The sequence below is a fragment of the Gossypium arboreum genome, chromosome 2 (assembly GCF_025698485.1).
Source record: "Gossypium arboreum isolate Shixiya-1 chromosome 2, ASM2569848v2, whole genome shotgun sequence".
NCBI classification, from domain to species: Eukaryota; Viridiplantae; Streptophyta; class Magnoliopsida; order Malvales; family Malvaceae; genus Gossypium; species Gossypium arboreum.
Genome location: NC_069071.1, coordinates 7,791,093 through 7,863,181, shown reverse-complemented (window position 1 = coordinate 7,863,181; position 72,089 = coordinate 7,791,093). Strand labels below are relative to the sequence as shown.

The 72,089-nt window shown below is 33.5% G+C and overlaps 4 protein-coding genes across 6 annotated transcripts in view; 2 read left to right on the top strand and 2 right to left on the bottom strand.

Annotated features, from left to right (window-relative positions):
• The first annotated feature begins 29,952 nt into the window (after positions 1–29,952).
• On the top strand, positions 29,953–31,071 carry LOC108466961 (nuclear transcription factor Y subunit B-like). Its single transcript, XM_017767364.2, has one exon. The coding sequence runs from the start codon at positions 30,192–30,194 to the stop codon at positions 30,897–30,899; it is 708 nt and encodes a 235-aa protein (XP_017622853.1). The 5' UTR covers positions 29,953–30,191; the 3' UTR covers positions 30,900–31,071.
• Positions 31,072–33,121: 2,050 nt separating this feature from the next.
• On the top strand, positions 33,122–37,076 carry LOC108466960 (protein CPR-5). The gene is made up of 5 exons (XM_017767361.2): positions 33,122–33,700; positions 34,497–34,553; positions 34,660–34,695; positions 34,839–35,555; positions 36,236–37,076. The coding sequence occupies exons 1-5, from the start codon at positions 33,353–33,355 to the stop codon at positions 36,758–36,760; spliced, it is 1,683 nt and encodes a 560-aa protein (XP_017622850.1). The 5' UTR covers positions 33,122–33,352; the 3' UTR covers positions 36,761–37,076.
• A 90-nt stretch (positions 37,077–37,166) lies between these two features.
• Positions 37,167–43,508, bottom strand: LOC108466959 (probable inactive receptor kinase At5g10020). Its single transcript, XM_017767360.2, has 3 exons — positions 42,166–43,508; positions 39,487–41,154; positions 37,167–37,979 (listed from the first exon to the last, which is right to left on the bottom strand). Exons 1-3 carry the CDS (start codon positions 43,100–43,102, stop codon positions 37,402–37,404), a joined length of 3,183 nt encoding a protein of 1,060 aa, XP_017622849.1. The 5' UTR covers positions 43,103–43,508; the 3' UTR covers positions 37,167–37,401.
• Positions 43,509–64,907: 21,399 nt separating this feature from the next.
• The window catches only part of LOC108467005 (protein ACTIVITY OF BC1 COMPLEX KINASE 8, chloroplastic), a 16,511-nt gene continuing 9,329 nt past the window's right edge, over positions 64,908–72,089 (bottom strand). Inside the window, exons 7-22 of one of the 3 annotated variants that reach the window (XR_001868745.2) lie at positions 70,935–71,045; positions 70,753–70,832; positions 70,544–70,613; positions 69,358–69,431; positions 69,176–69,245; positions 68,996–69,084; positions 68,545–68,669; positions 67,904–67,984; positions 67,758–67,818; positions 67,593–67,647; positions 67,407–67,505; positions 67,216–67,305; positions 66,543–66,602; positions 66,305–66,428; positions 65,367–65,428; positions 64,908–65,288 (exon numbers count right to left, since the gene is read on the bottom strand). Coding sequence is in view for 1 of the 3 variants with exons in the window: in XM_017767435.2 (XP_017622924.1) it covers positions 66,312–66,428; positions 66,543–66,602; positions 67,216–67,305; positions 67,407–67,505; positions 67,593–67,647; positions 67,758–67,818; positions 67,904–67,984; positions 68,545–68,669; positions 68,996–69,084; positions 69,176–69,245; positions 69,358–69,431; positions 70,544–70,613; positions 70,753–70,832; positions 70,935–71,045 (1,182 nt within the window). In the remaining 2 variants the exon portion in view is untranslated. Of the gene's footprint in view, positions 65,429–66,304; positions 66,429–66,542; positions 66,603–67,215; positions 67,306–67,406; positions 67,506–67,592; positions 67,648–67,757; positions 67,819–67,903; positions 67,985–68,544; positions 68,670–68,995; positions 69,085–69,175; positions 69,246–69,357; positions 69,432–70,543; positions 70,614–70,752; positions 70,833–70,934; positions 71,046–72,089 lie in introns of all 3 variants that reach the window. The other 2 variants (XR_001868744.2, XM_017767435.2) reach the window with 2 other exon arrangements.

Below are 72,089 nucleotides of genomic sequence, written 5' to 3'. Positions count from 1 at the left end.
GTCTAATCTCAAATTTATTTTTTCCTCCTCCAGCTACTCAATCCTCTTCTCGAGCTCGAAATTCTTCTTTTTGAAGTACTGCCTTATGATCTCTAACTCTGATGGGACCACTTGCAAGCATTCCTCTATTGATTGAGCGCACCCCAAATTCGGCCCAGGAATGTTATCATTGATCCTTTTATAAACCATCCATTGTATTCAGGAGTCGTCATTGAACCAATAGCCAATCTCTTCATCCAGTGAGTCTGCTTCCAAGCATCAGAAATCTCTCGAACCTTTTTCTTATAATTGTACCCGTTATACGAGAACTCATATTGAGCTAGTCTGTATGTCATTGTTATAAACTGCATTGATTTGTACTGCCTTAATACGAGCAAAGGGGCATATCCAATGGCTCCCCAAATTCCAAACAAAGGTACCTAATCAAAACTCCCACACCAATAAAGGATCTCGTCGGAGACCATCCGAAGGGCTCTCTATTAAACATCCTCTTTTTTGAGATTTTAAAGAATTTCCATCCACCTTTGCTCTGATATGTTGTCCCTCCTTTGTGTAGCTGCTTCCTCCTTTAATGGGGAATAATTCTCAGAGAAGACTCGGTAAGAGACTTTGTCCACCTTCCAAAAATTACCATGAAACCATACTAATAATAGCTGGGCGCATCAGATAAATCTGCCTTCGCCTGCCCTTCGACACATATTCAAATATCTTAATGTTTCGGCTAGAATTGCAGGTGTAGGTGTGACCTTTTTATCAAGTCGATCAAATAAATCAGCGACTACTTCATCTATGTGCCTTAAAGCTTTACGAAAGATTACCAAACCATAACTACTTAAGGTGAATATGTCAACTTTCTTCTTTACATCCGGATGTGCTAGGATCAGGTCCCTCAAACTCACCCAAGGAATGTATTTACCATCCCTTTTTTGCTGAATTCAGGCAGTAACCCAATGTTCACTTATCCCGGTAATATTCATTTACTTCTTCACAAAATTTGGGACATTAGCGGCCCTAGAGTAAGCTTTGCCGACTTGGATCTTTAGACAACGAAGCAAAGTGGTATATTCTTCCACAGTGGGCACCAAGTCCACCTTTCCGAAAGTGAAACAACTATAGGCAGGGTTCCAAAATTGAGCCATAGCTCTAAACAAATGCTTGTCCACCTTGATGTTGAGCAGGTAGAGTAGATCACCATAATTATGAATGAACAACTCCTTAGTCTCATCATCCCAATGGGCCTATATATCACTCAATTCCTGAAGCTCATTTTTGTGTCACACTGATACGGGTGAAGTCTCACAACTCTGATGTATACCCCTCAGCTAGACTATCCACTTTCTCTAATTGTAATTTCTCTGATCATTTACGGACAACCGCATTATCCTCCACTTTATCAAGAAATTCATTCTCCATGGCAAGCCTTCTAACTTAGTAACCGAACACAAATCGAAACCTCTTTAAATATGCAATGTCATGCAATTACATCCAAAACAAAACACAAGAAGTCAGTAACAAATGATAAAATTCAAAGCAAATAGAAAATAGTCAAACGCCTATTTGGATAACCATTAGGATTCAGCATAACTCTACCTAGGGTGGCCTCTTAGGGTTCACTATATTAGGTTCGGTTTTAAAGAAAAGGTACCTGAACCAGTAGATTCCTCAATCCTCACCCATTATAGGCTCATATGGATCGAGTTCAGTTCAGTGGAATACATTTCCTTATGGCCATGCTGATATGAAAATCTAACAAAGACATAGGTACAGATGTATCCCGGAAGCAATCCACTAGCCCATGCGGAGGTGAAAACCTCAGGAAGGCATAGCTTCTCACTCCCACTTAAAAAGTGTAACCACAACGGTCATGCGATGCAATGCAAAAGTATTCTATGGGACTCGGACAATCATATGAATCATAAACAAATGTAACAAAAGAATCATAATTTTTCAAAACAAACAATTTTTTGACAAAAGGACAGAAATTAACCAATTTGTGGCTCAACTCTTTAATGTCCCCAGTGGAATCGCCAAGCTGTCGAAACCATTTTTTATTTTGAAAAATGGGGATCGTCTTTAAAAAGAAATATGGAGTCACCATCAATCTTTTTTTGTTTAGGTGTGATCGGATCACCCATAAAATATTTTATTTTATTAAAATATTGATTTTGGCCTACGAAATTCAAGAAAACGGGTTCAAGAGTCGGTTACATGCGAGGAAGGATTAGCACCCTCACAGCGCCCAAAATTGGTACCTTATTAATTGATTAATGTCCTAATGTCAAAAATTTGAAAAGATTTTAAAATACAATCCCTTTAAAAAATGTTTGGATAACTCGAAGTGGATATTGAGATTATCTTGTTCTAAAGAAATAAAATATCATATCCAACACGTTAGGATACGACATTTCAAACCCTCAATACCAAGATCATCTCATGATTTCTAAAACTCATGTATTGAAATTTTAAAAGGATATTAGGTTATTTAGTCAAAAGGTAAATCAAAACCTAGCACGTTAGGGCACGATTTTTCGAATTTCCAAACACGAAATATTGCCTTGTTCTCGAAAGGTTCCTTTCGTCACAACATGCATAAGAATGACGACATATTATATTGCCAAAACACATTACAAAAGCATTAACGAATCATAGTGTTGGAAAGCATAAATAATCAAATGTGATACAAATGAACAATATAAAAGCAACGAATTCAAAATGCGACACACAAGGCGAATAATCATTCAACATATATTATTCCAATATTCACGCTAACAAATTTTAAGAGGTATTAAACAATATATATAACCAATAATAGAAAATAAACATAAAGCAAATTAAAAATAAATAGAATATAAATAATAATAAATAAATTTAAAACAAATAATGTAAGAAGTAGTTTTAAGAATCAATAATATACAACAATTTAAAGCAGATGATATATAAAACATTTAAATATATATATAAGTGTAAAAATAATATTGAAACACTTTAAAATAAATAAATAGAATCTAAAATAAAGTATATAAAATAATTTAATATAAAATAATAATAAAATTTTAAAACAATATATGTAAAAGATGAAATTTAAATACATAACAATTTTAAAAGAATAAGAGATGTAAAAAAGTTGAAATAAACGACCTAATACGTGAAAAAATCTAAAATAAATAATATATATATATAAAAGTTTAGAATAAATAATATATAAAAATAATTTTAAATAAATAGTAAAACAAATTTTAATAAGCATTACATTAAAACAAGTTAAAATAAATAATTTAAAAAATAATTTAAAATGAATGGTATATAAAATATATTTTTAATATCATATAATAAAACAGTTTAAACTAAATAGATAAATGAATTAAGTAAATTAGGACTAGATTGAAAACCAAAACAATATTTTAAGGATAATTAGTAACTAAATAAATTGTAAAAGTCGAATTAGGGACTAAAATAAGGTGCGCGCAAACTAGTAGGGGCCAAATATACAATTATTCCAAGCTCCTAAACACAACATTTAACTATAGACTAAATTAAAACTATGCATAAATCTCGGGAAAACGTTAAAAAAAAGAAATAGAAACAGGACCCAATTGAATAACAGAGCAAGATGGAGGGATTAATCGTGCAAATTCCCCTCAAAGACCAAAACATACGGATCATGGTTGTGTTTGAGTCGGATCATCGGGTACAGCCTATACGATGTCGTTTTAAGGCCATTGAATTAGTCCTTAAACGACGTCGTTTCATGTCGTTTATAAAAGGAAAAAAAACCTAAAAAATAAAATATTTAACCATTCCAAAAAAGAGGAAAAAAATGAAATGGAAAGCCCTAAATGCTCCTCCCCCCATTCAGCTGATCCAGAAACCCGCCGTCCGACCATTATTTCACCACTGTAATCGGTGGATGATGACATGCAGAGGCCACCTGTTATCCCCGTTTAGAACCAAGACTCGAGGATTGCCGATTTTAGCCCCAAAATCCCATCTCAAACTCCAATTTCGACAAAGGAGATAAAGACTCCGATTGCACATTTGCAAAGGTAAACCCCTCACTTTCCCTTTTTATTTTCTTATGCGAAAGAACTACATGCAAGACCAAAGAGGAAAAACAAATCGAAAAGAAAAGAAATGGAATCTGAGGTATATAATCGGCCTTTTAGTTGCTTTTTGGTTTCTTTTTAGTTTCGTATTCAATATGCGTCAGTAGTCCCCTACAGTATATAATCGGCCTCTTTTTTATAGCCGAATAGAGATCATAAATTAAAAATATAAATACAAATTTTCCTCATTTTTCTGCTATTGATTTGCTGTATTCTGTTACTCTTTTTTTTCTAGCAGGTTCGACTGATGTGGAAATGGCCGTACGAAGGAAAAGGCCATTCGTGGGGTGACGTGGAGACCCGATTCCATGGCTGGCATACGAGGCTACGGCGCAAACAGTTTCAAAAACCCTTAGGGTTTCTGGAACTTTGGTTATTGGGCTTTTGGGGTTCTCTTAATTGGGCCACTGAAATTGGGTTGGGTTATGTTAGTTTAATAATCGGGCTCTGGGTTTACTTGTAAAATGGGTTTATAAATTGGGCTACAATTTGTATTTGGGCTAATGAAGACTGTATCTGGACTTTAAACATTGGTTTTTATATTTATTTTATTCTATTTATTATTTTTTTAGATAATTTATGGGCCCGGGCGAAATGGGCCTATTACACTCGTAACAAGATCTACCTATTTCTACCATTTATTTGAGTTATGATGAAGGTCTATGGTTTGAGCCATGTTATAAATTTGTGAATTTTGATGTTTAATGGTAGATTATGCATGTTTATAGTTGGAGAAACAATTTTGCTAAGTGATTTTCAGTGAAAATGATTAAAAGGACTAAAATGTAAAAGGTATAAAATATGTAGTAAAAGTGTGTTCTAGTTGAAATTGTGGGCTGTTATAGTTATGAAAATGGCTCATCTAGGCTTAAAGTACAAAGAAATTGAATAAATTTCATTTTACGAGCCTAAGGGAAAATGTGTAAAAATGACAAAGTTTAGGCGCAAAAACGTATTTTTGCCATAGTATGATTTTTGGATCACATTGACTAATGTGACTAATAAATAGACTAAATGTGATATTATAGATCAAATAAAATGAGGTTTGGACCTAGAACGGGGAAAAAATGAGTAATTGACGATCCTCGACTATCCCCGAGCCTTCAGTAGCTACAATAACTGTAAAACAAACAGTAAACACACAGAGCAAGCTACAAAGAGCTTAGTAACCCACATACAATTGGTATAATTACTAAAGCATATATGTACCATTCAACCATATAGATTTATAACCATTTCATAGAATAATTCATTAACTTAACCATGCTCCTTTGTTTGCATATATGTCATGCTTCATTTCCATACATATTTCATAGAGACAAAGTTTTTCATATTCAGAGAATTTAGTACGATACAAACGTACCTGCATAGGTTATACATTTCATATACTCAATCTCAGATTTCGTACGCTATAATCAGACGGGTTAGAAATGATACAAATGCTCATAATCAAGTACAATGCCGATGTCCTAGACGTGGTCTTACATGTAATTCAATATCGATGCCTCTGTCGTAGACAAGGTCTTACACGAAATCAGATATGATGCCGATGTCCCAGACATGGTCTTATACGTAAATTTCAATCGAGGCTTGTGTCCCAGACACGGTTTTACACGATGTCACAGACAGATGTCAACTTTGCTTAGGAACATACAGAGTGTTTCATTTATTAACATATTATCTTACTTTACTCCAAAGATATACATCAGGCACTCAAGGCCATCCAATACAGATTAAAGTTTATATGTACAGAATTTATTTCAATTAACACGTAATTGTAATTTGACTTACCTCGAACAGATTTTGGATAAAACGAGTCGTCTATTCAACTATTTTGGACTTCCTCCGATCTAAGTTCGATTTTCTTTGTTCTTGATCTAATACAATACAAATTCAACCATTCAATCATTCATTTCATTCAATTTAATCCATATACACATATTTAGGGTACTTTACATTTTAGCCCTTACATTTTCACACTTTGCCAATTTAGTCTATTTTTCACAAAATCACCAATATGCAAAATTTCTTTACAACAAAGGCTAGCCGAATTTTCATGGCTTCTATATAAGCCCCTACAACATGTTCAATTCACAATTTAGTCCTTCAAAATCTCATTTTCAAAATTTAACCCAAATAGCTCAATTTCATCAAAAGCTCAAAGATAAAACTTATGAACCATCTACCAAGCCTTCATAATTCATTCAAAAACATCACAACACTCATGATATCAACAATGGAATTTCATGAAATCTTTAACAGAAATAGAAATTCAGACATGGGTTTTGAAGAACACAAAGCAACGATCACAAAAACGTAAAAATCATCAAAAACTGAGCAAAATAAGCTCACCTATTTAACCATGCACTAGCCAAACATCAAAATGCTTCAATGGCTTCTTCTATCTCTAATTTTCGGTTGAACAAGGTGAAAATGCATGGCCATTTTATGTTTATTTTATTTTATTACATATTAATCACTTTTTCCCATTTTTCCCTTGACTAAATAACATAAATTTTCAACCGCTAATATCCATATTTGTCTACCATTAAAACAATTGGTACGTTTGACATACAAAGACTTTTATTTTAAAAGCCAAGCCAAATAGGTGCTTTAGCATCTAGCAGTCAACTTTTACACTTTACGCGATTTAATCCTTTTTCATAATTAAGCACAGAAACAAGCAAATTAAATTTCAGAAATTTCATAGATACAAATTCACATATCACAAACACAGAAAATAATATTAAAATATTTTTTAGACTCGGATTTGTGGTACCAAAACCATTATTCCGAATAGGGTCAAAATCGTACTGTTACATATGTAGTGGTCATATTTCTTCGAAATAAAGCTCGTGGACCACCTTCCTAACGAGAGAAAAACATGATATGTTGGGCAGTATTTTAACCCATATAACAAAGTTTCGGCCTCAGCTCCACACCTTGGATAGCCCTTGTCAAAACCTTGTCTAATGGAAGTGATTTTAACATTTGTTGGAAGAATCTCGTGGCCCATGCACCAAGTAAACACACGGATCTTCTGTAATGTGTCGAGCTTCCAATGAGCTTTCCAAAAAAATCTATGAGGACCATGCCCCATCTCTTTCAAATGCAACTAAGAATAAGTAGACTTCGAAGTAAAGCACCCATGAGGATTGTAGAACCAAATTATTTTATCACCCTGGCCTACGTCTCTAATAGGAACATTGCGGATTTTGTCTCCCCAGTCTTTCCCATACACTTTATTAACTTTATTAACATTCCAACATCTCATATCCGTATGCCAAAGATCATTCACCCTCGTCTCACCTGGATTGAGTATATTACTTCTAATAACATCCCCATTGGGCCCTTTCATTCCCCAATTTTCCACCCGAATATTTATCTTGTTGCCATTCCTAATCTGCCACCCAAAGTAGTCTTTCAGAGCTTTTGCCGCAGCTGCAATGCTTGACCAGGTAAACGAAGCTTTGTCCACCTTTTTGGCATGAAAAATGTTACCATCAGGTAAATATTTTGAGGACAGCACTTTGAAACAGAGAAAATCTTTGTTGTTTATTAGCTTCCATACTTGACGCCCTAAGAGAGCTAGGTTGAAGAGTCAAACATCTCTAATTCCAAGGCCTCTCATGCCCTTCGGTTTACACAGAGACTTTCAAGGGATCATTGTCCAAAAACTACCTTTTTCTTTCCCTATCCACCACATTCTTCTTAGCTTAGTTTGGATGTCATTGATCACCCTTTGGGAGCTAAGAAAATCGACAAAGCATACGTAGGAATGGATTGGAGAACCGCTTTGATGAAGACTTCTTTGCCACCAAAAGATAGTAGCCTCTTGGTCCAACTGTTGATCCTGGAAGACAATCTATTGTTAATTTCTTTAAAAGCCGCTATTTTCTTCTTACCAATTGGAATGGGAAGACCAAGATAATTATTTAGATTCTTCACCACCATGATGCCTAGAAACTCACTAAAATTGGATCCTTGAGCTCGTGAAGTGTTGGGACTAAAGAGAACCATTGAATTTTTAAAATTGCTCTTTTGACCTGAAATGTTAGAGAATTTATTAAGTATGTTCACAAGACTTTCAATATCACTCTTTTTATTTCTAACGAAAAGAAGCGCGTCATCAGAAAAGAACAAGTGATTTATCCTAGGGCCGTTTCTACTAGCCCGGATACTTCTTAAAATTTTGTTCTCCTGAGCATGGATAAGCATCCTCAAGAAAACTTTCATAAAAAATAAGAACAAGGGGAGAGGGGATCACCTTGACGGAGTCCCCTCTTGGGGATAACCTTGACGGAGTCCCCTCTCGGGGATAAAATATTCGATAAAAAATTGTTGCATTTAACTATATATTTAACCAAGCGAACGCAGTCCATAATTTTGTCAATCCACTTCCCATCGAATCCCATATTTTTCATAATTGTTTCAATGAAGTTTCACTCCACACGATCGTACGCTTTGCTCATGTCGAGCTTGACCACAAACCCTTTATCAGGTATGTTTTTAGAGCTTTGAGCCCAGTAGCTTTCTTCCCTGGCATAGAAAAAGTCAAGTCTTCTACGAGTTTCCCTTAAGGCCTTACCACTATCCTCTCTACTAGCAGAGTCAATGATCAGGTCAATATTTTTCTCTAATTTTCACATATTACTCTTTATTCTTCCACATTTCTTACGCTGCCATAGGCCTAAGACCAACCTAACCCTTTCAATCTTATTCCTATAATCAATATCATCCCTGTTCTAAACACTTCCTATAATATTTTTTGCTTCCTTGTCACCAGCCCAACAATTATCAAATTTGAAGCACAATCTATGGTCTTTAGGTTAATCTTTTGGATTTTGACCCCACAAATCTAAAAGAATCGCGTCATGATCGGATTCAATCCTATATCTGTATCAAGTAGGAGGGGGGCAATGGTCAGAAAAAGAATGCGGCCACTACCATGTCAAGCCTTTCACGGATATTTATCTCTGGAAAATTCTCTCATTCCCATGTAAACCAAGTACCCAAGAAACCAACATTCATCAGTTGACACTCATCCAAAACATCCCTAAAAGCAGCCATCAACCTCTCTTCTCTTGGTACGCCAACCACCTTCTCAAAGGAATAAAGAATCTTATTAAAATCTCTACAAACCATCCAAGGTAAGCCTTTATGTCGACTCAGGTTTCTCTACATTCCCCAAGTAGCCCCTCTATTCTGCACATAAGGGGAGCCATAAAACCCGATAAACCTCTATTCCTTTCCATTATCACTTTCCTTCAATGCAACATCAATGTGATAGGCTGAATAACTTTTTACACAAACATTGGTGTTATCCTTCCATGCCAAACATAAACCTCCACTTGATCCATCCGCTGCAATATCAACCCCATTTAGAAAACCACACTTCTTTCTAACATTTTCCATTTGTACCTTGACCAGTTTAGTTTCCATAATGAAGACCACTTGTGAATTGTACAATTTTAGCACATACCGAAACCTTCTAATAGCCTATAGACTTTCCAATCCACAAATATTCCAACTGAATACTTTCATTGCGACTGGTTAGCTTATCCCTTAGTAACTGCCGATATACCGTGACTTTTTTCCAACACTCTCCTGTTCCTCACGACCAAGGACCCTACCTTTTCCCATTCCTTAAACTTATCACTCTTCCTTTTAGGCCTCTTCTTTCCATCACCATCCTCAATCACATATATTGCCAAATCTTGGTCCATGCCTACTCGAATTTGTAAATTTGATTGAATACCTTCCACATCCAGATTTCGATTAAGGCCCTCTTCTAAATTCACCCCCAATATGGGGTCAATACGGCCTCTCAACCCTCCACTATTCTCTTCTTCCCTTTTGCTTCTTCCTAACTTAGCCTCTTCGTAATTATTCCCCCATCTTGTCTCTCTCCTCTCCCCCTTAACCAGACATTGTCCATCGTAAATGCTCTTCAAGATTGAGCTCTTAAAGATAGGTCCCACCCTATCTTAGCTACTTCAAACCCTAGATCCATTTTCGCTTGATAGAAAGAATCATTATGACCTAGTCAACCACAAAAGAAACAGAATAAAGTTAATATTTCATATTTAAAACTAACATACAAGCAAGCCCCGGATGAAACTAAAACCTTCTTCTTCCTTCTCAAAGGACGCCTCACATTCATCTGTATCCTCATACGAAGATGATTTTGTACCCTTCTACCTAGATTTGTGCCATCATATTCTAACAACTTCCCAATGAAGTCCCCCATTTGTCTCACTAGCGCCTTAGAAAAGTACCCCGGAGGCATATCATGAATTTGAACCCAAAAATTTGCAAAGATTAGAGGCACCTTCAGCAAATCCTCTCATTCCCCCCAGATGATGAACCGGTATTAAATAAATGTTAGAAGATCATGAAGATCCCTTCAACACTCTTTCTAGATCCATCATATGAAAATATCTAAAAAAAAAATCTTTTCTTACCTAAATCTGAAATCTGAACCCCTTTAAATGGATGTCAGATATTTGCCATTATGTTTCTCATCACTGGAAAATGTATAACACTTGTTGTTAAAAAACACCCTACCAAACATAATTCCTCTTTCTCATAATCTGGATCCGACCCTTTTTGCACCTGAACAACTTCCTCTTCCTCATTGTCCAATGATAATGCAGCAAAACCTCTTCTCATTCCCTTATTTCACCCACACAAAACGTCCTCAAATTTAAAGAAATCAAGCAATTAATCTTGACGGCACCACCCAAAACTCTTAGAAAAAACCACAAAAAACACATAGAAACCCTAAAAGAAACAAGATGTAACACCCCAAACTCGGTCTAGGAGTTTAGACCGAATTCAGAATGCTACATTGATAACCGAAGTGATCATGAGAATTTTTTTACAAAACCAATCGATTTTAATTCCATTTCTAAAAAAAATATATTTTATTAGAAATCTAGAAGAATATATGTATGTTTAAAACTGAAATTGTACCATAGCATTATAAACCTTACAGCTCGAAAATAAAAACCGAATAGTATTTAAAAATTTAAACTAATATTTGATTTCCACCAAGACTGCCAAAGACCTCCGCGAACTGTGTCCAACATCCAAAATCTAGAACTGTACTTGAAAGGGGAAATAGAAGAGGCGGTGAGCTACTCAAGCTCAGTGTGAGATCAAACCAATTAAACTACAGAAAAAAACCAGGAAACTAGAAGCAGTTCAAAAAAAGAACATATTTACAGACCGACTAAAACAAATACAAACCATATGTAACTTTAAAGTCATATGACATTGTCATACACAGTAACAGTAATTCCTAGTAGTCATAAACTGGGCCTAAGCCTATTTTCAGAATCAGTAGCAGTTTTCAGTTGGGGCCTTAGTCCCTTTCAGTAACTATCCAGTCAGACAGTAGCAATCTTATCTACAGAATCCTCTTAGGCATAAGTGTCTTACAGTCAATAAGTCCATCATATCTAAATATAGTATCACGTTCAGTCAATCATATCATTCAGACATTTTTATCAAGTAGTACAATCACATTCAGTCACACAGATACAATCAAAAGCATATGAGTGCAAATGAGTTATAAAATAACTCACCCATCCAGCCAACACACCATCTCCGTCCTCCATCACACTTCAATAGAGCTATAAGCTCTTCCAACCAATCACTCTAGGTAGGGATATAATCAACCCATCCATCCAACCATACACTCCATATGATGTCATCCCAGGTTGCTCGGCAACAATGGACATCAGTATTGCCCCTGACCCTTAGAGAATTGGGACTACCCATGACCCTCTGGGTATTAGGGGTTATTAGTAAGCTGTACAGTGCCATGCGAAAGACCGTGGTACAGACATGCAGTATGAACTGCCAGATCAGATATATTACGCAAAGCTAGCGATAAGTCAGATCTTGCAAGACGGTAAATCATGGTACGACGCAAGATAAATCGCCAGATCAGATAGTGGTACGTAGCGTAGCTAACATACATACGATACAGTGCAAGGCGTAATCTGCTATACTGTTATCAGTAATGTCTACGACCCTCAGGGTATTGGGATGGTCCACGACCCTCTGGGTGCTAGAGGCTATTAGTAATAACTAGCAGAGTAGCTACTAGATCAAATCAGACTCCCTTCTTTTCACAAACCCGCCCAAAATAGTTTATGCATATGTATGTATGTATGCAGTCAGATGTACATAACCAGAATACTAGTCTCAGATGATTAATCATAAGCAGACATTCACATCCAATCAATCAGATAGAACCACTTGCACATACACTCACCCAGTTAATCGGGTTCAGAATCAAACATGTCACATACCTAATCACAAATAACACATTATTCAAACTCAGATCAGAGTCGTAAACACCCTCACTAGAGCTTAACCAAAGGTTAGATCATACAAAGCAGCAACTTTGACCTAAAAACAATATTTGGCGAGGTAGGGACATATGCCCGTGTGCTCCGACCGTGTGGGACACTCCAGGCCATGTGGGGGTCCAAAAGCCCGTGTGTAGGGTAGCACACTACCGTGTGACGGGGGGACACGCCCTTGTGAAGTAGAGACATGGCCATGTGAGCTGGTCGTGTAACTCACTGTTCCATTTCTCTTATATTAGGTGGAGGGCAGACACGGCCGTGTCAAGGTGTCATATGCCCGTATGGCCATCAGTCACGGACATGTGTCCCGTAACACACGCCCGTGTGGAATCCTTAGGCCCCAAATCAGACACAAACACATGCCTGTGTAGAATCTCTAATTTCCCAAATCAATCACACGGCCGTGTGACATCCAAAATTGGCTTGAACCCTAGTTTCCAAATCCACACGGCTGTGTGCCACAGCACACACCCGTATGGCCATCTAACAAGTCACGATTCCTCTCCGAAACAGCACCGAAAACACCATTTCCAACCTCGAAACACTTCCCAAATCACATTAGATAAAAAATATACAAAATCCCACACAAATAAAGCATAAAATAACGATATTCCATCCTCAATCGACTATTCACAAAGTTAGATTGGGATTCACAACTAGAAAGGAAAAAGGTTGGGAACCCACACCTGTTTTGACGATGAAGAAGATGACAGAAGAGCGTAGTTCCAGCAATTGAAGACAACACGTTCTTTTCAAATCACTTTTTAAAAGAAAACAGTAGAAAAAAAATGAGGAGAGAAAAGAGGAGAGAAAGAAATTGTGAAAAACCCAAAAATAAAGAATAAGCATCAAAATAAAAATAAATGAAAAAGTATAAAGTCACATCAATTTAAAACTTAAACTAAATTATCAATTAACAAAATTAAAAACAGTTCCATAAAATGCCCACAAAAAGGTTCAAACCCAGAACCTCAAGGTACACTAACATATAATCTACCACCAGACCAGCAAGCCCATTTTGACACTAAATTGCACAACTAATCACTTAAGTAAAACCTTCTCACTATCCCTATGCTCAAAACCCAAAACTTCTAGGCCCAAGATTTGAGGCGTTGCACAAGAACCTGGTAGATGTAGCAAACAGAGACGTGTAAAGAGAGCATGCCCACTTTAGTTAAAATGAACTAATTTTTAGCTGATGAATTTAAATAAACAATAAAAAACAATTTAATAAAATGTGTATTTAAAATTTTATATTTTCTCAATTAAATAATAAAATCTAATAATCCAATTAAATAAAATTAACATAATCCAATAATATATCCAATAATGTGCTAAATACTAGACATACTAAGTTTATCAATTATGATTATATCACAGACTTATTTGTTGAGTTCAAGCAAATCCTTTAAATGTCAAGTTACACCAAATTCGACTTGATATTTAGAAAAATTGAATTAACATATAATTTTTTAAAAGAATAGCTTAAAAAGTAGAAACATTTTAAAAGAGCTTAAATAAATTTTTATTATCTTTTAATGATTAAAGTATTTTTATGTTTATTTTATAGTTGATAAAAATTAATTTTTTGGATTTTATAGCTATATTTTTTAATAATGTCATCTAAAGTTCAAATAAAAATTATCTTTTCAAGAGTGTAATGTGCCTTATCATTATACCTAATACTCAATGATTGCAAAATTTATTGATACTTGAGTTTATGCTATTATGAAAAAAAAGGAAAAAAAAGAAAGAAGATAAAAAGATAATTTCTTCAAGCAATGAGGGCATGACATCTGAGATTCTCAAGGTGAAGCCTAAAAGCAACTCACTCCTACTCATTAGCTATTTTTGACTTTAAACTTGTTGTTAAACAACATAAATTTTATCAAACTAAGGTAAAAGCTTTTTTAAGTTTTTGAATTTTGGCCGATTGAGTCTTAGCTCGATTGATATGGTCATTGTTGTCAATGCAGGAGGATGTGGGTTTGAGTGCATTGAAGCGCATTCTCCTCCTATTTATGGGTTAGAGAATGATTATGGGTAGTTCTAGAGCATTATATCAAAAGGAACAAATATAATTAAAATTTATAATGAGATTGTTAAATTTTTTTCTAAGTTTTGGAAATTGATTATTATTATTATTATTAAAATTGAAATTAACAATATCCATTTACAATAATATCGAAGTTTGAAAAAATATATATAAATCATAAACTTCTAGTATTAGATTTTTTCTAAACACATTTGTTGAGTCCAAGCTATTTCTAAAGTAAAAGAAAAAGCCTTTTTTCGTATGGCAGTAACAATATGCTCAAGCCAAAAAGGTAACAACGACAGTGATGATAGGGCAAAACCAAAAAGCTAAAGCTAAAAGGACATTATTCCATTTCTACATACTAATTTACTACCTTATTCCCATCCAAAAATAGTGTAAATTTTTCAAGAACAAACTTTTAACCTTTGTGAATAGGACCACCAATCCTATTATAAGGTTCCCAAAAATTACATTTTCTGATTATTGAAGGTGAACAAAATATCACTTATGCTCGAAGCCCATCTATTATATATATAGTTTAAGATATTTTGATATTAGATAATTATATTGAATTTTGACTAAATTTAAAATCGAATTGGATCGAATCTCTAGGTAATGGACAAAGCTCTTCTAACATTGATTTCTTTAAGCTCAGTGATGGTTTTTTAAGTGCTAAGTAAAACTTTATTTTCATTTATAGGTTTGGTCTAGATACAATTAGTATTTTACTTCCTTTGAAGTGTTTGATTGAGTTTATTGTGTTCTCATAGTAATGAAGGTTTTTAGAACTTAACTAGTAGTTGAATCGTTCAAGCTATTTGTTTCCGATTTAATTGGATTGTTTGGTTCAATCAAATAAATTATTAAAAAAAATAAGAAAACTAATCCAATCGATTTTTAGTTCAATTCATGCCAATTCGAGGGTTGATGAGCGTCGAAACCACCAAATATAAATTCTTACGACAAATATAACAGTAAATTGAAATATAGAGAAATAGGGTCAAACCATAGGGACTGGTTATCTAATTTCGCCTTTTCTTGTGACCAGATTCGCTGTCGCGGTCACAATCGTGCCCATGACTTGTGCGTAGTAGTGCTGAAAAAAAAAGAAATAAAAATGGGGGGTTTAAATTGATTAAGATAATAAAATAAGGAAATATGAAGTGTAATAAAATAAAATAAAAACAAATTCGAAAATGCAAAAATAAATTTAAGAAAATAAAATAAATTGGTAAATAAAATATTTTTAAGCTTAGCCTTAGTCTCGATGTACTCCGATCTTGAATCGAACCTTGAAACAAATTTTCCTTTCTAAGCGATAAGCTGGTTATAGCAACCGAGGATCCCTCAAACCACCAACTCTTCCTCTCGTAGTTGATCCCGGTATCACTTGCAAATCGCCCCTTGTTGAATTTCCAACCACGTGGCACGTACCCGTAATTTAAGACTTCGACAGCCTTGTGATCTGAAAAGCCCAACTCGAATTAACGGCCTCAACCGTGTGGGTCGTTTAAATCCGATCACTATCTCCCTTGACAGAATCCAACTAACTTTTTTCAATTGAACGTGCCAATTTGTTCGCAGGATTTTGAATACAACACCGCCGACTTAACTTCCCAACTGTACGCCGAACGATTCTAACCCAACGCGCGCTTTTTGAATTGAAATTGAATCAACTTTGAGGGACGAATTTGTACTATCCCATATACCAAATAGATAGCGAATATCAAATTGCAAAGTATTTAGTGTGGGTTCATAGCTCATGATTACTTTGTCAAACTAATAACCGGACTAAGGCTGAAAAGGATTTAGTTAATCATGAAAAGAATCATAATAAATTGTTTAAATGGAATTATGGAAACTGGGAAGGAAAAGGGCCTTGGAAGGTAATTAAATTTAAAGTTGAAAGTAAAAGAAAAAAAGGAAAGAAAGAATAGAATAGGGGTGACGCAGGAAAGGGAAAGAAAAAAGAATTTATTAAATCTTAAAGGCAAAAGTGTGTTCAATTAGTTGTAGCCACTAGGTATTTATACACACTTTTAGTGTTAAAAATTAGCTAGATTTTTCTTAAATATTATCACTAAATAATTCTAGATATTATCACTAAATAATTCGAAATTTAAAAATCGAATTTAAACTAGAATTTAAGCTAGTTACAGAGTTGTAACAATATCAAATTTCCTTTAATATTTATCTAGCCACTTTAAAAAGAAAAATCTTCAACCCTTCAATCCTTATCCAATCATCTTTGAATCTTCAATCTTTCAATCAAGCCCTCATCTTTGGTTTTTGTTCCAATTTGGCCCATTTTTATAAGAGTTTGAATTCAGCACACCAACTTCACTCCTGATAAGAAAAACTCAAATTTAATAGTATTTTATCCGATAATTAGCCAAAAATAAATATATTAAAAATACGAATTTATCTTGCTATCAAATTTCCTCTACTTAGCCGATGCTTGTCCTTAAGCATGATATCCACTAAAAATAATTTGTTAATCCTTTTCAAAATCAAAACTCCCTTTCCTAGTCAAGTATACATCAAACAATTAGGTGAATAAAAAATAAACAATTGCTAAACTCAATCAATAAGCATTTTATAAAATCTCAAACAACATGTCAAACTCAACTATTTCACTAAATTTAGGCTCAATCAAACATGCGAAACGGTCATACCCAATATATGTTTTTATTTATATATATACTTTTTATTTTTATTTTTATTTTTATTTTTATTTTTTTGTTTTTATTTTTTTCAAACGTAGTCAAGTCTTTTGACGCGAAATGAGATGACAACCAAGCACCTCACCTCAGTTACTCAACCCGACATGTTCTCTTAATTTATTTTTAACGAATTCGAGACATAACCAAACATTTTTATGCGAAATGAGATGACAATCCAAGTACCTCATCCCGGTTACTCAATTTCATATGTCCCTAATCGATTTATTTCAAGGCATCTCAATTAGCAGAGTGTTATAAGTTTCGACTCGTCACCAAACTTTTTGACGCGAAATGAGATGACAACCCAATCACCTTATCCCGGTTACTCAACTTGGTCACATTTCTGAATCTTCACTCTTAACCAAGATATTAGCAAATTTATTTATTTATTTGTTTATTTAAATGAGTACTTTTATTAGGCAAGTTCAACAAAACCAACAATTTTCATGAAATACTGATTAAGGCATAACATTTTTAATTCTACAAAATATTCATTAATCAAGCAAGTAATAGTTATTCATGATTCACCCACTTATTTAAGTAAACTAAACATAAGAATTAGAGGTTTATTTCTGAAATTAATTAAAAAATTATTCTTAGCAAAATACATGCAAAAAGAAAGTATGACATGACGTTACGAACCCCTCTATTTAGCCCACATTGCCCCCAATATGCTAAAAGAATAATAAGAGTGGAGAAAAGTATACTCCCCGTGTATATTTAATGAGCCAAAGGACGGTGGAAGTGGCCGCTTTGCAAAATAGTAAGGATGCTTGAGATGTTGGCTTCCATTATTTCGAGGTGAGCTTCAATGCGATGAAGTTGTTCATCTACAGCTGAAGGTGGTTGCTCCTAGATAACAATAAGATCAAACTTATTAAAATAATATTTTTTTTAATTCTCAAACTAAACTAGAATTCAAAATTAAATTAAATAAATAAAATAAAAATAAATGTGGGTTGCCTCCCATAAAGCACTTAACATCATTAGCTTGACGACCTGAGTGTTATTCGTTTGGTTTCTCAAGAATTAAATCTTCCATTATGTGCACTTGGAATTCCTCTATTATTGGTGGATTAAGGCGTCTTTGAGCTTCTCCCTTCGGATTTTCCTTTTCCTTTATCGAAATCCTTAAATGTTTCGGTAACGATTTGAGTTCCAGCTCAAGCTCGTCAGAACACCCCTAACCCGCTTCGTCACGAATCGGGTTACGAGGTATTACCTACGTAACACATATTCGAAATAATCACATGCATATACTTGTACACATTTATAAACCATTCATTTGGTCATTTTCATTTCATCAAGCCGAACATAAAGCATTCTCCATTATGTTAGATAATTGTTCACTTCCAACCTTGTTCATCGATTTTATAAATCAATACCTATTTTAATACGCACATTAAGCATACACTGAATATCATTCTATAAATAACATGCATTTTTAGCTTAATAATGCATAACTCATTATAACACCATATACATTCCCTATTCATACATAACCGAAACACATCATTAATCATCATCATGTTTATATATATATGTATGTATATTTAAGATAAGATACATATCAAGTCAAACCCTTGTGTATAATTAATTATATAGTCAAACGCCAAATCATAAGTTAATCAAAACTATTACAAATGTTTTTATCTTATAACGAACATATCAAAACGATCTTATGTCATGTTCGGACATAACCAAACTACTTATAATGCTATCTTATATTCAACACTATGACCAGATACAACAGGCAAAATACAAATAATCACTTATATAAGAATACCATGACCGAATCAATCCAATACACATATTCAAATTTACCAAGCATCTTCAACACTCAAAATATATATATATATACCGCATGTAACTTCCAATCAAAACACGTGACATAATAATCTAAAGGAACTCAAACATAGTCCAACAAAACCGAATCATCTAACCATACTTATGAAAATTTTTATACACCATGACCGGCTCATCAACCACAATCAAGTTCACCAACCATTATCAAGCCATTTTCAAAACGTATAACACCAATCAAATATACTATTCATTCATAGCAAATAACATTATAACCAAAACAAATTAAACCATGACCAACATAACCAAATTCAAACTTAAAAGTTAAGCCATATTCGCATGGCTTAAATTATACATATCCAAGATCGGATAAAATACATATTAGCCTATACATGCCATAAGTTTGAAATAAGACTTTTAAAAGTACCGAAGGTTGACGATAGTGTGGATGACTTCACTGCCGATCCTCGAGCCTGTAACTAACTTCCAAAATCTAAAGAACAAAGAATCAACATATACACAGTAAGCTATCGTAGCTTAGTAAGTTATAAGCAATTTAAACAAATTAATAACCTCAATAGATCAATAAAACGAACCGAATCAAACATATATTTATACCCAAAATATACCATGGCCGAATATACACATATATAAATTATCAATATATTCTCCAATTTCAAAGTCATAATATCATAGATAATCAATTATACATATGTATCTATAGATACATATATATCCATATATACATACTCATGAATCAAGTTTTTAAATCACATACTTATACTTATCATAAAACCGAATACACTACTCATAATTACATACATTTTCAATAGCATCACATAACATTTTTATCACATATCTTTCAATCAATTTACTTTCATTTCAAATAGGTAAACCACGTTCACATACCTGGTCACTTTAACTCATTTAAACATTTGATTACTTTTACCATTGCTGACAAAAAATTTGTTAGGCATAAAGCCTAGTATAATACACCAGTACAGAGCCTGCTAGGCAATAAACCTGAGTTAATACACCGGCATAAAGTCTGCTAGGCATTAAGCCTGATATCATACACCGGCAACAAAGCCTGCTAGGCAATAAGCCTGATATCATACACCGGCATCAAAGCCTGCTAGGCAATAAGCCTGATATTATATCACTATTACAAAGTTGATCTTACTCATAATTCATATCTCAATTGAACCGAACTTATCTCTGAATCTTATAAACATTTATGCATTTGGCTATAACTATAAAAATTCATACAATTAAATTCAGCATATAAAGATCATATACATTCAAATTTAATGATATTTATTGCTTATAGACTTACCTCAGATATCGACGAACGATGTAAATCGACTATTCGACTATTTTTATTTTTCCCCGATCCAAGTCCGATTTCTTTTGTTCTTGATCTATACAATTTTAAATTAATCTCATTCAGACACAATTTCATTCAATTTAATCCAACAACACATAAATAGGAAAATTACCATTTTACCCCTGATATTTCATACTTTTACAAATTAGTCCTAATTGCATAAAACACAAAATACACAAAATCTCACAACAACATAGCTAGGACGAATCTTCCTTATATTCATACAAATCCATACATTTCATTTATTTCACATTTTAGTTCCTCAATTTATTATTTTTGCAATTTAGCCCTAATTACTCAAATTCATCAAAAATTCCAATACAAAACATATTAATCCAAAACATATCTTTCATAATTTATCATCAAACATCACAAAACACAAATATTCATCAATGGCATAGCTTAACATATTCATCAAAATCAGAAATTCTAGCATGGGTTGGATAGTATTCGAAGCAACGATCTCAAAAACGTAAAAATTAACAAAAAACGAGCTAGTTGCATACCTTAATTTTGGACAACAATGGCTGAATAACTAAAGCTTTATTTCTTTTCTTTCTTATTGTTTTTCGGTCATGCCATTAAAAAGATGAAAGCATGTTTTCTTATTTTATGTTTTATTATAATATAACATGTTTATTAATTTACCTATTTAACATTTATTAACAAATATTCAACCATTATAAAACATGGTCACTATCGTCCATCTATTTAAATATGGTCAAATTTCCACTTAAATAATTCAATTTAAAAATCCACTAACAATTCAGCCATTATGCTTTAAACTGTCAAGTTTTCAATTTACGTGATTAAGTCCTTTTATTGAATTAAGCATACAAAGGATCAAATTTTCATACGAAACTTTCACACATGCAAATTCACACATAATAAACACAAAAAATAATTTTGAAATATTTTTCTGATTCATATTCGTGGTCCCGAAACTACCGTTCCGAATAGGGTCTAAATTGGGCTGTTACACCTACAAAATAGAAGGCAAGAGTTTTGTTTTAGAAGGAGAAAGCTCAAAATATTTAGCTTGACTTCCAGGAAATTGTGGAGTCTCCAATAGAATAATGATTTCACGAATTGATTCTTTGAACGTCATTAACTCCTCCAATTTATCCATCGTATCGAGGTCTAAACTCTTGCAAAGTATAGTTTGTAACCCATCCTCTTCATGATACTCAAAATAAAATTCTGTTAGTGGTCCAATAATATCAACACTGGAAATATTCGACATTGTATTGGGTTGACCCATCACCTCATAAACATTAAATTTTACCACATCACTATCAAATTCCATAGTGAGGGTTCCACTTCGAACATCAATCTTTGCACGTGCAGTACTTAGGAACAGTCTCTCGAGTAGAATATCGGAAGCATTTCTTGAATGTTCGTCCTCTATATTGATGATGTAAAAATCTACAGGAAAAATTAGTTTATTTACCTTTACAAGGACATCTTCCAACACCCATTTTGGATATACGCATGACCTATCTGCCAATTAAATAATCACCCTTGTTTCTTTCAAAGAACTAATGTTTAGCAATTTAAAAATAGATAAAGGAATTATATTAATAGATGCTCCCAAATCACACATGGCTTTCTTTATGCCAATATTACCTATTTTGCAGGATATAGAAAACATACATTCGTCCTTACACTTAGGCGGGATTTTCCTTTGTAGCACTACAAAAACATTTTCTCTCACATTCACCCATTTGTTTCCTTGGAGCTTCTTTTTGCCGGTACACAATTCTTTCAAAAATTTTGTATAGCATGGAACCTGTTTAATTACATTAAGTTAAGGAATATTAATTTCTACCTTTCGAAATGTCTCAAGGGTTTCTTTTTCCTCTCGTTCCCTTTTAACTTGGGCGAGCCTTCCAGGGTATGGAGGAGGTGCAACAAATGGTTTATTAGGCACTAGCTCAATGGAAGCTGTTTAACGTCATGGTCACGACTCATGCCTGGCACCAGTTCTGACTCTTTTTCATCCTTTACGGTCACAGCACTTGCATTTGGACTTGGGTTCAGCTCGGTTTGAGATGGTAATTTTCCTTAGTTCTCCAAATGACTAACCGTAAGAGCTACCTTACTTATTTGTTGATCCATTTCTCAGAGATGCGCTTCAGTCTTTTGTTGGAACTTTTCAGTACTAACGGCTAGCCTTTCTACTTTAGAGGTTAATACTGTTGAGGTGGAGGTGGTCTTGGTTGATATGGTTGATTGTATCGAAGGTTCAATCCATAGCTTAGATTTGGGTGGTCCCTCCACCCTAAATTGTACATGTTCGAATATGGATCATAGCGCCTTTGAGGAGGCCCTGGGAAGTTCCTAACGGTATCTACTTGTGTAGTTGTATCTTCAAGTAAAATCGGACACGAGTGGGTAGGATGATCAAGTTTAGCACAAATCTCGCACAACCGAGATGGGTTCATCTATCCTGCAAGCATATTTTTAACTACATTGGTAAGTTCATCAAGCTTATTTACTATGGAAGGAGTACTTAACTCATAAACCCTTCTCGTAGGTTCCATAAGTGGTCGATACTATTGAGAATTTGCGGCCATAATCAAACTTAATTCTTTAGCTCTTTGGGGAGTAATGCTCACAAGAGCCCCTCCACTAACAGCATCAATCATCTCCATTTCCATTGGAAGTAACCCCTCATAGAAATATTGTAAGAGCAACTGTTCAGACAGGCCATGTTGTGGGCAACTTGTGCACAACTTCTTGTATCGTTCCTAATATTCATAAAGTTGCTCTGCTTCCTTTTGTTGTATTCTGACTATACTCCTCTTTAATTCAGCTGTTCAAGCCGCTAGGAAAAACCTGTCAAGAAACAATCGAGACATATCAGTCCAAGTATTAACAAACCTCAGAGGTAAATAAAACAACCATTCTTTAGCAGAGTCAGCTAACGAAAAAGGAAAAGCTCGTAGTTTTATTTGATCCTCAATTACTCCGTCTGGTTTCATGCTTAGACAAACCATGTGGAACTCTTTTAGATGAGCATGAGGGTTCTCATTTTTCAAACCGTGAAAAGTAGGCAATAAATGTATTAATCCTGACTTCAACTTGAATGATGTTTCGCCCGCCAGATAAATTATGCATAGCAGTTGTTGTTCGTCCAGTGCAGCTGCAAGTTGACGTATAATTTGATCTACCATGTCGTCTAAATCTTCGGATGAGTAAATATCTTTGGTGTAAGATCCTTCTTCAAAGTCAGGTTGTGGTTGTTTACCGCACCAAATAGCTTCTCTTCGAAGTGTTCGAGCTAACTTTTCTATTTCCGATTCAAATGCTAGAGTCCCCGATTCTGACCTGGTCATAAAGAAAACAAAAAAAAATTAGAAATTTTTACCAATCCTCGACAACGACGCCAAAAATTTGATGGGCGTCGAAACCACCAAATATAAATTCCTACGAAAAATATAACAGTAAATTGAAATATAAAACAATAGGGTCAAATCCATAGGGACTGATTATCTAATTTTACCTTTTCTTGTGACCAGATTCATTGTTGTGGTCACAGTCGTGCCAACGACATGTACGTAGTAGTGCTGAAAAAAAATAAAAATGGGGGTTTAAATTGATTAAGATAATAAAATAGGAAAATATGAAGTGTAATAAAATAAAATAAAAACAAATTCGAAAATGCAAAAATAAATTTAAAAAAATAAAATAAATTGGTAAATAAAATATTTTTAAGCTTAACCTTAGCCTCGGTGTACTCCGATCTTGAATCGATCCTTGAAACAGATTTTCCCTTCTAAGCGATAAGCTGGTTATAGCAATCAAGGATCCCTTAAACCGCCAACTCTTCCTCTTGTAGTCGATTCCAATATCACTTGCAAATCGACCCTTATCGAATTTCCAACCACGTGGCATGTACCTGTAATTTAAGACTTCAATAGCCTTGTGATTTGAAAAGCCCAACTTGAATTAACGGCCTCAACCGTGTGGGTCGTTTAAATCCGATCACTATTTTCCTTGACGGAATCCAACTAACTTTTTTCAATTAAAGGCGCCAATTTGTTCACGGGATTTTGAATACATCACTGCCAATTCAACTTCCCAACTATACGCCAAATGATTCCAACCCAACACGCGCTTTTTGAATTGAAATCGAATCAACTTTGAGGGATGAATTTATACTATCACATATTTCAAAGAGATAGTGAATACCAAATTACAAAGTCTTTAGTAGGGAATACCAAACTGCAAAGTATTTAGTGTGGGTTCATATCTCACGATTACTTTGTCGAAGTGATAACTGGGCTAAGGCTAAAATGAATTTAGTTAATCATGAAAAGAATCATAATAAGTGGTTTAAATAGAATTATGGAAAGTGGGAAGGAAAAGGACCTTGGAGGGTAATTAAACCTAAAGTTGAAAGTAAAAGAAAAAAAAAATTGAAAGAACATAATAAGGGTGACGCAGGAGGGGGAAAGAAAAAAAGAATAAAGAAATTATTAAATCCTAAAGGCAAAATTGTGTTAAATTAGTTATAGTCACGGGTATTTATATACACCTTTAGTACTAAAATTTAGCTAGATTTTTCTTAAATATTATCACTAAATAATTCGAAATTTTAAAATTGAATTTAAAATAGTTACAGAGTTGTAATAATATAAAAAATCCTTCAATCTTTATCCAACCACTTTTTAAAAGGAATCTTCAATTCTTTCGATCTTTATTCAATCATATTTGAATCTTCAATCTTTCAATCAAGCCCTCCTCTTTGCTTTTTGTTCAAATTTGGCCTCTTTTTGTAAGAGTTTGAATTCAGCACACTAACTTCATTACTAATAAGAAAAATCTAAATTTAATAGTATTTTATCCGATAATTAGCTAAAAATAAATACATAAAAAATATGAATTTATCTTGCTATTATGGGTCAATAGATTCAACCCTTATTCTAAGTTAGTACCTTGAGCAATTCTCGATTTAGCTAACTGATTCAATCTAATCATAAAAAGAGTGATAGTAATGTTTTTGATATTGAAATTTACTAATCTTTTGATTAATTTTTCTCATGAGGGTTTTTATAAACTTTTTACCCTCCAGTAAGATTCAAACATTTAAAAGGGATGGAGCATTTTTTTCCAATTAACACAAAAATATTAAATATTGATTAAAAGAAGAATCCATGGATAAAAAATTGAGATATATAATGTGTGTGAGAGAAAGAGATAGGGTTGGACATATTATTTTGTCCATATTTGAGGGTAACCAAAAACAGGAATAAAACTCTTAAGAGCCATTAAAAAAACATGATCTAATAATAATGGTTTTATTGAACATCTTAGACTAAATCTTGTTGAGTTGTTTTTATGTGAAGGAAATCCTTGTGGTTGGATGCTTTAATTTGTTCACACACACATATACTTCAACTTAATTAATTAAACTGGGTTTAATTTGTTCATTCTCTGAAAGCAAAGATTTGTACAATCTCATTTAATTATATTATTTATCCAAACTTTAATGTTTGACCTTTACAAGCCTCCATTCATGTGAAACCCCAAACTCAGTCACATTTTTCAATTTTAATATACATCACTCATTTCCGATACACAATATATCCAGACTTTTGCATTTTATATTATTGAGGGCCCTTCTTTTTTTTTTTTTTTATTATAGTTGCAAGTCAGCTTTGGGGTGGAATAGGTAATGTTAGTTTGAAGATATTAGAATTTAGCCATTTGTCACTTTTATGCTCATAAAACGCTTCATACTCTAGGATTTCAACATTATAATATCAATTCAACAAAAATATTTTCTTGTAATTTAAGCTGCCAACACACAGATTTAACTCCGGGTTTAATATAATAGTGCTTCGTCAAGGACCAAGGTAGGCAGGGATTTCGGTTTCTTAGAATTAAAATATTATCTTTTAGTTCTTTGAATATTTATAATGTTTTAATTTAATTTGACGTAAACATTTTTACTCTTTTAAAATTTAAACTTTAATTATCCTCTCTCCAAAAACAAAAATATTTATAGTTTAATTATTTAAAATTGTAAAATTTTATATTAATATAATAATAAAACTATATTTTTAGCTCTATCAAATATTTATAATTCAAATTCAACTCCTCTCAAGTACTTGTTGGCAACAACTTGTTAGCACTAGTTCTATAAAGCTCCATATCATTAGCTCTACGTTTTTTTTTTTTTTTGTAAACTATAAAAATAGTTATTTTTGTTTGTTTCATATTACATTTTAGTCATTTATGCTTAAAATGTTACGTTTTAGTCACTTACATTATCGTTTTGTTATGAAGTGGTCACTTTACCGTTAAGCTTCATTACCTCCCTAACGGGGTCCTACGTGGCAATCCAAATGGATTTTAAATGCCAACTTGGATTCCTACGTAGCAGTCCAAATTAAATTTATTTAATTAAAAACCTATTTTCATCCCAGCAACTGGACATCTAAGTTAGCATTTAAAATCCATTTGGACTACCATTAGAGAGGTAACAAAATTTAACGGTAGAGCGATCACTGTGTACAAAACGATAATGTAAGTGACTAAAATATAATATTTCCAACATAAGTGACTAAAATGTAATTTAAGACAAACAAAAATGACTATTTTTATAGTTTACCCCTTTTTTGGTAAATCATAGGTATGCTAATTTGTTTTATCATTTAAAACTAATATTATTTAAGTTAAGAGTGATATTCAACTAAAATCCTTTCAATAATAATAACTCTAATATTCGAAGTTAATATTGTATTCCTTTAAAAACATAATGCTCCCACCCTACTTATGTAGCATGTGACAAAAGACAATGTGCAATGCAATTTAAAACCTCCATAACTATTCGGAGTTATTGTTTTACAAAATATGATTTCAGACTCATATCTCCAACTTAACAATAACATTTATTACATTCACTACTTTTAATTTCATTTTTCGATTTTCTATTAAACTTCAAACTCTTACTTCTCTCTTAAAACATTTTTTTTCCTACAATTACTATAATAATTACCATCACCATCTTTTTAACCAGCTACAACCTTCATCACAACAACCTAGCTATCACCATGCCTATTTTTTTCAAGGTCCACTCCAATATTCCTCTTTGTCGTCTCCTTAGGGATACCTTTAAGCTTTACTAATGTTTCAACGTTTTCTCACTCAAATAAGTTCATAAACTTGAAATTCATTATTTCAGAAAAGAAAAAGAAATTGTCACCAATAGTAAAACATTGATTCAAGGTTAAGTTTTTCCTCTCTTTTTATAATTATCAAGCAAGAAAAGAACTGTTGTGGACAGTGAATAGCACTCGATGGATAATAGTAGGTAGGGAGAATCTCAGCCACGAGCGGAAAAAAACAAAGCATAATAAAGCAAGAGTTAGATAGATAGATAGATAGAGGAAGCAAAGTGAAGCATATGTGCAAAGCCCCCTCATCCCCCCCCCCAACACCAAAAAAAAAAAAAAAACATCTTCCTTTTTTTTTTTTCCTTTTTTTCCTATCAAATCGTACGAAAGATACCATGCCCATTTCTTATATTATTTTGGTTAAAATCTTTCATAAGTCCCTTTACTTTTATAAATTTTAAATTTAGTCTTTATACTTTTATTTATAGGAATTTACTTTTTTATTTTTCAGAATTTGTAACAGAGTCTAAGGACTAAAATTTTGAAAATAAAAGTACATGAATTAAATTCTAAATTTATGAAGAGTACAGAAAATACCTTCTAAGTTCCTATATTATAGGACTGAAATGGATTAATTTGGTTTTTGTACTATAGGAAAAATCAAATAAGACCAAATTTGTAACAAAGTTAATAATTATTGTTTAAAAATAACATTTTTTTTAGTTCAACTCTACATCATAAAGAATTTAATTTGTTGAAGGATAAAAGTTTTCAAAAGTATTAACTTTATTAAATAATAAATAATATTTTTAAATAACAAATATTAATTTTATCAAAATTTAGTCTTATTTTGATTATTTTAATAATATATTTAGTAAATTGATATATTTAAAAACAAATTTAATTGGATGGTTATAATAGAGGACTTACCAATTACTTTTATCTATTTTTCATACATTAATTTAAGCCTAGAATGTATTAATTCATTTTGCCAATGACCTTCAAATCTCCATATTTGCATCCCATTAAAAATAAAAATAAAAATTCGAACCATAATTGTGATTGTTCATGAAATCACTTTTAAGAAACTATATTCGAATTTTATTTACATATTATCCTAAACAAGGATGTAGTTAGAGGGATAGCTAAAGGGTATAATATCTCTTTTAATCCTTTTTGGTTATGAAATATTTAATTTAAATCCTTTTTAAATAAAATTTTAAAGAAGCTTTTAAAATATTATTTTGGCCTCTCTGATAATGAATTGCTAGCTTTGCCGCTGTTTGTAAACTACAAGTTAGTTTGTGATGAAAAAATGAAAGAAGAAAATGGTGGGAAAATATGAGGAGGAGGAAGAGAAGCAACCGGGCCGCTAGCTTTCATTCCATGAATGTCCAATCTATATTCAGGATTTTATTCCACGCCATTATTTGGTAGGTATATATGGAAAATGGAACCCTATGCTATATAGAGCTCACCTGGGTTAGTACGCCTCATTATTAAACTGCAATAATTAAATATTTTATTTTTACGATGATTGAATTTTAGCTCGATTAATATAAATATATTATTAATATAAGAGAATATAAATTCAAGTATATTAAAATGTATTATTTTTTATTTATAAATTAAAAAGTAGATTATGGACAATTTAAAAATAATTCAGTCTGAACTGTTTTATTATTTAAAAATAAATAAAAATATTTTTAAAACAGTAAAATAAATTATATGAACGGATTTAAGTGATTTAAACTTGGCCCGGCCCAAACTAACAGTAAACACCTCTAATGTACACTGATTCAGTCAAGCCGAATGTCATATCAGGCATGCAATTTGGTAGATTAGATTCCACTAGGCAAATTTCTGTTACAGAATTCACTAGCAGGACAACAACTTATTGTTGTTATTATTATTATTATTTTTGCATATTGGCCAAATATATATGTAGTATTATTATTATTTGGTCTGATATATAGAGTATTATTCTTATTATTGTTATGCCCCTTTTTCCCCCTTACTTTTGCTGGTTGGTCATGCGTTTTTCCTTTTTCCTAGGAGTGAGTTTTAAGTTTTGACTGAAAATTGCATAATCAGAATTGGAGGACTTAATGAAAAGATACACCATAGAGTAAATGAGAAGCTTCCTTTTTTTCTATAAATAAAAACCTTTAAATAGATTTTTTCATAGGTTAGGTAGCCTATCCAATTCATTCAACTTAACCCGAATTTATATTAAATAATTTTAAAATATTTAATTTTTTAATTTACTCTAAATTTATATTAAATAATTTTAAAATATTAAAATCAATTCGATACTACCCGACCCAACTCATAACTTTATTTAGGAGCTTTTACACTTTCTAATTAAGATTCCAAAACCTATTAAGCTTTATTTTATGCCATGTTGTTTTGATCCTTCAAGTGCCTGTTTTTTTCCTTTCCTGTCTACATCAAACCCTCCTTCAATTCCCTCTTTATATGTATATATATTGGGTTCTTTCATTGCCTCTTTATATATTGGATTCTTCAAACAAGTTGTTTCATTTCATAAACAATTCGTTCATTTATATTATCTACCCCCATTTTCATCTCAAAGCAATTCATATAAGCTGTAAAAAAGAAGGCCATCTCCATGACTGGGAAAAGAAACCAAACCAGCCCCGTCGGCAGCCCATCGTCCGGCAACATATCCGACAGTTCTTCTAAAGAACAAGATCGGTTCCTCCCCATAGCTAACGTGAGTCGGATAATGAAAAAATCCCTCCCCGCCAACGCAAAAATATCCAAAGAAGCCAAAGAGACAGTGCAAGAATGTGTGTCGGAGTTCATCAGTTTCATCACCGGCGAGGCTTCCGATAAGTGTCAAAGGGAGAAAAGGAAGACTATAAACGGGGATGATCTGTTGTGGGCAATGACGACACTGGGTTTCGAGAATTACGTGGGTCCTCTCAAGGTTTACCTCAACAAGTATAGGGAAACCGAAGGGGAGAAGAATTCCATGGCTAGGCAAGAAGACCATCACCATCACCATCAATCACCCACATCGTACGGTTTGATCAGCCATGGTGGGGCTAATGAATTCAACAATGTAAATGCAGGTATATCGTCGTCGGCTAACACTGCCGATCATTTCCAGGGGTATAACAGTGGTGGTGGGGGATTCTTTTCGCTAGGGTCTCACCCGCAGAGTTATGGAGATCATGGTAGAAGAGGGATCGGTGGTTATGGAGAGAATTTGATGGCAGCTGCAGGTGGTTTTAACACAAGCAGGATCGGAGAAAATGGTGATGGAAATGGTAATAGAACCATGGCAGCCCACTTTCACAGGGTTGACTGGTAGTAGTTTGAAAACTCCAAAGATACAAATATATATATATAATTATATATAAGTTGAAGTTAATTTTTCTTTGTTTAATTTTGATTAACTACGAAATGACTGTATTTAAAGGTTTATTAGAAGTTGTGTTAATAAAGTTAATGTTAAAAGGCAGAGTTAATTAGTTGGTATAGAATCTGAGTTTTTAGCTTTTCATTTTATATAAAAACGAAAGTTGGTGAGAGTTTGGAGTTTGAAATATGAATTCTAACATGAGATTGGGATGCCCAAATGGGAAGCAGAAATTTTAGGGTCAGTAAATGGAGTTGGTTTAGGGCAGTTTGAGAAATTATTTGCCTTTCTTTTGTTAGACAAAATCTCCTGTTCTCTTTTTCTCAACTAATTTTGCTATTATCAGCTTTATTATAACATTTTCATATTTGCCTTTTAATCTATAAACAACTAAGATAATTTGAAAATTTAAATATTGATTTTAAATTATAAAAATCAAATATAATTTATACTATAATTTATCTCTCCCTTTCATGTCTCAGAGTTCATAAACAAATTTATTCTAGAAATTTTATTGAATAAATTGATTAAAAATTTAAAAGCAAAGATAAAAGTGTTTAAGATTCTTTTTGGCCATAAAAGTATTTAAAATAATTTAATTTTAAAAATTAAAATTAGAATAGATTCCTATCTAGATCTATTTATAGGTCAGGTTGAGACCAAATAAAATTCTAGACCCGTTCGATAGGTATGGGCCCGACTTGAAAAATAGATTTAAATTTTTGTCCAAACTCGATCTGGATTATAGATGTTAAACTTGGGCTCGGCTCGTATTAATTATTTTATTTTTTATATAAATAAATTAAAATATATAATACATTAAAAACATTAAAATAAAGTTCTCACCAAATTGAAAATAATTTTTAAAAAATCTTTATACTTAAAACTTAACAACTAAATGCATTTAAAATAGTGACAAAAAATTTTACCTGAAGCTCGATTCCTTTTCTAAATAGACTTTTTTTTTTTTTACTCAAAACTTATTTTATAAATTTATATTTTTATACAAACCCTCCAAAGTCGTCTCAACTATGTACAAGCTATTGCATATTAACATCTTCCACTCTATTAATACTCTTTCCCCACAATGGAGCTTGTATAGTGTCCCGAATATAACCCAAAATAACAACCTCATTGACTAGAAAAGATTAGCATAGCCAACAAAGTACTTGCTACCAATTCATTGTACTTTTTTGAATACAACAATGATTAAGTTCCTTTTCCCAAATTTTCTTTGAGGATTGATACTCAAAAGAAAAGATGGTTTCTTGTTTCATCTCCCTACAATCTCAATTTAGTGAATCAAATGCTCTCTGAATGAGCCATCAAAATGTTGTAAGTGATGAACAAAGGCACTCTGATTGAGGGGATAATGTCTAAAACAAAATTGTTTTATCATTTAAGTTGTCTTAGAAAAGTAAGAAGTAAAGCAGGTGCTGGGGTTTTATTGCTTTCTTGCTCAAACATACAAGTCTTAATCTCATCACTAGTTATTTCCCTTACCAAAATATTAATTTATAACTATATAAATAAAAGATATATATATTTTTTAATTTGATATTCAAGCAGTTTTGGAAAGTAATTTTTTTATTTGATTAGAAAAACAGTTTAAATCAAAAAATCATCGTTGGGTTTTTTTTTAATATTATAGATTTTAACACTAATTATTAAAATAGATTTTAGGCAAAGTTATTTTAAAAATATTTATTTGGAAGAATATTTCAATACTTATGAGACTCAAAGTTTAGCATAAGTTTGTAATTATTGAATTATTTTGGTATTAGGAGGATAAGAAAAATAATGTTAGCCGATAAATTTGACTTTAGACTTCTAACAATCATCGGTGATGAATTTTGTTTTATCTATTAACTTTGATTGATGTCTAGTATATATTTTCATTTGTAGAGAAATTAAATTTTCATCTTTTTCTATTTTATTTTAGATTAGTGAAATTTGAAAATTTTCCAATAATAACACTTAGTATTTTAGGTGTCTTTTATGCTCATGATTTCATCTATAAATAGAGTCAAACTCTCAACAATTTTCTTAAACCAGTTTTACCTTTAATATATTTAGAAAGAGAAAAAGAAACAAAATATTAATGACATCAATAAAAATCAAAGTCTATTTAAATAAATAAAACTAACTCATCGATATTAATAAAAGTTGAGGCTAGTAAAAAAAATACAACTTGAGATTCATAGATGTCAAATAAAACTTCGATATCCATAAGTGTTGAGATCTATACTAAACTTGACATGGAATATAAAAATTTTGGTAAAAAGTTGATTAAAAAAATTGTGACTGTTGAAGTCCAAAAAAGTTGATCAAACGCCGCTTTTCACATCTACCTTCTAGATTATGCCCAGGGCACTGTTTCTGGAAATTCCGTGCGTTTTCCCCCAATGGACGCTATGCCTTCTTCTTCTTCCCCTCTTTCTCTGCAGCCTAACGGATCCTCTGCGTGCGCGTCCATTATTCCATACAACCATGATTCGAATCCAACACTCGATAATCATATTCCATCTTCGAAGCCCCTCATCAGAAAGAAGAGGAGGAAAACTGTTGACAGAGATGCACCCTCATCTTCTTCTTGCTCTGCTTATTCCTCTTCTGTTCAGAAAGGAATGCGTTTGTCGTCTAAACGCCGGAATCTTAGGGTTCGGTTCGGTCCAGTTCGGCGAGCCGACGTTCGTGACGTTGACTCCCTTGCGCTTCCTCTAGGAATGTCCTTCGCGGCCGTTGTTGCTCAGGTTCGATCAAGTTTCATTCTTTTCTTTCTTTTAAATATTTTAGCCCTAATGCTAGTCAGGAAATTGTAATGTATAGGTTCTCATTTGATAGAATTGTTGATAATTCAGTTGAATTTTCTGAACTTTTTTGGGGGACATTTTTAGAATTCTGGTGGAAAGTTGAAACGTAAGTTTTTTATTTGGGGGATTTTTAAAGTTAAATTCTCGTTTTTTATTTAACAATTTGGAAAAAAGGTTTTAATTTTTTTACACTGTGATTCTCTCTGCCCCCATATTTAAGTTTGTTGTGAATTTGGATTCGTATACGTTTAAATTTGTAACAGTTTATGCCACATTTATTATTTTGATTATGCTTAGTTTTGGCCATTTGAAGATATCTTATGACATAGTCTTTATAGATGGCTGAGGTAGTGCATCAATAATGTTTGCAATTGCCTCAGGCAAAAGGGAGTGCTAGGCTGATGTATCTCACTTTTGCCTGGCACATTGAAGCTTGAGTTGCAATATAGAGCTATATCTAGGCTATTGGTAAAAGCTAAGGCAGCACGCATTTTCTCTGTTTGATTATGGCTTTAAAATAAGCAAACTTTGCCTTGCCTAGTTGGTTTGTTATCATGCAGTAGAGGGTTCAAGGTAGTTTAGATCCCATCTCTGTTTTGGTCTTCATCAATTATGGCCAATTCTTTTTAAGAAAGCTACATTTTTTAAAAGGCAATTCTTGCATTTTTCTTCAGTTTGTAACGATCTCACACTAGTTTTGTTGGATTATGGCTGACATCAATCCTTGTAAATCTAGGTTCTGGAAAAGATAGATGTTACAAATGAAAGGCTGCCTCCTGATTATCTCTCACTGGTATGGTTCAAATTCTCTAACATGATGCTCATGATAACTGGTTTACTTTACTGAAGTTAAAAGTTTCTTGCTTGCTAAAAAAGTTGGTCAATCTTCATGCTTGCAGATCTGCACTTCAGCTGTCAAAGAATCTTTAGCCAATGTAAGCCGGATTTTAAACTGCCGACTCATAGACTGACTCTGATTTTACAAGTTAAGTTTCCTCGTGCCTTTTTATGGGAATCACACCACCAATGATGCTTATAGAGAACATGCCTTTTTCTTCTATGGTCTACTTGGTTACAGGTTTTCGGAGACAAGTTTGATTGTTTTGCGAGGAATTTTGAGAAATCATTTGGAAGCACCTTGAGGACTCTTAGATTGATTAATGACTCATCGAAGCACAAGGAAAAGTATCCATCAAACCCCAATAATGTGGAAAGTTCTTCAGATGAAACTACAAGCAGAAAGTCATTTGACATAAAGGATTCTTACTCAGAAGTTGATCGGTCTTCTGTTTCAACTCAGAATCAATTGAATATCCATGAAGAGGTACAGGAGAATATCCAAACTGGGTCCCTGAATCGGGAACTTGTCATTCATGGACAAGTTAATCAACTGGCTTGCTTCAATCCAAGAACAGGTTCCGTTGCCGACCAGTCAGTGCGCAGCACAATCGAGAAATCTGTTATAGAGCAAGTTCGTTCTAATGATCTCAAGACATTGGAGCTTAGTCTTACTATGAGAAAGTTGAAGTTGAAAGAGGAACAGCTAGCTCTAAACTTTGATTCAAACCATCTGGAGAGATCAAAATTGGCAATGGGTATATCAAAGGCATCCTTTAAAGCTGAAAAGTTCAAGAACGAACTAGAAGACACAGGACAGGCTGAGTTGCTTAAAAAGTGCATCGATTGTCTTGTTGCTGGATTGCTCATCATGTCATTTCTTCTTATGTATGGTACTTATGTTTACTCTTACAAAAGGATTACTGATGCTACATCATCTTGTAATCTTTCACTTGAGGTAAGGACGACCTCTTCCTGGCTTCAGTTGATCAATTTCCTCCCTTGATTTTCTTTTGTAATAGAAGCTCAGTGTTTTCCTTTCTTTTGATTTATTTGACTATTAGGTTAGGTGCTTTTTAATATTGATTCTTGTGTTTGGTTATCTCCTTAACTAGGTTCTGGAGCCCATGAAAAGTAATCCCTCAAAACACCATATGGAAGTTTCTCTTTTGGTTGCTGCTTTCTGAGTGAATTATCTAGTTGCTTACTCTGTAGCTTCATGTGGAAAATTTACGTAGCCTTCTGGTCTGTAGGAATTAAGAATGTGGTTTTGGGGGGCAAATGATTGATGAGTGGTTCTGGAATTAACATGGTTGTTCAGTTGCCAAAGACTAGAATGGAGTGTAAGAAAACATTTTTACTGAGACTGCCACTGTTTATCATATGGTGTTTGTCTTTCTAAATTTTGATAGCAATAATTTATCATTAGGTTTGATGCATGTATACATCTCCAGCGTTCATATGTTTCCTTTGTTCTGTTCTAGATAATTATCCGTTTGAATATTATCTCTTGACATTAAGTGCCTGATGATATCAGATCATTCATAATAAATTATTACCTGTTTGGGATGTTTCCCCTCTTAAGGTTACTTTTAACGTTTCCAAAATATTTATATGATGCTTTCGTTATTTTCCTAGGATAGCAAGTCTTGGTGGATCCCAAAGCAGGTGTCATCTCTCAATATAGGGTTCCACACTCTCAAGTGCCAGGTTCAAGTTGTAAGCCGAATGATGTTCGGGGTCATGCTGATTCTTGCAGTAGCTTATTTGCTTATACAACGATCTGGAACTTCAAATCAGACGATGCCAGTCACTTTTATACTGTTGCTGTTAGGAATTGGCTGTGGTTTGGCTGGGAAGTTCTGTGTGGATACTTTAGGAGGAAATGGATATTACTGGCTCTTCTACTGGGAGATTCTATGCTTTTTGCATTTCCTCGCAAATGTCTTTACGTCCATGTTGTTCATCATTCTTCATGGACCTGTTAACATATCACAAAGGACAAGCAGCACACTTCTTCCATACTGGATTCGAAGATTACTCTTCTATTCTATTATGCTTTTCATTCTTCCCTTATTGTGCGGTCTTATGCCTTTCGCGGGCCTGTTTGAGTGGAAAGATCACTTCTTGCAGCTGGTTCTCGATAATGGAGAGGAAATCTAGAGTTTGGAGAGTTGAATTGGCTGCTGCGAATTTTTAAGTGCTTGCGAGCTTGTTGTTCAACTTATGGAATAATTATTTTGGACTAGATGTCAAAGTGCTGCATCGTTGTCAGCCGAAAAAGTTTGTGGGCTCTGAGGTAACTTATCAGAGCATTATTTTAGGTCGTCTTGCTTCATTCTATTTTGTACCTCTGCGATTGTCACGATCAGCAGGTATTCTCTTACCTACAGAAAGTTGAGGTTGAAGAGGCATTTTGAACTGTGTATCAAACTATTGTACTTTTAACATTATTTATTAAATTATATTAATTATGAAATCAGCAGTTGCCTTTTGTGCATGGATGTTTGTTCTTAATATGAGAAATTTTTGCAAAAGAAGGGTCAAGACTACGAACTTTGCAAACTGATTTTCCCTGGAATGCAACCTTTTCAATTGAGGATCGAACAGGAAACGCTGTCAAATAATCAATGGATGGTAGTCACATTCACTTTACAAGAAAATTTTCAAGAAAAAAAACAAATCTGACAACTTAACTACCCCAAAATCACAAGAAAAAATAATAAAATATGAAGAAAAAAAGGAAACCCAACAATGTGGTCAAGGAATGATAAAAATGAATTCCAAGACGAATGTACAAAATTTCAAAGGGATATCGAACAGAGATCTTCATATACTTGTCTGATGTTAGGTCTCTCATTTACCGGAAGAATACACCTCAGTGATATGGCAAGCATATCATCCATTGCTTTTGTGTGTTCTTCGCCGCTAGCTATGTCTCTGTCAATACAGTCCATCCCCCGTCCTTCTTGATCGCATAACCGAACCCAATCCGTCAGATCCACCGCTCCTGACTGACCCGATATTATGTCACCTGCACTTCTTCTTGTTAACAATTCCATCAAGATCACTCCTAATGCATACACATCGGCTTTAAAAGATGGGACTGGTTTGGATGTGGAGGCAAGCTCAGGAGCACGATATCCAAGGGCTCCCAGATTCAATATCTGCTCAGCAATTCCAGTTGGTGTCATCAGCCGGTGCAGACAATAATCGGTGAGGCAAGCATGGTAATCAGGGTCAGCGAGGAGTATATTTGTCGGTTTCAGGTTTCCATGTGGCAGCCCTCTATCATGAAGGTGTAACAGACACTTGGCAACTTCCACAGCTACTTTCAGTCTTTGGCTGAAAGATAATGGGTGGTACCTTCGAGGAGTAGTCTCTGCATTAACATACATATATGCATATACGCTGATCAAATGAAAACATAAAAGGTAGAATCTTCAATCACTTTCATGAATTCCCAAAACATAAAGATATATGTGCAATTTAAGATTGCAACACAATTAAAACAATCCCTTATTGCACATTCTTCATTTACAACAATCAACACAGGTGGAGAGTGATGGTTCCAAGAACAGGTTAATGACACCGCAAAGATTCTTTTCAACCTTAAGCTCCATCTTTTGCAAGGAAAGCAAAAGGTTTAGTCACCGGACGGGTGAAAGAAGCAGAATTTAGAAGTTCAGCCACAGTACCTGAGCCTAAACTCTAAACCAGATTCAACATGTCTATGTTTATGCTCCTCTTAAATTACTGCCCTCAATTCTTGCTTGCAGCCATGATGTTTGACTTTCAAGATTCAGTACTTAAGGTTTCTCTGTGCTGACTGATTACAGGTTCATCAGGATACATAAACAGGGTGGTAAAGTCACATTAGTAGTTGCAAACACTGGTGATTATAGGATAAGCAAGGGTGCTTAATTTTTTAGGTTTAATTGACTATCTTTTAGACTTAGAAATTATTGTAACTAGCCAGTTTCATTTGACACTTGTCTAATAATTTGGTCCCCAAGAAGGTCAAAATCCAGATAAGCATCATTGCATTACTTCCGTCACGCAAAGCATGTTAAAAACATTTGCAAGAGACCTCAACATGACCTCATACACCTACTGACAAACAAGAATATTATTATCCAGTTTGCACGCTTAAAAGTTCTGTTTCTAGGTGCTGTTACGGAAAGAGATGAAGAGACTTGACTTTCCAAATTCCCAAAACATGAACAAAAAACACACTCTGGACCGTATTGAATAAGCAAGTAAATAATACTCCTGCCAAAACTGAGGTAGGACAGCACTTAGAAAGTATCCCAAGAAGATGCGAAATGGTTCAAACAAACATAGAAAGAGCTTGTCACAGATATGTTAACTGCACTAAATTTAATATGAATCATCTTACTTTTATTATCACCATAACTTGTAGCAGCTAAGAAAGAAAAAGTTACCAACAGCAAACCCAACAATATTAACATGCAGTAGATTATGAGCAAATCTAGAACAAAAACTAGAAAAATAAATGAGAACCAATATCATAAACATCATAATCCATGTGGTAAGAAGACTTCAAGGATACTAGATATGGCACACCCACTATGTGGGCTATTGAAAATGCATGGATGAAAATTGTGTTATAGAAAAAATATAAAAAACATTATATGGATTGTTTCTCTTAAGTGAATACACATTTATATCATTAGTTTTAAAATTTTTAGGATAGTTTTCTTTGGAGTTTTTCTTTTTTTCATTTGAGTTGGTGTCAATAAGTCAAGTGAAACCAAAATCAGCCAAAAGCTTTATAATAGTATAAATAACTAGCAAACAAACATTAAGATTTAGTTAAATAATAAAAAACAACAAAACAAAAATAAAACAAATATAAGAGCTCTTACCATAGAGATGCAAAGCCAAGCTATCACACTGGATATAATCTGATAGAAGAAGCCTTTCTTGTTCCCTTGGTCCCCAATAGTATGCTCGGACTGGAACAAAGTTAGAATGCCTCACGGACCCTATCTTTTTAACTTCCTTAGCAAATTCTTTCTTATGTTTAACCAGTCCTACACGCAACCACTTCACAGTCAACATATGTCCATTACGCAGAGTAGCTTTATAAAGAGTTCCATGGCTGCCTCTTCCAAGAACTTCTGCTGGAGCTCGAGATAACTCTTCAATAGTGAATGACAATGAAGTATCAAGAAAGAATAATTCTCCAGCCAAACGATCTGGTGAGTAAACATCCAATGTCACAGGCTGTTCAAATGTTTCTATAACACGTGGTGATGATGCTAATGGAGAGCCTGGGGAGGATTTCCTCCCAGATGATACTGGGTCATTATCTAGTAGATTAGGATTCACAGATGCTGAAGAGGTTGTCACTCTCTCGGCTGCACCATGCTCAACAATTTCAGCAGCAAATTCTTGCTGTCCAGAAACTGACCTAGAATTTGAAGTAAGCAAGTGATCATTTGAAAAACTTAATGAAGTTTGTGGTGCCTGAGCAGTTGAGTGAAACTTGAAACGGGAGGGTCGTGCAAGCCCACCTGACTTTGCATTGCCTCCAGTAGTTGTGTCACTAAATCCACATCTTCCACGAAATTCTTTAAGTTGGGCTCGGTGACATGCCAAAAATACAAAAACAATCATTACAGCTGCTACAACTGAGGCAACAATAATTGCTACTCTAATACTACCCTTTGAACTGTGATGTCTCACATGATCAAGGGTATGATCCTGACTCGAGCCTGTCGGTGGCATGCCCTTGGGGAAAATAAGTAATGAGTTTCCTGGAGAAAACGCAGACCTAGGGAAGCCTCTCAAATTTTCTGGAACAGGGCCCGACAAATCATTATTGGACACATTAAATGCACTGAGGCTATTTGAAAGCTTATCAGGGATTTTACCCTTGAAGTTGTTTCTTGATAAATCAAGGTATTCCAAATCACTAAGTTTGCTTAATTCACTAGGTAGCTGACCTGATAATTCGTTGCCTGCAAGATTCAGTAGTTTGAGCCTAGCTATGTTACCAATCTCAGAAGGCAAACCACCTGTCAAGGAATTATTGGACAGATCAAGTGACTCCATTTGGGGATAAGTTGACATAACAAGTAATTCACTAACACGAGAGCCTTGAAGTGGAATTGGTCCAGTTAAGTGATTTCCTGAAAGATTCAGGCTTTTCAATGTTGTAGAGGTAAAGAAACTGCCAGGAATATGTCCACTGAGTTGATTCAAACTGAGTTCAACAACAGACAATATTGGAGAGGTATCCAGTAGAGAAGGCAAAGCACCAACAAGGGAATTATTCCTAAGATTAAATGTGTTCAAATCCTCGAAGTGAGGCAAGTTTGACAGGCTTCCTGACAACTTGTTTGAACTCAAATCAAGATCCACCAAAGAGGCTTCCCAATTCGACATAACAGATACATCACCAGAGATCATGTTGTTACTCAAATCGACCATTTCACAGCTTCTTAGAGAAGAAGGCAAATCACCAGACAACTGATTAGAAGAAAGCTTGAGAACCTTCAAAGTTGTAGAATTAATTACACGAATTGAACCTGTACAAATTTGGATAGATGTAAAATATCAAATGACAGTCAAAATGCAAACAGAAGAGAATTTACCACAACATTAGGTTAATAAGAAAACAGAAAGGAGTTCAGGAGTCAATTTTGACATAGCAAATATCTACTGTCAAAATAACACTAATCCTAAAGAGTTGACTTTTGCTACATTCAAACAACTAATTGATGGGATTCAGTGATTCACACTTTTCAGATATCCATGTACATAAAAATCTTCCTGGTTTAGTAATCACTACTTTAAGCGAAAGCAAGAAGATTACTCAAACTTAGAGGATGAATAACTGTTACACAGTCTAACTGCCTTGAATCCCCTTAAGCAGGCATCATCGTATATTTTGCTTGAAGCATATCTAAAGCAGACCGATGATGCAGGAAGTGTGCATCTCATTTTCATCATTCCTCAAACAGTATATGTAAAGCAACAAACAAACCAAGAGGAAGCGAATAAAATTCATTTTCCTTTGTTTCGCACTCAAGAGCTTACAAGAACAGCAATGGTGCCTTCTCACTTAAAATTTTGTGCTCTAAAGATTCCACACAATCATTTTAATGCAAGATAGAATGTTCAGCTTCATATTTATGAAAATATACGAATAAAGTGATGGTTTTTTCCCCCTACATTGTGTTTGTTAAGATCATGAATTAAGATAATATATTTCAACCTAATAATTCACATTCATACCTTTCTAGTAAATTACAATGTTAGAAAACCATTAAGTAAATAATTATTGTAAACCAAAATGACAAAAAAAGGAAAAAAGACGTGCATGTTTAACTAGCATTGCTTTCATGGGAAAATCAGAACCTAAAGAACGTATTGCCATTAGTCTCTAACATAAAAATCTTAGGATCAATAACACTATCAATAATTAAAATCCAAAAAAAAGTTACATATTTAGCCTGAAAATTAGTAGCCTATTGACTAAATATTCCAACTTCATTATCAAAAACACTGAAATAAAGAGAAAAATAAAAAGTCAATACCCGTAAATCCATTGTGACTGAGATCCAACTCTTCCAACGGGACAAAACCCTCTAACAACTCCACTGGCACAGGTCCAAAGAGTTGGTTTTTACCCAATTTTAGAACCCGCAAACCCGGCAATGACCCGAAGCTTGGCAGCTGCCCAGACATGGAGTTATCACCCAAATCCAAAAGCTGCAGATTCTTAAACAACCCAATTGCTTCCGCTTTCAAAAACCCACCATTCAACTGGTTATGACTCAAGTTCACATGACGGATTGTATTAGCTAAACTGGACACATTCTCAACGGGTACAGACAAGCCTCCGTAAAACTCGTTATAACTCAAATCAATGTGTTCAACGTTCCTTAACTCACTGAGTAACTCGCCTATATCGCCTCGAAGCGCATTGTTGTGTAAATCTAACACCCTTAATTGCTGTAAATTTCGGAACCCGCTCGGTAACCCACCATCGAACTTGTTGACCGATAAATTCAAATAGTTTAACCCATAAAGGTCAGCGATCCGACCCGGGATAGGGCCGATGAACTGGTTATCAGATAGATCCAAATGTTGCAACGAGGTTATTGATCCCAATGCGGGTGCAATCCGACCCGTGAAATTGTTGCCTGACAATGAGAGGTTTTGGAGGTTCCTAAGAGGAGTGAGAGTGTGGAACTTGAGGTCGCCGACGAGGCCAAGACGATCTAAGCTGATGGAAACGATGAAGCCGGAGTTGGGGTCGCGGGTAACACCGGTCCAAGAAGTAGGGTCGGGTCGGGTATCCGGATCCCATACCGAAAGCACCTTATTGAAAGGATCGTGTCGGATTCCTTTCTTGAACTCAAGCAAAGATCGGAGCTCCAACGGGTCGAACCTAGATGCAGAAGCCAACCCCAAAAACAAGAGCAACAGAAGTAGATAAAAAGAGAAAGCGAAAGAAAAAGAGAGATTCATTTAATTCATCGAGTAGAAAATCCCAAACCAAAGAAGAAGAACCCAGAAACTGAAGCTTCTGCTTGGGAAAAAAAAGGGTTTGTTTGGGATACAAATAAACTTACTGGGTTTCTTTTAACTTGAAAAATGGAAGAAAAGTAAATTCGTTAAAAATGGCGGTAGGGTAGGGGTGAGAAATGAAGAAGATGAAGATGGTTGGTGGGAAAAAGAGTAAGTATGGTCTGTAAAGGGAAGGGTTAGCCAAAGCCCTTATTTGCCTGTCTTAGCTATGAAAGCTTAAGAAAAAAGATTTTTGTCTCTTATTTTGTTTCCATTTATAATATATTTTTCTTCAGATTTTGCCATTTTGGTATTGCAGAGATATACAAACTCTTTACTGTCTCAATTTTTAGTGTTTTTTTTTTTCTTACTTACTTGTAATTATTGATTTTGTTTTTATATTAAAACAAGCATGTTTTTTTAATCAACTAGCCAACTAGCCGTTTCATTCTTTTTTATTTCCTATCTTTTCGATTTCTAAATTTAATATATTTTCATCCTCCATTTAGATTTAAATGCAATTATTTATAATTATACCAATAATCATTTTTGGTGGATCTCACTTAATTGAGTTATTATAATCGAAGGATTATAATGTTGGTTTCAATCTCATATTCTAAAGTGCTAAGAAATGTTGTTTACTAGAAATTCTAAAATTTATTAAAAATTACATCTGGTAATCCACAAAATTGGTTATGTTAGTACAAAAAATTCTCTTGCACCGTATTGTGGGTACGATACCATTTGACAGAATGGAGCTAAACACAACCACTACAAACTTTTTACGAACTCTTTAATTCAAGACGTTTAAAACTTCTAAATGTAGTTGAAAGGACATTTGTTATTCTGAAAAAAGATTTCTTAAATTCAATGTAGTCTAAAAAAATTTTGATTGTACTAACATGTTGTATATTTCGCAACTTCATTCTTAACTAGAATTAAGATGATCCATACTTTAAAGAGTACGTAGAAGAAAATCCTAATAGTCTGAATGATACAGATTCAAATTTCAACTAAGATCGTAAAGAAATTGGTCAAGGACCAACAATTTAATGAGTAAAGGTTAAATGTTAGAAAGAAAATAGCCTAACAAATATGGAATGATAAAGCAATTAGATAAATTTGCACATGATATTTATTTTTCTTGTTATCTTTATTTGTAATTATAGTGTCGACTACTTTTTTGGACTAACATATTACATATGGTGATTTGATTCTAATTTTGTTACTTATTTAGAATTTTCTTCTCTACTATTATCAATATTTTTATAGTAATTAATATTTAAAAAATAAATAAATTATGTAACTATATAATTACAAGTTGTACAACATAAGAAATTATAATGTAATTATATTTTGTCAAGCTAAACAAATCTGGAAAATTAAAATTCCTTGTAATTATGAGATGGTGTAATTACTACACCAATATTTATACTTTCACCCAATTACTTTGTGATAAGGATGTTTAAATAGTCGATTTAGTTAATACTTGAAATGTAAAACCTTTAATTATTAACCGACTTGAAGTTTTTTTCAAATACGTTAACGAATCAAAATAATTCGTTAATTTGGTCAATTAACCAAAATTTATATATTTTTACTTTTTGGTTAAAAAATATAAAAATATATTACTAATGTTTATTTTATTTTTAATAGTTAAAAAAACTTTAAATGGATATGAAAACAACAAATAAGACATTAAAAACATGACATAAATCTTAAAATTTAACAACCAAATAAAAATTAACAAGGACACCATAGAAGAAATCTTAAAAATTTAAAAAGTAACATAAAGTAAGTCTTGAAAGTTAACAATGATAGCATATAATACGACTAAAAGTTAACAACAAAAAAAACCTTTAAAGTAAAGTTTCTAAAGAAAAGTAATTATCTTAAGAATTCAATCTAGAAACTCTTGATTGTTGAAACTCGAAATGAAAAGGATAAGGATGTTGATTTCGAGTTGGGATGTTACAGGTGCAGGGTGAAGTTTAAGTTAAATTTGAAAATGAGTTGAAAAATAAGGGTTAAGCCAAAACAGAAGGGAAAAAGAACAACAACAAAAAGACCAATTTAACTGCTAGGGTTTTTTACTGTTTCAATTTCATTTTTTTGTTAAATGTTTAATTTTAATGTTTTTTCTTTATTATTTTTGGGTCATTATTGGCTTGTTACGTAAAAAATGGCTTGTTACGTAAAAATAACTTGCAGTCCATTGTTTTCATATAGTAGGTTATCTTAATTATTTATATAAAGGGAGGGCTATATATATATATATATATTATATATTATTTATTTCAATTAAATATTTAGTTTCAATTGAATTACTCTATAACTGAAATTTTAAAAAATCATTATTCGACCTTTGATCGAATTAAATTCGACCACCGACCGATTAATCAAATCAAATCAATTAAGTCAATAACCAAACTATAAACACCCCTACTTTATGATATCTAAACACACTCTTAATATTTTACATGTTTTTAACTGTAGTGTGAAATAATTAATAACAAAATGGTATAAACCTTCTATTGACACTAATCTTGATTTGATCATTAACATATGATGAAAATATAGCCACACCACTTACAGAGGAGTTGTCATTTATTAATATTGGGACTATAACTGCTATCTTGGAAACTTAAACCTGAATGAATTCTGTGTGGAGATCTCAAGCCATCATGCTGTTAGTGAGAGTTGATGTAACAATCTTTTTAATCTCCAGGTATTCATGAGTGAGATTGATTGTGTGGAGCAATGCATAAATGGCGCAACATTAGGGATTTGAAGATGTAGGGCATCGGGGAATTGCAACTCTATTTGGGTTTTGTATGCTTTGCTCAAACATACAGTTTTGACTTCAGTCAAGTTAGGTTAGTGTTTGATGTTTAAATACTTCGGATCATATTTTCAGGGGTTTCAATTATTTTGAATCTTAAATGAAGTTATTTTGAGTTATTTGTTTAAAATATTTTGTGTGTCATAATACATATTATTAAAAAATATGAAATTGACAATTTCGTGTTTAAAAGTGTCTCCACTTCCTAGCCATCAAATATGTAGAAGACAATTTCCATATTTAAGGTACTGACAATTTATTGAATGGTTTATATGACAATTTCCATATTTAAGGTACTGACAATTTATTGAATGGTTTATATGGGCTATGTTGAGTATACATTAATGATATCTACCCCATCAATGAAGTCACTTGAGGAAACATGTTTTGGAGATTGGACCAAATTTGATCACCTTTATCTAACCCCTTAAATTAAGAAAGTTGGATTGGATTGAATCACTGAAGACTTAGTTGTCAAGAATCATTGTTTACTTTGTTTATTATTATATTGTATTCAACTTATATGGTGGCTACTTTTACAGGGCTTGTGATAGATCCTCTCTATGTTAGCAAGTCTCAAAATATTCTGTATAAATTGAGAATACTAAATCTACCAAGCGAGTAACTTCATTGTATGAGTGCATATTGATAGTAAAATCTTTGTATTGTGGTTTTACTTGCTGAATTCACAATGAGTGAATTTAGTGGGGAGAGTATATAGTCTTCAAAATACAAAGGTAAGAAAAATGGTCACAGGATGTATGACATATTAGGACCACAAACCAAACAGCGTAAACAACTTCCTTATATTCTTTGTTTTGTTTTTCCATTTAGTGTTTGAAGGATTACCTTGATTTCATACTTCATAATTGTTATCACATATCAATTCAAAATACTACTATTTTAGCTTTTCAAAAAATATTTGTGTCTTAAAGTTTTAAGGACCATTTTACCAATAAAAGCCCATTTCCTACTTTATTTACGGAAATGGGCCACTTTTTTCATTATTTACTGGAATGGGCCAAAAACACTAAAACGTGTCACGTAGGAGCGTTTTAAGGGGAAATTCCAGCAAAATGTGTCCCTGAAGGAGCAATTTTTCCATTTCAGTGAAAAATGCACTGACGTGGACGTACTATAACACCCCTAATCCTTATCTGTCACCGGAACATGATTACAGAGCATTACTTGGGCTTACGGATCAATCTGATACAAAATTCAAATGTTTCATTACATATCAATATTCATAATAAAACCAATCAAAATCATATTTATTGTCTCTTATAGGAGCCTTTGAAGCCCAAAATACGCGTTAGAAACAAGTCGAGACTAAATCAGAAACTCAGAGAATTTTTTCGAAAAAGTAGAAAAGTTTCAAAGCTGCAGGGGTCACACGGCCGTGTGGCCAGGCCATGTGGGCATTCGAAATAGGGACACACGGCTGTGTCTCAGCCCGTGTCTATACCTGTGCAACTCTCTAACTTAGGTCACACAACCAAGTCACACGCCCGTGTGCTAGGCCGTGTGAGCATACTAACTTGCATTCTTAAAAGATACAGGGGACACACAGCCATATCACCTGGCCACGTGTCACACACAGCTGAGACACACGCCTGTGTCTCTACTCGTGTGGACAAAAATAGGTCATTTTCTAGGCCACATTTCTCACCCAAATTGACACCAACCTAACCTCAACAAATTGCACATCAACAAGCCATAACAAGGCTTTCAACACAAACTAAAATTATGTCTTAAACATGTATTATCACCACATACAACCAATATGCCGTTAGGCACCTCATATGACAACTTAAAACATGTCAACCAAGTATCCAAACTTACCTAATTAACCTATCTAACCAAGTTACCAAAGTTCACTTTAACTCAATTGTATACATACATATATCACTTATACTAACATCACACTCATATATAAACAAAATGTTATTCATAATATTTACATAAGCTAAATTTTGACCAAAATCGAACAAAAGCCTATACATGCCATATAAACCATATTCAATGTTTCAAAAACTATCGGGATAAGTTGGATAGTGTAACTTGAGTGCTGATCCAATCGTCCAACTTTCTGAAAATCTACAAAGATATTAAACAACACATATAAGCTTAATGAAGCTTAGTAAGTTCGACGGGTTAAACATAAATCTTACCGAACCTACCATAACAAGTCAAATAAATAAAATCATTCATGTCAACTCCCTGCCATTCACAACTTCAATTAATAAATACCTCTATATTCAAATCAATACAAAAATACATAACATGTCTTTCAAATTCATTAAATAAACCACTTTACCGAAATTTTCCATTCGAAGAACAACTTACGGATAAGAGTACATCGTCAACAGAAGCTCATAAGAGCTGGTCCTCCCGAATATGCCAACAGAAGTTCGAAAGCTGAACAGAAGCTCGTGAGAGCTAAACAGAAGCTCATGATAGCTTAACAGAAGTTCGTAAAAGCTTAACAGAAAGTAAAACACAAGAGTTCTCAATAAATGCTGAACCCTGATTTACTTGGGAAAAATGTCATTGTCTCCTCCCAATACCATCATAAACCAAAATACGAATATACTCAAATCCCGCGTTCCATTCAAACCAAATATCCAATTTAATATTATAATTCCAACAATGGCTCATTTCCAACAGTAAAATAAATGCATAAAAAAATTATACAAATAAAAAATTTTAATCATACAAACTTACCTAGACTAAATTGTAGTAATTGTAGAAGTTCAGGGACTATTTCGCTATTTTTCCTTTTTTACGAGTATCTACTGGATCTTGATATGAAGAAAAAATATGAAGAACCAGCTTAAAGAGCTCTCTCCTATGTCGGTTTAAGTTGAAATTGAACATGAATTGCATAGAAACTTTTAGAATTTCAAATTGTATATTTTAATTTCACCTGAATTTCTATTTTGCCATTCAATGGCTTTATTTTATTAATTTCTCTTCATATGCCGCCTCATCACTTTAATTTAGGTATATTTATTACTTAAGTCCTTCTTTATTTATTAATCAAGCCATTTAATCACTTTATTATTATAATTAGCAAGTTTTACATCTTTTTCAATTTACTCTTTTTAATTAATTAACTATCGAAATATTAAAAATTTTCAACGAAACTTTAATACCACCTTAATGACACTCCGTAAATATTTTTATAAATATTTATGACTAATTTATAAAAAAAAGGTCCCGATACCTCACTTTCTAAAATCACTTGACCTAAGGTCTTACCACTCGAACATAATAAATCATTATGAAATATAAATTATCAATTCAAAAACCATTTTAAAACCATATTTGACTTGTAAATATTTAATAATAATATTTATGAACTTACTGGATTTTGTGGCCTTTAAAACCACTGTTTCTGACATCATTGAAAAATCAAGCTGTTATAACTTCCCTGTTTAGAAAATTTCTTCCTCAAAATTTGTTACCTGAAAATAAATTCGGATATTATAATCTTATTGATTCTTTAATTTCCCAAGTAGCTTTTTTTGAACCATGTCAATACCACAAGAATTTTACTAATAGTACTCGTTTATTTCACAATTCTTTGACTTCCCGGGCTAAAATTCTCACTGGTTCCTCCGAATACGTCAAATCTGACTGTAGCTCAATCTCACTATGAGGAATCACATGTGAAGGATCAGATCTGTACAGTCTCAGCATCGATACATGAAACACATTATGGATTTTCTCGAGTTCAAAGGGCAAAGCTAATCTATAATCTACAGGGTTGATTCTTTCAACAATTTCATGCGGTCCGATAAATCTCGGACTCAGCTTTCTCTTGTTGCTGAATCGTAACACTTTTTTCCACAGAGAGACTTTTAAAATTACCTTATCATCAACAACAAATTCTATATATTTTCTTTTCAGATCCGTATACGATTTCTAACGATCAGATGCAGCTTTCAAACTGTCTCAAATAATTTGAACTTTATCTTTAGTTTCTCGGATCAAATCAACTCCTACATCTTGGATTCACTCAGCTCAGAACAATACAACAGTGTTTTACATTTTGTCCCATAAAGAGCTTCAAATGGTGCTATTTTTATACTGGATTGATAATTGTTATTATATGCAAATTCAGCTAACGGTATATACTTTTCCCAACTACCTTCAAGTTCGAGTATACAACATCTCAACATATCTTCCAAAATCTGAATCACTCGTTCTGATTGCCAGTCAGTCTGAGGATGAAATGCTGTGCTGAAATTAAGCTTAGTGCCTAAAGCCTCATGAAGTTTGCTCCAAAATCTCGATGTAAATCTCGGATCTCAATTTGAAATAATGGATTTCAAAACTCCGTGTAATCTCACAATCTCATATAGATATAGTTTCACTAATCGCTCAAGTGTAAAGTCTGTTCTAACTGGAATAAAATGTACTGATTTAGTCAGCTTATCAACAATCACCCAGATCGAATCTTTCTTTCTTGGAGTTATAGGTAAGCTAGATACAAACTCCATCGTGACTCACTCCTACTTCCATTCAGGAATCATAACAGGTTGTAATAAACCCGTTGGTACCTGATGTTCTACTTTCACCTGTTAACAAATCAAACATTTAGCTACAAACTCACAAACTTCCCATTCCATACCTGACCACCAATACATCTGTTTCAAATCACAATATATCTTCATGCTGTCCGGATGAATAGAGTATGTACTATTGTGAGCTTCAGAAAGAATATCATTTTTCAAATCTAAATTACTCGGAACACAAATTCTATCATGATAACGTAATGTACCACTATCATCAACACTATCCTCTGAACTCAAATAATTCTGAATGATCTGTCGTTTCAATACCAACTTCGGATCGTCATCTTGCAATTCTCGAATTCGTTGTAAAAATAGGGGTTTCGTTCTCAACTTTCATTTCTCGCCGTATAAATAATGTCTTAAAATCTTCAAAGCAAATCCAATTACCGTTAACTCGAGATTATGTATAAGATAATTCTTTTCATGCAACTTTAATTGCTGAGAAGCATAGGCTACTACATTTCGTGACTGCATCAGTACACAACCCAAACCATTGAGAGACGCATTACTATAAACAACATACGCTACTCCAGATTCAGGCTGAGTCAAGACTGGGGCTTCCGTCAACATTTTCTTCAGCTGATCAAAACTCTGTTGGCATTTATCGGACCAAACAAATTTAACATTTTTCTGTAATAATCTGGTCATCGGCAAATCAATAATCGATTTTTTTTACAAAACGTCGATAATAACTTGTTAAACCCAAAAAACTTCGCACTTCTGAGACATTTTTTGAAGTTTCCAATTTATCACAACAGAAACTTTACTTGAATCAACTCAAATCCCTTTAACTGATACTATGCGACCCAAAAATCTAACCTCATGAAGCCACAATTCAAATTTACTAAATTTTGCGTACAACTGCTTTTCTCTCAAAGTTTGTAGTACGATCCTCAAATGTTGTGCATGCTCAGATTCTGTCTTGGAATAGATTAATATATCGTTAATAAACACAATAATGATCTATCCAAATGAAGTTGAAAAATCTTATTCATTAAATCCATAAAAGCATCAGGGGCATTAATGAAACCAAATGGCATTACCAAAAACTCATAATGACCATAACGAGTTCTGAAAGCAATGTAATAGCCCGGTTTAGACCCTAGTCAGAACAGTGGTTTCGGGACCACAAATTCGAGTCAGAAAAATATTTTAATATTATTTTCCATGCTTATAGTATGTGAATTGATATGTGTGAAAATTTCATGAATTAAATTTATTGTTTGAGTGTCCAATTTGACAAAAGGATGGCATGCTATATGTTAAATGTGCCTATTTGTTATGGCTTATTAAATGTGAGGTACTTATGTTGTAAATGGACCCTTGGATTAATGAATGGACAAAGTTAGACCTGAGTTAGTGGATTATTAATGTTATAATAAAGGGTAAAACTGGTAATTGATAATTATGTTATTATAATTTAAACAAAAGCTAAAATTTAGGTCATTTTATTTCTTCTTAACCGAAAATACAAAATAAAAAGAAAGAAAAAGACTAAGCTAGGGTTTGACACTCATTTTACTCAATTAAGGTATGAAATTTGTTTGGTTTTTTATGATTTCTATGTTTTTGTGATTGTTGCTTTATGTACTAGCTAGCCCGTACCTTAATTTTTGAATTTGTTAATGATTTTGAAAGTTTCCATTGATGAATACTTGAGTTTTTGAATGTTTGATGATGAATAATGAAAGCTTGGTGCTTGATATACATGTTTTATAAAGTGATTTTGAGTAAAAATGCATATTAGGGATTAATTTAAATGTGTGAATAAATGAAAGTTTTGGGCTACTAGGGACATTAGGAAGATTCAGCTAAGGCATGGTTTTGATAAAATTTTGTATATTTGGTGTTTTGTGTATTAAGGACTAAAATGTCAAAATGTGAAATTTTAAGGGCTAAAGTGTAAAATGCCTTAATTATGTGTTTATGGATTGAAATGAATAAATATATGATTAAATGAGTTAATTTTGAATTCATATAGATCAAGAAAAAAAAGAATCGGATTTAGATCGGGAAAAATCGAAGATAATAGATTAATCGATCTGATTCGTCCATTTCGAGTACAAGGTAAGTTCGTACGTGATAAATGAAGTTTTAATGCTTTAATAATACATAAATTGTATATTTACAACTACGACTGTGTACGACGACAAGTCTACGATGTTTGGCACTTAGTGTGCGTTTGAGATAACCGGTTATATCTGACTCGATTAATGCGAATTGAAATAGCTTTGGTTTATGTGGCACTAAGTGTGCGATACCGAGATAGCTTCGGTTCAATGTGATGTCACCAAGTGTGCGATATCGTTATAGCTTCGGCTAAACATTTATGCACTAAGTGTGTGAGTTCTTAAAGTATTGAAAGATTTCCGAATGATTTAACGTAATGAACAAAGAGGTGAGGATGAAATAAATAAATAGGGGAAAGTACAGGTATGTACAATACCTATGTGGTAGTTGATACTATGTGTATGAAGCTTGATGAAATGATATATACATGATAAATGATTATGGATTAGAATTGAATGAAAAGATAAGAACTATTAAGTGTTTATTAGTTGATGATTTAGATAATATGAACTGTTGAGTATTTTTGGTACGACTTACTACGCTATGAAGCTTACTGTGTGTTATTTGTCTATGTTTTATAGATTATTGAAGCTACTGCGGACTCGGGGATCATCGGGAATACGTCATCACACTATCGATTATCTCGTTGGTATTTTTGGTAATGCCTTGTAACCTTATTCCTGCGTCGGATACGGGTTAAGGGTGTTACATTCTTTGGCACATCACAGCCTTTAACCTTCAATTGATAATACCCAGATCTGAGATCTATATTCAAGAACACTGCGGCATCTTTCAATTGATCAAACAAATTGTCAATATGTGGCAAAGGGTATTTATTTTTTATTGTGACTCTCTTCAATTGTTTGTAGTCTATACACAATCTTAAAGAACCGTCTTTCTTTTTCACAAACAAAACATGTGCACTCCAAGGAAACATGCTCAGTTGAATAAACCCTTGATCTAATAACTCTTGATATTGGTGCAGTTCTAGGAATCAAATCAATCACAAACTCAACTTCACGATCGGGAGGTAAACCCGACAATTCTTCAGGAAATACATCAATGAATTCACTAACAACTGGTAACTGATCTAGCTTCAATTCTGAGTATCTGGTATCAAGGATATATGCTAGAAATGTTTCGCTACCTTTTCGTATCAACTCTAAGCAGAAAAAGCCGAAATAATTCTAATGACATCTTTCGAATTCTCAAACTCAACTGAAATTATCTCTTATTTCTGACATTTCAAATCAATCCATTTCTGTCTATAGTTTACCACAACATCATGCAAAGATAACCAATCTATGCCTAGGACAACACAAATTCCCAAAATGGTAACAACATCAAATCAATAGGGAATTCATAGCCCTTAACTTTCAGTGGACAATTCTGATAGACTAAATCAACTATCACACTTTAACCTAGTGGATTAGTAACTTGAATATCATAATCAGTAGATTTAACAGGTAACTTCTTTTCTGTTACTAATGTAGTGCAAATATAAGAATGAGTTGACCCAAGGTCAATCAACACATACACAGTAACATTGAAGAGATAAAATATACTAGCAACCACATTTGGAGTAGTAGCTTCTTCTCTAGCTCGAATGGCGTAGGTACGAGTAGGTGCTTCAGCCTCTGACTATACGACAGTGTCTTTCATTCTCGAATGAATAGTCCTGATAGCACTATTCTAACCCGAACGTCTACTTTTCTGAGAGGTAGGCATTTGCTTTTCTTTCTAATCTTCATTCTCTTTTGGCAATTTAGGACAATTACGAATAAAATGGTCAGTTGATTTATATCTATAACATGCTCCCATTTTATCTCTACATTCACCAATGTGATATTTCTCGCAATATCAACATTTGGACTTTGGAGAATTTTGTACATTACCCACACTATCAGTTGGTTTAGTAGATACTCTAAAATCATGTTGAATTGTCTTGTTTTTACTCAAACGTTCAGACACTAAGGTAGCTCGGCTAGAATCATCTTTGATCTTTTTCGCCAGTGATGCCGAAAATGACTCGGAGGAACCTCTCTTGTGTAATTCTCGAATCCGTCTATCCCGTTGTATCTTACAGTTGTACATTTCTTCCATATTCTATCCACGATCGAATAAGGCAACAAATTTTCGTATTTTATTACTTCTAATCATCATTCAAATTTCATCATTCAGACCATCTTCAAACCGGATACACATTTCTTCTTTAGTGGCACAATTTCTTGAGCATATTTACTGAGATATACGAATTGTCTCTCATATTTAGCTACTGATCTATTTCCCTAACGTCACTCAAGAAATTCTCTCTTTTTCTTCTCCAAATACCTTTTCACGACATATTTCTTTTTAAACTCAGTCTGGAAAAATTCCCAAGAAATTTTCTCCTTCGGTACCACAACTACTATTGTCGACCACCAGCTATACGCTTCCTCTTTTAATAACGAAACATTACATCTAAGGAAGTGATCAGGGGAGTAAGTTGTTTCTTTGAAAACCCGTAATATATTTTGAAGCTAGTACTCAGCTTTAATTGAATCATCCTCTGATCTGCCTCGAAATTCTTCAGCACCACACTTTCTAAGTTTCTCAATTGGAGTACGTCTATTATGTTCAATCACTAAAGGCGATGGAGGCGCAATCGAAGGTATAATAGATGGTACAATAGGGGGTGGATGTTGCTGAACCAGTTTTTTTCTTGCATAAACTCGTTGAACCACTGGTTCATATATCCAAAGAACATATTTTTAAGTTCATGTTCCTGAGCAAGAGGAATTGGGACATTAATTGTAACACCCCGAATTTGGGCCTAGAAGTATTGGGCCTTGAGTATGGGTCCGTAAGGAGGTTGTATATAAGTATTTAATTGTGCTAGGAAATGACACAACTATGTAACTGCTTTAGTGGTTAAGTGCTCTGTGAAGTTTTTGAGAAATCTTGGGTTCAAGCCTAGGCTTTAGCAAAAATTTTGGTTTTAAATGAATAAACCCTGATGCTTGAATGATGGCCTTTTAAATTATTGTGTTAAATAAATGACACAAGGAAGCATGTGGTCTAGTGGTTGTGGCGTCATTAAGGTTGCAGGGGAGCTTGGGTTCAAGTCTTGGCTCTTGCAATTTATTTTGGTTTTTCTTTTAAAGGAACTTGGACTTTGGCCTATAGACCTTATAATTAATTGAAGATATTTTGTGACATAGAAAGAGCCTGTGGTGGAATGGAAAGGTGGCGTGTTGTGTAACTGTATTGCGCATCCCAGGACTTGAACCTCAGACCTCACAGTTATACAACATTATAATTCCACACAGCCTACTCACACAGGCATGTCCCAAGTCACACGAGCGTGTGACCCTATTTTGATGAAATTTTTTTGTAACAGTTTGGTTTAGACCCTAGTAGGAATAGTAGTTTCAGGACCACAAATCCGAGTCAGAGAAATGTTTAAATATTATTTTTTGTGTTTATGATGTGTGAATTAGCATTTGTTAAAGTCTCGTATAAAAATTTAAATGTTTGTGTGCTTAATTTAATAAAAATGATCTAACCGTGTAAAATGTAAAAGCTGTGTGCTAGATGTTAAAAGTGCCTATTTGATTTGGCTTTATAAATGAGGAGTCCTTATGATGAAAATAGACCATTGGTTTAATAAATGGACAAATATGGACAATAGTTAGTGGAATTCTAATGAAAATATAAAAAGGTTAAAATTGTAAATGGCTAATTAATGTTTGTTTAATTAAAACAAAAGCATGAAAATGTCCATTATCATCTTGTTCATGCCAAAATTGAAGAAAGAAAAGCTAAGTTTTGAGTTTTAACATTCGACCTTTGAAGAATTTGATTAAGATCAAGAAACGAGGAATTCAGATTTAGACCGAGGGAAGTCGAAGGCTATTGAGTAAACAATCCGAGTCAACAACTCCGAGTACGAGGTAAGTTCGTACGTAAAATATGAAGTTACAAATATATTTTGATGCTTGGATTATATATTGATTGTATATATAATTAATTATACGATGATAAATCAATGGTATTAGGCACTAAGTGTGCGATTCAAAATAGCTTCGGCTATCTGAGGCACTAAGTGTGCGATACCGAGATAGGTTCGGTTAATTGAAATGGCATTAAATATGCAGAATCGTTCTAGTTTCAGCTAACTCTTAAAGCACTAAGTGTGTGGATGTTAAAGCATGATTAATCTTCGAAAAGTCTTAAAATATCCGAACGATAGGTGAGAATGAAAATGAACAAATACGGGAAGGTTTAAGTATGTATGATACCTATGTGATAGATGATGTTATGCATATGAAGTTCATTAAATTGGTATAAACATATGAATTGTGTTGGCATAGAATTGATAGATGAACTGAGAATTAATAAGTACTCATGTGTTGATGTTTGATATTTTATAAAATGTTGATGATTTTTGGTATAAACTTACTAAGCTTTTGAAAGCTTACTTTGTGTATGTTTGCATTGTTCTTATAGATATCAAAACTACTGTGAGCTCAGGGATCGTCGAGGATTGTCACCACACTATCGAATCTCATTTTGGTACCTTTTAAAAATGTGTCTAGTAAAGTATGCCATGTATACGTGGCATGTATAGGTTAGAAGTACTTTGGATAGGTTTTGTAATGTTTATATTTAGCCATGCGATATAATTTGATATGGTTGTGTTTATGTTTTGATTTTAGTATATGAAATGTGATGCAGAATGATAATATGAAATGTGATACAGAATGATCTATTTGATGTATTCATGAATAGCTAAGAGAAATGGTAAATTTAGCAAGTTTTGGTATGAGATTGGGTCATGAGTTTAAAGATTATGAGACCATATGTTTTGATATGATTTGGTCTTATGTTTTGGCACAATTGAGTTGAGTTTATAAGCATGTAAATGGTTGATAATGTTATGTCATGAATGTTGTATAGTTTGGTATAGAAATTGGCTAAAATTGTTGTGTAAATATGCTTGGTTTGGTATTTGTAAATTTGACCCATTTGGGGTGGCAAGTTGGTTACTCAGATAGCTTATTTTTGTCTACATGGGTAGGGACATAGGTGTGTGTCTCAGCCGTGTGCGACACACGGCTATGTTGCACGGCCGTGTGTCCCCTGAGGTACTCTACAAATGTAAGTCAGGCTTGAGCATGGCCAAGGCACACGGGCGTGTGGCTAGCAGTGTGGCCCAAGTCAGATTCGACCATGGCCAAAGTACACGGGCGTGTCTTGTGGCCATGTGAACAAGTCAGTATGTATGCCCTGTTTTGCACGGTCTAAACACACGGACGTGTCTAAAGCGGTGTGAGGCACACGGCCTGTTCACACGGGCGTGTGACCTGTACTTGTTTGAAAAATGTTTAAATTTTAAAAAAAATTTGTATGTGTTCGGCTTAGTCCCAACCCTTTTCTAATACATGTTTAAGGTCTCGATGACCTATATAAGGGACTCTGTATTGATGATTGATCATTAATGCTTTGATGCTTATGAAATGAATGTTAATGTTTTGATTTTGTCCGGTAATACCTTTAACCCTAGTTCGACAACGGATACGGGTTAGGGGTGTTACAATTTTTTAAGTGTTGTAGAATTTTCTAAAGTTCTCGGTTTAGTCTCGAACCACCTCCAACGTATGTTTTGGGCCTCGTAGGCTCGTTTTAGGGACGATATGTTTGTAAATGAAAATTTTTAAATTTGAATGGAAATTTATGTCTCGGTTTTGTATGTTAGTTTGTGTTTAAGTCCACTGATACCTCGAACCCAGTTCCGGCATTGGGTACGGATAAGGGGTGTTACAAATGGCTTGCAATACACAAATGCATCCCGGCATTACTCAAAGCTCCAGAACATACTTGAACACTAGGCATCCACGGAGCAATCGGTCGTTGTAGTACGCAGGGTCCATTTTAAGGTCTGTTATGCAACCTGGGATGTACCTCTCCAACACCTGACACCACTGCCACACCTCATTATATGAAGCGTCTCACCCACTATGCATCTTTTCCAATGCCTTCTGCTTAGCTATCCAAGCCTTGCGGTAAGAGGGCATGTACCTCAATTGGCTACGAATATTGGCAATTAATATCGACACAAAAGTCTTAGGATTCACCTTCACCGTCAGTAGTATTAAGCTAGCTATCATATCTGAATCCATCTTGAGATAATCTTTTGAAACACTTGTCAACAAAGTACATTAAATAATACAACATTAAGTAATAACAGTATTATTCAAAAACCCTAAACACCTAGTGATATTGTACCGGCAACACAAGTATGTGGACATTTGTACTTTTTTTTATCTCCCACAAGCCTGTCTTTTTCCTGACCGAAGCCATGATTTTCCATGAACATGTATCGTCTTGCACTGCACACTTAGCTTCGAACTTCTCAAATTTGGATTTAACCATGTTGTAGTTAACTCCGTTCATGATGCTATGTTGTTTCAATGTACCAAGAAAATTATCCTTACTGGAAAACTCCTTATCAACTTCCAATTCACCCGAATCCAATGACGAACTTATACAGTCAAGCCTTCTGTGTGGTAGATATGGAAATTTTAATGCATCATCTGTAGATAGATCAACATTATGCATGTGGGCTGGAAGCGAGTATGCCCTGAATCAGGGATCTTCTTCTTCTTCTTTATCTAAACCCCTTTCAACATCTTCAGGTTAGGTTGGAATAGGCTCCAGTTTAGAAAATAATACAGCTTCTGCACCCTCGGGGCCAGGCTCTCGAGATGGATCCACATTAGGCTCATCATCCAACCTAACATCATCTGCAACGTATGAGGTCCCCTCGCCGGTGGACGTCGTAGGGAATACATCATCCTTTCTTGTGGACGTTTCGTAACGTCTCCAATCATATGCAGATTGCCAACCACTAGAAGTTGATGTCATTCCCTAATACATATTTCCAGCATCGAACATTGACCCACCGATGTGCATGTCCTATTTACTAATCGAGTGTTATGCAGGAGTTGTGTATTCTATACTTCCACCAAACACGAGCGCTTCCGTGTTCTGCCTCTCATTAACGGAGCGCCGAGTAGGGGTCGTGTATTCTTATCAAACAACAGCAAATGTTTCATTTGGCGATAAAAATTGTACATATAACTCAAGATAGAGTGATACACTAGCGAGATGAGTCTGCACCATTGCCTCTAAACTACGACCACCTTTGATATAGAATGAGTCATATGTCACGGGATCAACCGAAACTCAAAATTGATACTTAATAGACAAAACCCTCATCGGCGTCGTTCTGCTGATTTTGCGCCTAATTCTTTTACGAAATTCTATCAAATCTATGTTCTGGTTAAAAACCAGCCGCGTTATGTTTTCCGATAAAAAAATGTCGTTCTTGGTCTTACGGACCTCACCATCATAGTAAATAATAGCACTAATACGTTCACTCATCTTCAATTTCTATTCTGCTTAGCCTCTCTAATTTTTCTTGCTATAACTTATGTAACCTGAGAATGAAATTTTGCTCATTTATAGCCTAAGGCCAAACAGGAACTACTGTAGAAAAAGTTTTTTTCATTAATTTTGCTGATAGTGCACCCTGCTTAATGCGTTTTTGCCACTATTTGTTCAAAATCATTTTCTCAAAATTATTTTTTCAGGAACTATTATAGAAAAAAAAGGTCCATGTGGGAGCTTTTCTCAATATTTTTGCTAACAGTGCATCATGCTTGAAGCGTTTTTAACACTCTTTGTTCAGAACTGTCTTTTCAAAACTATTTTTCAAGAACTACTGTAGAAAAAGAGCGTTCACGTGGGAGCTTTTTTCAGTAATTTTGCTAACAGTGCATCCTACTTGAAGCGTTTTTAACATTATCTTTTCAGAATCGTCTTCTCAAAATTAATTTTTCTAAAACTACTGTAGAAAAAAAAAACAAAATCCTTATTGTCAATTTAATTTTCTCTAAATCCTAAACCTAAACACAAAATTATTTTTAACAAAACTAACCTTAATTTAATTAATTTTCTTAAAAACTCTAAACCCTAATTTAATTTATTTATTTAAAACCCCTAAAACCTAATTTAATTACTTTTTTAAAAAACTCTAAACCTTGATTTATTTTTTAAAATTCTTAAACCCTACACCCTACACCTAAATTATTTTAACAAAACCCTAAACTCTAAACCTAAATTATTTTAACAAAATCATAACCCTAAACCAAAAAACCCTAGGGACTAAACATGCAAAAAGCCCTAACCCTAGAAAAACATAGAGCAAATCGCATCTGGGGAGCGATTTTGCCACGTCAGCAACACGCCCACGTTAGCGCTTTTTGTCGACATGGCAAAATCGCTCCCCCAGGGACGCAATTTGCTAAAATTTCACCCAAAAACACTCCTACATGGACGCGTTTTTGCATATTTTGGCCCTTTCCGGTAAACAATGAAAAAATTGGCCCATTTCCGTAAATAAAGTTGGAAATGGGCATTTATTGGTAAAATGATCCTATAAATGGGTAAGAACATTGGGGATAATTATATTATAAAAATAATTTATATATTTTATAAAGTTATAACAAAAAGTATATTATTTAAATTCTAAAAAATTTCCAAATGGTCAAAAATTTATTATAAAATAATTTACATATTATAAAAGTGTTAAATGTATCATTTAAAAAATGTTATAATATGTTTATTTGTAAAAATTATAGCGAAAAAGTATGGACATAATTTTTTATGTGTCTATGTTATATATTATAAAAATAATATACTTTTTCATAAAAGTGTTATAGTTTTGTTTTCTTATCTTAACTTGTTTATAAAAAATAGCTTTCTAAAAAATTATTATTTATGAGAAGTGTTATGAAAGTTTTGAACAATTTATAAAATCTTTTAATAAAGGTTATATATTTTAAATTTTATATTATTTTTTACTTAATTTACGTACTATAAAAGTGATATAACCTAACATAATTTTCTTTTTCAAATTAAGTTTATATAAATTTTATAATTAAAGATATAGATTATTTGGATTGTGAACCCAAATATTATAAGGTCAATGCTAATTATGCAAATAAAAAAAATTTTCTTACACTATATCATGGGAGATGATATCATTTGAGAGAATGATGTCAGACGCAAATATTATAGATAGCTCGCGAATTCTTTAATTTGAGACATTCAAAGGCTTGAAAATGTGGTTGAGAATTATTTTCTATATTAACATCACCTTAGTATTGCATAAAAAAACAAATGTTGCATATTTCGAAGAGTACATGAAAGAAGGAGATTTTGATAATCTTAATGATGCAGATTCAAATTTAGATGAGGATGAACTCAGTAAATGACCAACAAATGATAATGAAGAGCATACGTTAAATATTAAAAAGAGGATAATCCAATAAATATGCACTAGAGCAATTAGATAAAAATCTATATGATGTTTATTTTTCTTATTATTTTTATTAGTAATCATATTATCAACTACTTTTTAGATTAATATAGCACATATGGTGATTTTGATTATTATATATATAATATACAACAATTATATATTTTGATACATTTTGTTTGAACTAATTATGTAAACTTTATTTTGGGGATTATAGTATCTTTGGTTACACTCAATGGTGGTTTTGTTTGTCCTCCTTTAAAGGATCATGACCATAAAAAAATATGTATAAATTTTTATTCATGTATATTCAAATATGTGAAAAAGGAAGAAGAAAGTAAGGCCACTGCGAAAGTCTAAGCTCACTCCAAAGTTATTGGGAAAAAAAAGAAGAAAAAAGTAGCAATATTCCAATCTCCCAAATCCAATGGCTCATCATATGTCCTTGTTTTCTCTTTTGTATCATCTCTGTTGTGCATGGCAAAGTGGAAAACCACACAAAAGCTGCTCCTGCCTGCTGTGAACCCCCCTTCATTTCCCCCATTACTTTCAAACTTTTGCATTACATATCATCTCTTCACTTTCCATGTAAGTATGTGAGAGGTGTAAGGAGAATATAATGTGGATTGCAAGCAGGGAAAGGGTGGGGCAGCTGAGGAGAGGATTACATCACCAACTCTCTCTCTCTCTCTCCCTTGATTAACTCTTTGTTTAGTTTTCTTGGATTCTAACTAATCAATTTAATGAAGGTTTAGCTTTTAACCTAAGCTCAATTATGTGGGAACCCATCTTGTCCATTCACATTTTCTAATAATTTAAATATTTTAGTTTTGGAAACCCCATAATTTTTTTTCTAATTAATTGCTTAGATTACACAACAAAAACAACTCTCTTTCTAATAATTGATTGCCTTAAAAAGAACATATAGTATTATACATGGCTAAGTTACAGAATTTGATTCTGGCAACCACGTTGTACGAGTTATTTGAGGTTAAAGGATCCAATTTTTGTTTCGACTTTTACCATCCAAATATGTTTTGGTGTATTATTTTAAATTTATCAATTTTTGTTTTATATTTTTTTTCATCTTAATAACATTTTATAATAAATATATACCTCAATTACATATTTTAAAATTATTAATTGGATTAAATAATTTAATTTTATGATTACATTTTATATATTAAAAAATGATTGTTTAACTGAATCAATCTCCTATCTCCGCCATTGAAAAAAAAAAAAAGAGGAGAGGAGAAAGGGGAAAGAGAACAGAGTATGGGTGTTTATGTCCTCTCAATTAAGAGAGTTTAGGGTTTTTAATTAGGTAGTGGATTCTCATAGGTGTACGGGTTCCCTCATTGCCCTTCAATGAGGGTTGTTTCGTGATGTTATAAGGTGTACAGAAGATGGATAATGACTATCAAGTCAATGGGATGGGCTTTCTAGTAGTGGCGGCTTGAGCATTCCTTTAGAGTGATTAGTATTGATAGAGGAGGTACCTTAGTGTATTTGATCGTGATCGACGAAGTTAGTACAGAGGTACCTTGTACAATATATACATACGTTGTGAATTTAATTCTTTTACTTTAGTTTAGTCATTATTTATTTTTATACTTTTCTATAATTTGAATTTTCAATTTTTGCCAATTAGTAATTATTAAATTATATTATTTTAATATTTTACGTGGTAAACATATTATCGTCAGTATAATGCTATATCGGTTTGTTATTTTCAAATAACATTTACAAAAAAAACCAAACTATTTTAGTTAATGGATTTAACAACTATTGTTTGGATAATGATTAAAATTTCAAAATCCAAAAAACATAGACACTAAAAATGATCAAACTGGGCAACAGGAACTAATCCACAACTTATAAGACCAATAGTAGAATTTAGCCACTACTATTCGTTTCAAGACTAAAATTTCAAAAAAATAATAATAGAAGGACTCAAATTGACCAAATTGAAAAGTAAAGAGACTAAAACGAATCAAATTAGAGTATAAGGATTAAATCCACAACTCACACAAGTCCAAGGACTAACAGCCAAATTTGACCAAAATGTGTTTTTGTAAGGTAGAACAGCTGATGCCGTCAGAGACGAAAAAAGAGTTTTGCATGTTGACATTTCCCCTTTCCCCTTCCGTACAAAGAATAGAGCTAAAGATTTATATTTGAGGGTATGTGAATGTACAGATCTGGCCCCCAACCACAATGTCAAGTACAATCAATGTTTAAGTGTATAGCAATTGGAAATTAGGTCAAATAGAAAGATGATGATATGGGGGGTGGGGCATAACACCGCCCACCCCCATCTGCTTTAGCATCTTGAATGATTATAAAAGGATACATCAAGTGACTGACAGCTAATGAATAAAGAATTTAGGAAATAATAATATAATAATAACCTTTTCAATTGTTGGAAGTTGGTGTTTCTACAGTATTCAAATCCAAGCTTTTCTTACCTTTTTTTCTTTTGTCTTTTCTCATTGTGGCATCATCATTTGTCAAGTACCAACAAAGTGCATGTAATTGCCAACTTCCAACTCCAGGACCACTTCACCTCCATTTCTTATAACTTCTGTTCTCAAAAACCATAGTTGATAGAAGAGGCTCTACTGTTCTTCGGGTCAAACAACACCAAATCAGATTTGAATCTCATATTTATCAACATTTTCTGTTCATTCCAAACTGGTTTCCAAATATAATTATTAATAAATGCTGAATGCAATGGTAAAACAAATAAAACTCAAATTTGAACCTTGTATATGAAATTTTTGAAAAAAAACAACTACAAACTCCGAAAAGATCCGAAAAGATTATTCATGTACCATAAAACGGACATGTTTAAACAAAAAAAAGTTCAAAAGTGTTTAATCTGTCAGGTAAAAAATGTATAGCAAGCTGTTAAGATAGAAACCATAATTGAATTTGTAATCTGTAAATGGTGTATAACTTACAAATTACACAACATTTTCTCGTATGTTGAAATATTATACACAGCTTATAGACATGCCCCTTAGTAAATTGACAGGGGGATACATTATGCTAACACTTAACATTGAATTTCTGCAGAAGTTAATCTATGCTATGGCTAAAAGACTTGCTACAAGAAAATCAGGCCAGCCGATGATAAAAAGGGAAAAAAAAACTACTATCTCGAGAATTGAAAATATGAAGTTGCTATAGGAATTGCCGCCACTAAGCTTTAGCTAGAACATCATCAAGATCTTTGAGAGCTTTTAAGTAAGGCCATCCCAAGTGCTTAGCTGTTAAACATCCATTTGGCTAAAAATTTACCAAGTTTAAGGCTTTCATTTATGTTGAATTAACAAACAAAAAATGTAGTGTATCTATGCCTCTCACTTTGTTTCTGTGGGTCGAGATTGCTTTATCATCAAAGTTTCCTCCGAGTTGAATCGTCAAATCTGCAAAGACAAGGTTTAAACCTCCATTATGTATTCCCGGCTCCTGTGATATAACTTACTAGAAGAGTAACACGAGAATAACATGAAAGCAGGCATTAATCTACATTGATATGTTTATATTTCTTTTTTCATAACAAAAAGAAAAGGATGCATCAAAGAGAGCACGTAGGAGTCTGACTTGTTATTTACGTCTAATAGTATGATGATATACTTAGTATTTGCTTGAGTGGTAAGAAAACTTGAAAGATGAGAAAAGTGGAAGATAGAGATTGTGTTTTTCTTTCCATTAGTATGCTTGGTAGGAAAGGTACAAAAGAGTATATATATAATTTTCTTCATACCCATTGCTAGGTATGATTGAAAAAACGAGAGGAAAGAAAATAAAATGTATGCCACTAGGCATTTGATTAAGACATACCCTTTCTAAGTTGAGATGAGAAAATAGATCTTGAAAAATATAAAGAATCTAGTAAATGTAAATACTTCACTCAAATCAACCTAGTTTTCTTTCGTCTTTCGTTGCCAATTTGGAGCAGGGAAGACAATTGACTTCAACTTCCCCGTCAAACGCCCTGTGACTATCCTGTTCATGTGTTCATAACAACGGATTTGTTTTTGTTTGTGGAAAATGATAAAACTTTCCTCTCACTTTTCTTTCCTACCAAGTGCACCCAAAATTCATTTTCTTTCCACTTTTTCACCATTCTCTATTGATCCTCCCACTTTTCCACTCTATCAATCATACCCTTAATCTTATCAGTAGTTCAAGCGTCTAAAACAACATTGATGAATCTCATTTACACTATATATTATCTACAAAGATAAAGAAACTTAAAACAAGATGCTTAAAGTGTAAAAGAAAAAAAATTTGCTTACCTGTTACTCAAGCAGTTCCCGCTATCAACCTTTCTCGCTGGTCAAATCTTTTCACCTTAATAACACCAATAAGAACTTGAAAGCTGAAAAATGCACAGATGACATATGCAGCAACAGCTGGCACCTAAATTGATAACCATAAGAGCAAATGATTAAAGAGACGGTCAAGAACTGAGGGGTGTAGATATACATAGTAAAATAGAGAGCACTTTTTTGACCAACAAAATAGAGAGCTTACTCGAATGGAATTGAGGTACAAAATTGTTGCGAGGTTGATCAGGCTTCCAGCAGCTACTGCCTGTTTATAGGTAAAAAGGAACAGGATCACCATGTAAATATCTAGTTTTGAAGAACATTCCAAATGTTTTCCACATCGTAGAATATGTTCAAAAGCTACCACGAACGTAAATGTCCTTTGAAGTTATAAATGGAAAACAATTCAGTAAGCTATAAAACCCTTCAATTCTAGTAATATCTGAAATACACAGGACTTCATCCATTCTGAACTTCTTAAAGTCTGATTTTCACTTGTACCAGCAATCCATGAACTTCATTGTCACATATCCCATCACTTCCCCAGTCCTCCCAAATGCACCATTAGAATATAATACTAAGGGAATACAAGTACAGAAGGGAAGGGGGGTCATGCTGGGCCTACATCTCCAATTAACAAGTTGCCAACCTATGGAAGGATGCATACAAGAGAACTTAATGTGAAGTCTGCCACACCCCCAAAAAAAAAATGAAAAACAAAGAAAAAACTTACTATATCCACTTGGAAATGCGAGAAAGCCAATAATTCAACAGTGCAAAATGATGTTTGAAGGAATTTAAAATGTTTTCATAGTTAAAAACAAATCTCAAACGATGAAATTAGACGGAAAGAAAAAGAAATTTATAATTTAACTTACGCTCCCTACAGTCTTCTGAACAGTAGCAACACGTTGGAAAGCCCTTTCAGACTCCAAAGCTCGTACTCTGAGCTTCAGATCACCTTGCTCCTGTAATATGCAACATTAATTTAACATTTGAAACAACTGATATAACATAGAAACTATTTTAACCTTTCAAACAAAATCATAGAAGGAATCTAGAGCCTTACCAATCTTTGGATGATTTCAGCAAGCTTCTCAACTCTATCTGCCTGCCTAAATAAGTTATAGAACGCACGAGACTGCCTGTCCCATCTCTTTCTGAAGTCCTGAAATATTTATACAGATTATCATGAAAATGGAACTGTATCATGAAAAATACAACTCAAAACTAGATTCAAAGATTAGAAGATTGCCTTCAACACAACTTCAACTCCAGCTTCACGAAATTTTAACAACTCCAGTGCATAGCTAGGAGCAATAAAATGCAAGATAATCAGATATACTGACAAAATGAATGACTAAACCTTTGAAAGATGAGTGAAAACTTCAAAGATCTTAAAGAGTTAAACCACACTCACGGTTTTGCAATCTCAGTTATGTCAAACCGAGGATCAAGGCCCTTCCCGATGCCATCTAATACTGCAGAGGAAATAATTGATGGTGCTAAGGTTCTTGTTCAACAAAGCACAAATAGAAATGAAGCTACCAGGTTAATATATATTACCTGAAAATGATCTGACAACAAATGTGAATGTGGCAGGGAATCGAAAGGGTTGATCTGCCGCAATGGCTAATAAATCTTCCCCTGTTCAGGTAATGAAACATCCATGAGAAGTAGGAGCCCACTATTTTTAGTGAACCAATAAAAGGGTAAACAGCTGAATTATTAACTCAAGGAAGAAATAAATGGAAATTAATAGATTGGAAGAAATACAATTCAAACTTAAAAAGGGAGGTCTTTCTAGGATGTATCAATTGATTCTAACATAAAGGAAGACAACTCAAGTTTTGAAGAGCTTTCAATATCCAACCACATGTAATGTCCACATAATGCAAATATTGTTCTTGTTAAGAGGAGGAAGAAGGCCAGACCTTGTAAGTAAGGCAATCTTTTCATAAGCCATATGATACAGATATTTTTCAAAATTGATCAGCTGATAAAGAAGCTGACATTATCTTTTTCCTCTGATCGCTAGTATGTGTGTGTATCCATGTAAATGTCAAATAACTTGCAAACAAATAGCCTGTTAGATGCTTAGTGAGTCTTCTCCACTGAAGTTATGAAAAAGTCTCATGTCCTTTTTGCTGAGTTAGTAAAACCTTATTTTACACTAAAAAGAAAAAAAATAGCACCAAATGTATTACCAATTGCAGCCAGGCGTTCCTTTTTTTTTGCAATCTTTTCCTCCTTTGTCAATGGTTTCTTAAATCCAAGTTCTGCTGTAGCCAGTTCTCTCTCCCTTCTTTGAGCAGCAAGTCGCTCTTCAAAACTGAAAAAATTACATTTATGTACTTCACATTTAGCAGAATATTAGATGAAAGAGACAACTGTAATGTACATCACTTTTGCCACCCATGCCCTTTTTTAACCCAATTAAATAAAAAAATAGTTTAAACTTACTTCTAAACCTTTTTTCAACAGGCAAAGAGCTCCAAATACTAATTTCACAGATAAAATGAACTATTTTTCTTTCCAGTTTTAGGCATGCATACAGAAGCACACTCTAAAGTTTAAGCCAAGATCCTCCTATTAGACAAAAGAAACTTAGGGATGCTGTGAAAAGTTAAAACCGTAGGATTTTTTCTTGTAATCCACCTATTAAGGAAGAATTGTGCCGTCCGTCTGACAGCAGTCATATCTCCAGTAGGCACAAGAACGCCCATCTGAATCATTGCTTGAAGGACCTATTAAGGTTACCTTAATCAGTAACAGAATATAACAACGGAAGTCCACAAACAAATGCATGATATGGCTGTTCCTTAAAGACATAATTACCTTATCAGGATCCTTCTCATAGATTCCATAGAATGCTTCCAACAAGCCTTCTCTGATGTTTGAACTGATACTGCAAGGTAGCAAAAACAGAAGATATATGTCAGGCAAAGTTCCAACAGTCCTGAAAAGCTTTCTATCCAGAATGTTTCCTGCAAATAGCTAACCGTAGAATAGGACATTACCTTCCCATCATGCCGAAGTCATAGAAGATCAACCGTCCACCATTAAAATCATCAACAGCAATATTTCCTGGATGCTGCAGAAATGGAAGAAAAAGAAAACACAAGAAAGCTCTGGTTAGAAATACCTGAGGGCCAGTATACCATTGAGAAATCATGGAACTTGAGGACTACGGCTTATTTATAACTACTACAGCTAGGGGTCTCAAGACCTAGAACAGGTATGAATAGGCTACAGCAAGTCTCCCAATTATTGGAATATACTATAAGACAGCAATGAAAACATAAACTGCTAAAACTCACAGAACTTCTTCTAAATGATCTTAACCATAAATAAGGAGGCAGTTTACACAATTCTTGGCTCTCTTGGTCAGACTATATTTTTTACATTAGCTAATTCTAAGTTTTTGAGCGTACTAACTTGAAATTGAGAAATAACTACTCTTGAAAAGATAACTAAGCTGGGTATGAAAAATGGTGGCTGGAGGAACTTATGTAATGGAAAAGTGCACAGGAAAAACATATCAACCTTAATTACATTTGATTTCTTTCAAAATGTTAGTAGTTCCAGTAAGCATATGGTTGTCTAATCTTTTTCTTGCTATAGTATAACGAAGAAAGAAGCTAGGAGGAAATGAGGATTGATTCAATAATGTCTAAGAAAAGAAATAATGAAACAGGGAACTATGAATTGACAAGACTGAACATATGTTTTAAAGCCAACTGCTACACATGTATAGTGCAATGTTTGTGCTTCAAGGGTCAGAGCTGACTAAGTAAGCTGGTGGATAAAGGAACTCAAAGAGAACCCCAGCAGGAAAAGGTATCTATCCATCAACCCCAATTACATTTGAATTTTTGCTAAATTTCTAATGTCAGTAATTTAAGTTTCTAGTTAAATAAAGCAGGAGGAACTCAGGAAGTGGAATTTGTAATCTGAGTAAATAATTAAATAAAAACAGGTACTGCTAATCGAATACTGCACATTTTAGCTCTAAAAAAATACTAGGACTATAAAACAAAAAGCAAAGCATTCCTTTGAAACTATGGCATGTTATATGCTACTATTTTAAGTGCAAACATAATATTCAACTGACACCCCTTGACCTAGCAGTTCCACAAATAAACCCAAATACCTTGCTCATTTGTATAAAAGCCCAACAAATTAAAACTGATTGTAGAAACTCACTGGGTCAGCATGGAAAAAACCATGAGACAAAATTTGTTCCAAGTAAGATTCAACTGCATATCTGCCCAACCTGCATCACATAAAAATGTAATAACTGTGAAGAGCAAGAAGGGTAACACATGAACATCATATATTGTAGTCACTTGTTAATATGTAAGAGAAGAAAGCAATGCATGAAATATTGTTTTCGCTAGAGAAATTAGCAAAACCTTTTCCGATCAACTCCCAGCTGATCTAAAGCTTGAATCTTGTTTATTTTGATCCCAGGAACATACTCCATTGTCAAGACCTACACAGATTACATGGATAAATCTAAATATTTAAGAATGTAAATCCAGAAGACATTCCAACACTAATTTTTTTTTTTTTTATAAATTCATAAAATTCATACCTGTGGTGTGGTGTATTCCCAGTATATTGATGGAACTTTCACATAATCCATGTCTTTGAAATTACTGGCAAATAATTCTGCATTGGCAGCTTCCTTTGTGTAATCAATTTCCTGAAAATTGCATATATGCATATTGTATAAGTTAATATCAATGACAATAGTTGCAGAATTCGCAGAAAGAAGAAAGTAACTCGCACTAGGTAAGATTATGCATTTAACCCGGAGGTCAAGATGATAAAAAACTCGTATAGTTTGCCTATATGTTACTTTTTAATTACTGAATTTAATGGCAATCCAAAATGCATTCTCATTCCCTGGTTGATATTTTACATTTTCATATACATAAGATCTTTCAAAATTCTCAAAAACATGAGTCTAAACAGTGAGCATGACTAATTAATGCTCTTCCTACATTATTATTACCATCTCTAGTTTAGGACATTCCCTTGAAGTCTAACTACTATTCATGCTATCTTTTGTGTTTATCAATATCTTCCCCTTATTGGAAGCTCAAAACCATAGCACAAAATCCTCAATTTCAAACTTCCGCCAAGAGTTCTCCCTTTAAAAAGAGTCTTTAGCATAAGGCTAGAGGGTTTGGTCATGACATAGGATCCCATTAAACACCAATTATGCCTTCACTAGTAAAGAAATCTTCACTGTTCCCTTTCCTCACCGTGTTGCATGTGTTGAAATATGTATATATTTTAAATTTATTTAGGTAGATAAATCTTATTTGGGTAGATAAGTTTTATTCATATTCTAGGAATATTTTTATTTTATATTTTAGTAGTTTATTAGAAGAAGGAAACTATTTTCTTTTATATTTTAGTAGTTTATTAGAATAAGGGAACTATTTTCCCAATTAGGATTAGGACTCTTTTCTCTATTTAAGTTCAATTCTTTAGTTAATAATATAGAACAGTTTTATTAAAAGCTCTCTTGAAAACTTTCATGGCATCTGAGCTAGGTTAAAATCTCTAGTAACATCATGGTTAAAACAGCCTTCACTAGAGATAAGGAAAAACCTTGGTGCAATCACTGCAAAAAATATTGGCACACTCGAAAAACGTGTTGGAAGCTCCATGGGAAACTGACAAATGGAAGGAAAAAGAGTGGCAATGGTCGTGGTTCACAATCAAGGGATAACAAAGC

Excerpts from the sequence above, each read along its gene's own strand:
- LOC108466961 (XM_017767364.2), top strand. The coding sequence starts at position 30,192 with ATGACTGGGAAAAGAAACCAAACCAGCCCCGTCGGCAGCCCATCGTCC.
- LOC108466960 (XM_017767361.2), top strand. The coding sequence starts at position 33,353 with ATGGACGCTATGCCTTCTTCTTCTTCCCCTCTTTCTCTGCAGCCTAAC. Across the intron at positions 34,554-34,659 it reads CTCCTGATTATCTCTCACTG|ATCTGCACTTCAGCTGTCAA; the intron begins GTATGGTTCAAA and ends TCATGCTTGCAG. Across the intron at positions 35,556-36,235 it reads CTTGTAATCTTTCACTTGAG|GATAGCAAGTCTTGGTGGAT; the intron begins GTAAGGACGACC and ends TTATTTTCCTAG.
- LOC108466959 (XM_017767360.2), bottom strand. The coding sequence starts at position 43,102 with ATGAATCTCTCTTTTTCTTTCGCTTTCTCTTTTTATCTACTTCTGTTG. Across the intron at positions 41,155-42,165 it reads CAGTCACAATGGATTTACGG|GTTCAATTCGTGTAATTAAT; the intron begins GTATTGACTTTT and ends AAATTTGTACAG. Across the intron at positions 37,980-39,486 it reads CTTGGCTTTGCATCTCTATG|AGACTACTCCTCGAAGGTAC; the intron begins GTAAGAGCTCTT and ends ATGTTAATGCAG.